This window comes from Chiloscyllium plagiosum, chromosome 16, assembly GCF_004010195.1.
Source record: "Chiloscyllium plagiosum isolate BGI_BamShark_2017 chromosome 16, ASM401019v2, whole genome shotgun sequence".
NCBI lineage: Eukaryota > Metazoa > Chordata > Chondrichthyes > Orectolobiformes > Hemiscylliidae > Chiloscyllium > Chiloscyllium plagiosum.
Window position 1 is genome coordinate 51,625,935 of NC_057725.1, and position 72,089 is coordinate 51,698,023.

The 72,089-nt window shown below is 40.2% G+C and overlaps 2 protein-coding genes across 2 annotated transcripts in view; both read right to left on the minus strand.

The window, feature by feature from the left end:
• Positions 1-4,565: 4,565 nt before the first annotated feature.
• Positions 4,566-47,348, minus strand: sigirr (single immunoglobulin and toll-interleukin 1 receptor (TIR) domain). The gene is made up of 9 exons (XM_043706109.1): positions 46,624-47,348; positions 42,383-42,706; positions 35,544-35,751; positions 32,394-32,524; positions 28,872-29,012; positions 19,699-19,842; positions 18,648-18,750; positions 16,727-16,877; positions 4,566-4,772 (listed from the first exon to the last, which is right to left on the minus strand). Exons 1-9 carry the CDS (start codon positions 46,745-46,747, stop codon positions 4,581-4,583), a joined length of 1,518 nt encoding a protein of 505 aa, XP_043562044.1. The 5' UTR covers positions 46,748-47,348; the 3' UTR covers positions 4,566-4,580.
• Positions 47,349-61,024: 13,676 nt separating this feature from the next.
• The window catches only part of LOC122558098 (anoctamin-9-like), a 108,485-nt gene continuing 97,420 nt past the window's right edge, over positions 61,025-72,089 (minus strand). The window contains exons 16-18 of the mRNA XM_043706418.1: positions 69,854-69,947; positions 69,236-69,348; positions 61,025-61,111 (exon numbers count right to left, since the gene is read on the minus strand). Coding sequence (XP_043562353.1) covers positions 61,045-61,111; positions 69,236-69,348; positions 69,854-69,947 — 274 coding nt within the window. The 3' untranslated portion in view covers positions 61,025-61,044. The remainder of the gene's footprint in view (positions 61,112-69,235; positions 69,349-69,853; positions 69,948-72,089) is intronic.

The following is a 72,089-nucleotide window of genomic DNA, read 5'->3' on the forward strand; positions in this document are numbered from 1 at the left end:
GGTCACACTCAAATGCCTAAGTCATACTAAATTGAATAGATTTATATGCTTGAGACTAAAGGCCCATCTGACCCAGTTATTGAGAAACCAGTTTCAGCTGTCTCTTTAATTAAGCTCAACTGTTTTCCATAAGTTGTTAAACCTTGATTGAGAGCAACTTCAGAATTTCAACTGTAGATTGTTATATGCTAACTATAAAAAGTTAAACTTGTTCTAAAAGATTCCGATCACTTACCCATCACTGTCAGCATTCAATGCTGAAGTTGTCCATGCTTAACTGCTATGCAGAATTTTTCTAAAAAATTACTGGTTGGGCCAGCAATCATTATCCATCCCTAGTTGCCCTTGAGAAAGTGGTGAGCTGTCTTCCCGAACCACTGCTGTCCATTTGGTACGGAATCACCCACAATACAATTAGAGAGAGAGTTCTAGGATTTTGAACCAGTAATGCTGAAGGAACAGCAACTCTTTTCAAGTTAGGACAGTGAGTGAAGTGGAGAGGAACTTGTAATCCCATATATGTACTGTCCTTGTCCTTCTAGATGGAGCGGTTGTGGGCTTGGAAAATATTGCCGAAGGACCCTTGGAAGATTTCAGCAGTACATCATGTAGATGGTAAATATTGTTGCTGCTATGCATTGGTGGTGGAGGGAATTAATGTTTGTGGACAAGAAAGTGTTATGGACCAGACCAAACTTCCTCAAAATATATTAAGAGAATAGACTATACCCTAACATTTTCTTATTTTAAAAAGGTGATTCATTACATTCCAGATGCAATTCAATTGGTCAACCTACTCAACTTGAAGCAAAACAGTTTGTGTATTTTCATATTACTATTAAAATACAAAAGAAAAGAATTGGATTAACTATAACTCTTGAAATGCTAAACAAAATAAATATTAACCACTAATTAACTGTTCCAATATGGTAACATCCCATAAACACGCTCTTGGCAAAGGCAAATTCAGTAAAATACATTATCTCACATATAATTCTAGCAACAGGAAGAGAACCACACCTTTTTGTTGTAATAGAGTAGAATAGCAACTTCCATACCCAGTTTCAAGACACCAGCAACTGAAGGCTAAAACTAAAAAGAAATCCTGGTTCTGTGGGAGTTTGACCCCACCCATTCAGGCTGTTCCAACTTATTTTTAAAAATCCTCAAGGCCTCACAAGATGTTTATTTTATTGGCTTTGGAGTAGACTGCTCAATACTTATGTCTCAGCCCTTCATGGAAAAATAAACAGGACAAAATATACCTCTTAAAGTCATATTATCCTCACAAAGTTTTGCGAATGTATTGAAGATTTGGGTCTTTTTTATAAGCATCTTGATCCTCTGGGTCAGTTTGTTACTCAGCTGAAGTTGGTAACTGCCTTTCCAATGGTGGTACCTCCATTGTCATTTATCTCAAGAGGTTTGGAAATATAAAAGCAGTGACGTACTTCTGAGACTTTATAAAGCTCTAGTTAGGCCCCATTTAGAATACTGTGTCCAGTTTTGGGCCCCACATCTCAGGAAAGACTTACTGGCGCTGGAGCGTGTCCAGGGGAGATTCACATGGATGCTCCCTGGAATGGTAGGCCTAACGTATTATGATCAGCTGAGGATCCTAGGATTGCATTCGTTACAATTTAGAAGGTTGAGGAGAGATCTAATTGAAACTTACAAGATAATGCATGGCTTAGAAAGGGTGGATGCTGGGAGGTTGTTTCCGTTAGGCGGGGAGACTAGGACACGTGGGCACAGCCTTAAAATTAGAGGGGGTAAGTTTAGAAAAGAAATGAGGAGACATTTCCACACCCAGAGAGTGGTGAGCCTGTGGAATTCATTGTCACGGAGCGCAGTGGAGGTTGGGACATTGGGTGTCTTCAAGGCAGAGATTGATAAATTCTTGATCCCGCAAGGAATTAAGGGCTACGGGGAGAATGCAGGGAAGTGAAACACAAACGCCCATCAGCCATTATTAAATGGCGGAGTGGACTCGATGGGCTGAATGGCCTTGCTTCCACTCCTACAACTTATGGTCTTATGTTGGCAGGGAAAGCATAGCTCAGTAGGATAGAACGAAATAAAGATGCAGCACTGTTCCACCTTTCTCTTGATCTCAAAACAATCACTTGAGCAGCTGCCAAAATAAGTGGCTTTCAAGGAAGTATCTTATGAGACTGTGAAGCTTGTGAGGGTAGCCACTTTTCTCTTTAATCCTGTAGAGATCTACCCTGCTCAAAATTTTTTTAGATCTACAAAAATGAGGTAGCATGGTGCTTGCTGCTCTCTGCATTTCTCTTAAAGCTGATGTTGAGAGAAAGTCATGACTACCACAGGTCTGCCTGCTCTGAAGCCACATCGTGCCACTAGATATAGGAGTAATTTGGTGATATGTCTGTGATTTTTACATACTATAATTAATAGAAAGGTTACCATTGTCACTCGAAGTTTTACTTCTTTGCATGAATTGATCAAATAATTGTCAACATAGTACCTTGCTAATGTCTGCATAAATGCCTTGCCTAGCATGAAGTTGTTATATACTTTTAGAGTTGAGACAGGATGCATGTTTCACTGATGAAAGAGCAAAATGTAGTTCAAACCAATCTTTGCCAAACATGGTTACTGCAGCTTTGCAGATGATTAATCACAGAGATTTCCAAGATTTATCAGTGAGACCTCATCACAGAATGTTTGCCATTTGTGTCACCCCTAGTGCATGGGCTATTGATGCACAGCACAAAAGAAGTGATCACACTGCTGTTATTATACAGCATGAAAGAATGAGGCAAGCAAATAGGAGATCACAAATTTGGCAATTTCAGAAAAACACAAGCAGGAGTTTGGAGCCTGTGATTAGGCTAACCAGTAGCTTGAAAGCTGGGAAAATACAACGAATACAGGTTATTGGGAGACAAGTTTAAAAAAAAAACAGACCAACCAGGAAACCTGGAGATGGAAGGGAATAGAATCAAAATAATTGAAGGCCATGAGAAAGCTGGAGAGAGTGAAATAGCATTTTACAGCCCAGAGAGGAAGTCAGAGCAGCTTGAGTAATCTCCAAAGATGAATCTAAAATACCATCTCAATACAGTGATCACCATCTATTTTCAATGCTTCCCTCCCTCCCCCCCAAAAACATGCTTTCAGTTTCTATTCTCATACACAGCAGTAGGAACATACTGAGTATGCAAGTGTGGTTTACAGATAAAGTGCTTTGCTGCATTTATACCAAATTTAGCTGGAATTATTTATAAAATCCTCAGTCACACTTGAGCACTGCACTGAATCATATTTTTTGCTTGTTTGCAAATACACTTAGTTAATCAATGACAGTCAGATCATGGCTATAAATAAACAGAAAACACTGAAAACTGCAATAGTATTATTTAAAATATAAAAAGAAAAATTAATTAATGTTCTGAATTTGATTCCTTCAACTGCAAGATGATAAAGCCTTTTAGTAAAGTTGGGAGAATACAAGAGGCAAGGGAGATATAACAATCCATTCACTCAAAAGGAACTATATCGGCTGAGTAATCCATAAATTACCTGTTGAAAACTGGTGATGCAAAAGGTAATTTTGGTGATTCGCAATTAAAAGGAATTAACAATCAAAAGAATATGCAAGTAGTTAGCGAGAACCATAAAAATAAACAGGTAATACAAGAGGGTAATTGAAGAAGCAACACAAACTCCAAATATAGATAATCTAACTTTAACACAAGAAAAAATAATAGACCAATATTAAGCACATTCAGCATTCCTCTCCTAAACACACTACAACTGCATTCTCATAACAGGTTTGTACCTAACATCAATTAGTCACTTCTCTTGCATCCAACGGTTACTGCAATCTCACACCAAATCACTAGCAACATTTCTGAATTTTGGATATAGTGGAGGTCTGAAGTCATTAAAAATCACTGTTCAGACTAGAGAGCCTTACCCTACCCAGGAAAAATGTCCTTGTATTTTAAAAATTGGATATCTATTTTCATCTGTGATTTTCATCTTTCTCCATTCATATATTACTGAACCTGTTCACATTTTTATCACCCGACTAACTGTGCCATTGCCATCCTGGTCAACCTACCTTTCTTAACCCTCCATGAATTTTAATTCACTCAAAATTCCGCTACCTGTAATGTATCCCATATTGGCTCGCAACTCACTATTACTTGATCCTTGCCAACCTATATTGGTTCCCGGTCCCTCAATACCTCAAGTTTAAAGTCTGCATATTTGCATTTAAATAATGTCAAGCATTGTCCTTCCACTTCCTCTAATCTTCGTAAAAAGCATTCTGTTCATCAGATTTTCTCTTCCTCAGCCTTTGGCCTTATGCATATCCTCCCACTTTGCTCTTTACTTTCACCCATTTAGGTTCAGCACTGTGAAATTTGCTCATAGCCTCCACCTCTCCTTTTAAAACCCACCCCTCCTTTTAAAACCCACCTTTCAACCTGTCTAAGACGCTTACAGTTCACAGGCTTATAACACACATGGTGAGGTTACTTAATTACTTGTTGTGTTTTGCTCTTTTAAACTTTACTGTGACATTTGAGAGAGGTGTATTCAAATTAGTCACTCCACTTACCCAAGTCCCCTTCAGGATCAGGGTCAGATCTGCAGTCCAGGTAATCTGGATTAAGGATTAGCATAGGATCCTTGTCATCCTGGAGTCGAGTCTGGGGATCTGCCATAACACTTCGGTGAGAAATTTTCCGAGGTAAGAGCAATCGTAATTGTTTCCAGAATTCAGAGGAAGGTGTCTGTTAAACAAGTGCCACATGAATGCAAGGTGAAAATAGGAATGAAAGTCCAGACGTTCAACTTTTTTTGACATACAGGTCCACATATAGTAATTTCATACACTCCAACCCTATCTTCAGTCAACAGTTCTCAAATTTTTTGATTCAACAGATTAATTCTATTTTAGCATCCAATTTTAGAGTATTTTGCAGATCAGTTAACAATGTCATTAGCAGGGAAAATGTTAGAATCTTTAACAGGGTTGTACAAAGTCAGTGCAGATTTAAGAAAGGTAAATCAAGCTGAACAAATCTCCTGGAGATTTGAAAATGCAACTAATGGAAGAGATAAGTGATAATTCATGGATGCATTTGATGAAGTTTTGATAAAGTCCTGGAGAAGAAGTTATTGGCAAAGTTGAAGCACTTTGGGTTGGGGATAATATATTGGCATGGATCAAGAATCCATTTACAGACAGGAAGGAGTGGGAATAAATGGGTCCTTTACTGTGGCAGGAAGTGATTAGTGAGGTCCTGCAAGGATTAGTGACTAAGCCCCAGCTATTCACAATTTATACAAATGACATTGTTGAGGGGACCAAATGCAACATTTCCAAGTTTGCTGACAACATAAAACTGGGCAAGTCTGTGAGTTGTGAACAATGCTTCCTCCCTGCATGTGTGTGCAGCTACACAGATTCTGTACACAGCAATTAGTGTTGGCACACCCAAAACAGAATCGACTTCCAGTTCCAGAAGCTGCTGCCATGCACGGACCTTGCAAGCGCATGCAGCTGGGACGAAAATTAGAGGGAATGGTAGTTGTGAAGAAGATTCGAGGAGTTAAAGGTGATTTAGAGAAGTTGAATGAACGGGGAAACAAATGGCAGATGCAATACCAAGTGGCTAAATATGAATGTGCATTTTGATGTGAAAAGCAGAAATGAAAATTATTATTTAAATGTGATAATATTGGGAAGTACACAGGAATATTAGTGACTATGTAAGTAGACAGGCATTTGCATTAAGCAATTAGGAAGACAAATGGCATATTGGTCTTTGTTGCAAATAGATATGAGTTCAGAAAGAGGGATGCCTTACTGCAGATTTACATGGCCTTGGTGACTACACCTAGAGTATCGTATGCAGTTTTGGTCTTCCTAACTAAGAAAGGGTATGCTTGCTATAGAGGGATAGTAGAGGAGATTCACTAGGCTGATAGCAGGGAAGGCAGAACTATGCTGTAAGGAGAGACTGACTTGACTGGGTCAGTATTTACTACAGTTTAGAAGGATGAGACAGGATCTGATTGAAACATAAAATTCTAGCAGGACTGTGCAGACTTAACAAGGAGGATGTGTTCCTTTGTTGGGGAGTCTGGAACCAGGGAATACAGTCTAAGGATCTCTGTCTTGTTCAGTACACACTGTTGGCATGGTGTGGTGATGGTGGAGTGAATTAATGTTTAAGTGGATTGACGGCATTCAAATAAAATGGTCTGCCTTGTCCTGGATGTTGTCGGCACCACACTCAATTACAGGGAGAAAGTGAGGACTGCGAATGTTGGAGATCAGGGTTGAAGGATGTGGTACTGGAAAAGCACAGTCAGGCAGCATCCAAGAAGCAAGAGAATCGACGTTTTGAGCATAAGCTTTTCATCATGAAGGTGGGGGAGAAGGTGATAGATCAGAGAGGAGGATGGAACGGATAAGTGGGAAGGAAGATGGACAGGGAGGATAGTTCAAGAGGGCAGTGCCGAGTTGTAAGGTTGGATCTGGGATAAGGTGACTGGGGATGGGGGGGCTACTATTGGGGAAACTGGTGAAATCCACATTGATCCTTTGTGGTTGGAGGGTCCTAAGGTGGAAGATGAGGCTGTCTTCCTCCAGGTGTCAGGTGGCTCGAGTTTGGCAGTGGAGGAGGCCCAAGACTTGCATGTCCTTGGCAGAGTGGGAATTAAAGCGTTGGGCCATAGTTGGGGTTGTTTAGTGCATGTGTTCCAGGGATGTTCTCTAGGACATGCCACAAGTTGGCATCCTGTGTCCCCAGTGTAGAGGAGACCACATAGAGAGCAATGGACACAGTAGATGACATGTGTGGAAGTATAGGTAAATCTCTGTCAGATGTGGAAGGATCCTTTGGGTCCTTGGAGGAAGGTTGAACAGTTCATCAACTTCACAAACATCTTTCACCCTATCCACTCCACCCTCCTCTCCAACCTATCATCTTCTCCCCACCTTCATCTACCTATCACACTCCCAGCTACCCTCCCATTTATCTCTCAGCCCCCTTGGTCCACCCCTTCATTCCTGATATACAGCTTATGCTCGAAACGTTCACTCTCCTGCTCTTTGGATGCTGCCTGACCGGCTGTGCTTTTCCAGCACCACACTCTTTGAGCTCAATTACACTTGTAACTTGTTCCTTGTAGATGACGACAGGATAATGGTGACTCAGGCAGTGAGTAATTAGCCACAGAATTTCTGGACTCTCACCTCTCTTGTAGCCATTCTATTTATAAGACTAGTTTAGATAGGTTTCTATTGAATGGTTCAATGAGCCTACATTGACACTGAAGATTGGGTTCATTGCATAATGTACTACTTTTACTTACTTAAGTGCACATTCACTGTGTTGGGTGTCAATGTGTCCCATCCTTTATTCTGGAGTGAAGGTATCAAACAGCTCCAGATTAGCAGACAAAGCTAACAGCTCTTGGCAGAAAATAATTAACATATAAGCTCTGTTTCCTAATTCAGAATTCCCCGTTTGGTCCCAAATAAAGAACTCAATCGGATACAACCATCGTCATGCAGGATTTCCTGTTGCAACGGTAAGAGTCATAGGGTTTTACAGAAAGCAGCCATTTGACCCACCTAAAAATTGTGATGGTTCTACGTGGCAAACACAGGATGACCAATCTGCTGCCTGAGATACAACAGTGGGTGGAGGAAAGTAAGGAGACAGAAACTGTACGTAATATACTAACTGGAGCATCAACAAGACTCTATACAGTTAGAAAGATATCTTCATTCCTGTACTCAAATCTTCTTGCAACAAAAGCCAACTTGCCTTTCTAATTGTTTTCTGCACTTGCATGCTAGTTTTCAGTAACTCATGAAGGGTTCCTTTGGAAATGAGGAAAAATGTCTTCACTCAAAAGGGTAGTGAACCTGTGGAATTCTCTACTACAGAGGGCACTGGAAACCAAACACGGCATGTTGTCAGGAAAGAGATAAAGTTTTAGATTTTAAAAATCAGGGTAAAATGGGAATATAGAATTGAGGTAGAAGAACAGTCATGATCATATTGACTGGGAGAGCAGGCTTGAAGAGCTGAATCATCTACTTTTCCTAGTTTTTAGATTTTCTTGTCCTGGGTAATCAAAATAACATCTAGATGAGTGAACATAAAAACTTCCCAATTTTCACCATTTGAGAGATACACTGAATTTCTGGTTTTCCTATCAAAATGGCTAACTCCACACTTTTTTCACATATTAGCCATCTGTCATATTCTTGCCTGCCCAGTTTATCTGCCTTAAATCCACTTTGTTTCCTACTTACAACTCTCATCCCTAAGTTTGTGACATTAATCAGTGTTGGAAATATTACATTTGGCCCCATTTTCCAAAACATCGATAATAGATTGAGTGTTTGGAGTCCGAACATTGATCACAGCCTGCCAACCTGAGGATGACCCATTTATTCTGAATCTCGGTTTAAGTCTGTTGACCAATTCTCAATTTATGCCATATGTTACTCCCAATCCAATGTTGGACCTCATCTGGTAATCCAAATACACTATATTCACTTGTTTTCCCCTTATCTATTCTGCTCGTTACATCCTCAAAAAACTCCAACATATTTGTCAAACTGATTTCTTTCATAATTCCATGTAGATTTGGCTCAGATATACTATCCTGTCCTTCAAAATAGATTCAATAATTTCTTTTCCTACTAACATCAGGTTAACAGGCCAGTAGTTTCACATTTTCTCTCTACCCCCTTAGCTATTGAGTTTACATTTGATACCATCTAATTGAAGAAATATAGATGACCAAAATGCCACCATTATCACTACAGCCACCTCTTCCAGCATTCAGTAGCTTAGGTCATCACATCCATGGATTTTGTCAACTTTCTGGAGAAACTGTTAGAACTGTACCAATTTTTTTCACTAATATAAATTTCTTAGTCCCTTAGGTCACCAGTATTTCTGGATGTTTAAAAATACTTTTAAAGACAGACACAACAATTTGTTTAGTTTCTCTTTTCAAGTTCCTTATTCTCCATTATAAATTGTCCTGACACCATTTGCTTACATTTGTATTTGTTAATCTTCTGCTTTTTACAAACTATCAAAGCTTTTGCATTCATTTTTATTAATGCCTTTGAATATTCAGTTCCCAGCTTGGTCATTAAGTAGTCATATCTGGAAATGCAGTTCGATTATACAAAGTTAAAAATCACACAACACCAGGTTATAGTCCAACAGGTTTAATTGGAAGCACACTAGCTTTTGGAGTGACGCTCCTTCATCCGAAAGCTACTGTGCTTCCAATTAAACCTGTTGGACTATAACCTGGTGTTGTGTGATTTTTAACTTTGTACACCCCAGTCCAACACTGGCATCTCCAAATTAGATTATACATGTTTACTTCTATTTGTGATGTCAATTCATCTATCTTGTTTCTAAATGTATACAGCATTTATGGAATACCTTTAACTTTGCTAATTCAATTTTTTTCCATTTCTTGATTCTACTTAATATTGGCCTTTGTATCCATTGCTCTCCAATTTTATATGAATTTCCTCTTGGAATCCATCCCCCTACCAACTAGTTTCAGTCCTCCCCCATAACACTAGTAAATCACCTTGCAAAGTTATTTTCCCAATCCTGCTAAGGTGTTACCCATTCTCCTTTTACAAACCCATCTGTCTCAGAACCAGTCCCAATGCTTCAGAAATCTAAAGCCCACCATCCTTTATACCACTTTGGCTATGCATTCATTTGGGTGTAACCACGTTTTGAACTGACTTGCATGTGGTAGTGGGAGTAATTCTGAAATCACTGCCTTTGAAATCATGTTTTTCAGTTTCTTTCTTACCTGTCTAAAATCTGCTTTCAGGACCCCATTCTTCTTTCTACCCATGTTGTGAGTACTCATGTGAGCATGACCTCTGGCTGTTCACCTACCATCGTAAAAATGTCCTGTAGCCACTCTGATATCCTTGACTCAGCACCAAGGAGTCAACTTACCATCCTAGAGTCATATTGACAGCAGAAATATCTTCTGTTCCCCAACTATTGAATTGGCTACCAATATTGCTGTTTCACTTTTCTTCCTCTTCCCCTCATAGCTGAAGCAGCCATAGTGCCATGACCTTGGTAATATCTGCATTCCATTGAGGAACCACTGCCCTTATCAATATCCGTTAGTAAACATCAGTTAGTAAATGAGATGGATACAGGAGATTCCTGCACTTACTGGTCCTCCGAGACCATTGGATAGTCACTCATTTCCTCTCTGCTTGCATGCTCCACTTCCCTAAACATGTTTTCAATTTTGTGGATAAACCAGTGACTCTAGACATGGCTCAAGATCTCAAGCCCAGCACTCCATTTGCTGCAGCTGGTAATACATCTTGCAATTGCAGTCATTTAGAAAATGTGTTGTGACCGTAACTTGCCCTATTTCACAGGATGAGCATTCCACACAGGTGAGCTGCTTTGAAATGAGCTTATAGATTATTTATAATACACTGGAAACTGGAAAATAGCAAGTAAAGTTTTATTAATCACCAGCTGCTCAACAGTGACCGTAACTTGCCCTATTTCACAGGATGAGCATTCCACACAGGTGAGCTGCTTTGAAATGAGCTTATAGATTATTTATAATACTGGAAACTGGAAAATAGCAAGCAAAGTTTTATTAATCACCAGCTGCTCAACAATCAGCTCCTTCTCCTGTGCCATCATTCTTTATTCTGATATTGAAATCTGTTTGTGCTGTGCTCTCGCCAATGCTTTTAATTTCAAAATCCAGCTGCCCATATCCTAATTAACAACAAATCCTGTTCCTGTGTTCATTAACCTATACTAGTTCCTAGTCCAGCAATGATTCAAATTTTAAAAATCTCATCCATTTTTACACATCCTTCCATGTCTTTGGCCCTTCTTCCCTTTCTCTATAACTACCTCAAGCCCCAAGACTCAAGGTTACTGTGCTCATCCAATTCAGTCCTGTTGGGAATCTTCAATTTTAATTGCTCCACTATTCGTGCCAAAACCTTTGGCTAAATCGGCCTAAACTTTGGAATTGCCTCTCAATGCCTCTTCACCTATTCTGCTCTTTCCTTTTTTAAGGTGTACCTAAAACCAACAATTTGACCAAGCTTTTGAGCATCTGCTTTATGTGGCTGTGTGTTAAATTTTCTTTGACCCTGTGAGCGTCTCTTGGTATTTTCTAATTTTGTGAAAAGAACTATGTCATTGTCGTTATTATGTCATATCATTACATCCGCACATATGAATTATGAGCAGGATTAGGCCATTCCACCCTTCAGCCTGCTCCATCATCCAGTAAGATCATGGATTATCTGACTGTAATCTTAAATTTGCATTCCTGACTGTCCCTGATAACCTTTCAGCCCTTTACCTAACAGGAATCTATCCAGTTCTGCCTTAAAAATATTCAAGGACTCTGCTTCACTACCTTTTCAAGAACAGAATTCCAAATTCACCTGGGCTTTGGCAGAATACCTAGACTGATTCAATTCAGTGCTCGTTTAGTGGCTGCAAAGATAGTGAAAGTACAGAGAAACCTCTATTATCCGGCATTTGATTAACTGAATTTCAGATGATCCGAACAAGATCACAAGGTCCCGTTCGGGCATTTACTGAATACTCCCTACCCATATCCTTTGGATAATCGAGGTTCTTGAAATATTCCAGAATTCACTAGATTCTGGGAGGGACCTAGCTGATTGGAAGACTGCCAAACTTCGAGAAGGGAGAAAGACAGAATGCAGAAAACTATAGTCTTTATTAAGGAAGAAATAAACAGGATATTTAAAAATGCTTAAAATAATTAAACAGAGTTAGAAATCGCAACATCAGGTTATAGTCCAACAGGTTTATTTGGAATCATTAGCTTTCAAAGCGCTGCTTCTTCTTCAGGTGGTTGTGGAGCGCAATCATACGACATAGAATTTATAGCAACAGGATTGCAGGGTTATGGAATGTGATGTTATACAAATTTAGCTTGAGCCTTTCCTCTTATAGAATGATCATGTTAGTTTCGGTTCCTTCATATGTAAATTACAGAACTTTTTTAAACTTACATTCTCAAAATAGCTGTTAACAATTGTTGCCATCTCAGTTCAGATAATGCATTAAAGATGTGAAGTTAAAGACAGTGTCCCAATGTTAAGTCAGACTGATTCTATTTCTAAAGTGGGATTTACAGAATTACACATGGATTTGTACAGTTTTTGAGCAAAATAAAATGTAATTCTCAGGTTTGAGGGGCGGAATGGCTTATTTGTGTATGTTCTTATGAATTATGTCCCTCAAAGAGTTTCTTCTTCCTTCTCCCTGTATTAAACAATGACCCTTTGTTTTAGTTTCTCACCTACGTGGAAACATCCTCTACACATTTCCTATGTAAAGGCCCTCCAGGATCTTATATGTTTAGTCTAAACTCCAGTGGTTACAAGCCTACCCTGTCCAACCTTTCCTCATAAGATAACCTTCTCAATCCAGTATTAGTCTGGTAAACCTTCTCTGCTTCCAAGTGCATTTACATGCTTACTTAAATAAGTTGGCCAATACAGCCAGATTTAGCTTCGTATGCCCTACATGACTGAAATTTAACATCCCTACTTCTGTATTGGATTCTGCTCATGATAAATGACAACATTCTTTCACCTCCCTAATTACTTGCTGCACCTGCAAGTACCTTCACTACCTTTTGGAATTCATCCATAACAGCACCCAGAACCGCCTGCATCCCAGAGTTCTGTAATATATCAACATTTAAATAATACTTCTTCCTGCTAAAACAGACAAATTCAAGTTTTTCAATATCATACTGCATTGGCTAGATCTTTGGCTACTTATTTAACTATCTATAACTTTTTTTGGCTTCCTTATGTTTTCTTTATAATTTACTTCCTTACCTCTTTTTGTGTTATCAGCAAACTTGGCAACTATACCTCTGTCCCTTCATCTGAGATAAACTGTAAACAGTTTAGGGCCCAGCATTGATCCCTGTGGCATATTCCTCATTACATCTTGCCAACCTGGAACAAACCCATTTTTGCCTGTCGCTATTGGCTATTATCCACTACAGTATTACTAGGTCACCACATCATAAGTTTTTAAACTTTCAAAATGACCTCTTGTGGCACCGATCAAAAGACTTCTGGAAATCTGAGTACAGGTCATCCGTCGATTCCTCTTTATTCACAGCATGTGTAACCTCCTCCATCAGATTGGTCAAACACAATTTCCCTTTTACAAGCCAGACTGATTCTGCCTGATTGCCTTGATTTTATCTCAGTACCCTTCAAAAATTATTTAAGAAATTTTTATAACAGTTTCCCTATGATTGATTAGCTTAAAATCTATCTTTTATTTCCTGCTTTCTGCCTCCCTTCCTTTTTGAATAATTACATTTGCTACTTTCCAACTTAATGGGATCATTAATTGGAAAATTAAAACTAGTGCATCAACTATTTTATTAGGTGCTTCTTTTAAGACCCCAGGATCTATTCCATTAGGTTCCAGAGTCCTGTTAGCCCATGGTTTCAACAATTTACTCAGTTCTACTTCTCTGGCGATTGTGATTTTCCTCATTTCTTCCATCCCTTCAATTTTCTGATTTAATTCCTGCTTCTGGGATTTTGCTTGTATCTTCTATAGTGAAAACCAATGCAAAATAATTCTTTGATTCATCTGCTATTTACATTTTACCCTCCCATGATAAATTCTCTAGTTTCACTTTTTACGGAACCAAAACTCATTTTGTGAACTGTTCTTCAAATATTCACAGAAACTCTTACTATTTGTTTTATGTTTCTGGTTAACTTTTTCTCACTCAAATTTTTCCTTCTTTATTAATTTCTTGGGTTATTCTTTGCCATTTTTGTCTAAATCAAACATCTAATCTTCAACTTTGCACAATTACTTACTTTTAGTTTGGCACTATCTTTGATGTTTCTAGTTAGCCTCAGGTGGTGGGTCCGAGGAATTTTTCTTACTCGTTTGTATGTACCTATACTGTATATTCTGAAATAGTCACTTTATGTCTGCCACTCCAAATCTACTGACTTATTCTTTCACCTAATTTATCAATTCACTTCAGCCAGCTCTGCTTTCCTGCCCTCTTAATTTCCCTTAACTAAGTTTAAAAGAATAATCTTGGACCGACTTGTCTCTCCCTCAAACTGAATCCAAAATTAATTCTTATTATGGTTGCTGCTGCCTAAAAGTACCTTCACAATGAGATAATTAATCCTATCGCACTGCACAATACCATGTCTAGTATGGCCTGTTCTCTGGTTGACTCCCAACCTTACTGTTCAAAGAAACTATTTGTAAACATTTGATGAGCTCCTCATCAAGGCAACTTTATCACTGACTTTTCTGAAGATAAAAATCTCCCTCAATTATTGCTGTGTATTTCTGACAAATTCACAAAATTTTTTCCTTTATGCTGCCCACTGTGTGGTTATTGTTTGGGTGCCAGTTCAGTGTTTTTAAGTTGTTCATCAAGTAACAAGTTTGCTCATCTTCAGGAATGTGTGGTTCTGCTCCTCATCGAGTTTGAATTGGTCTTCTGACTTGACGGGGATGCATACATGAGGGACATTCTGCGCTCTCATGTCAGAATGTCACATTTTGACTGTGTAGAGTCACCATAATCATAGGAGCATCGAAACAGTAGTAGGCCATTCAATCCCTTCTGCTTGTTCCATCACTCAATTAAATCATGGCTGATCTGTGGCCTAACTCAATGTATCTGTCTTTAATTCATTCATTCATATTTTTGTTAAACAAAAATTTATCTGTCTCAGATTTAAAATAAACAACTGATCCTGCATCCACTGCTGTTTGTGGTAGGCAGCTCCAAAATACACCACTTTTGTGTGTAGAAATGTTTCTAAACATTCCTCCTGGTCTGTCTGGCCTTAATTCTTAGACTATGCCTCCTAATTCTAGAATCCTTAATCTACTCTGTCTTTTCCAGTGAATATCACAAGAGCATAAGAAAGAGGAGGAGTAGGTCATCTGGCCCATTAAGCCTGCTGCACCATTTGATAAGATTACGGCTGATCTTTTCCTGGACTCAGCTTTACTTCGTGAAGACTAATCAAATCAGTCTTAACCTTCTAGGTTTAGAGAAAAAAGATCTAATTTGTATAGTCTCTCCTCATAATTTAACCCATGTAGTCCATGTATCATGCTTATAAAACTTACATTGTGCTACCTCCAAGGCTAATACGTCCGTTCTGATGTGTGCTGGCTGCTCACAGTACTCCAAGTGGGGTTTAACCTGCATAACCTCTGCTTGTCTATATCTAGAAAATTGGCAATACAAAGGCCACCATTCCATTAGTTTTCTTGATTATTTTCTGCACATGTTCATGCTACACATCTGAACCAAGTCCCTTTGGATATTCATGGTATTTAACTTCTAGAAAGTTAAATAGAAAACAGCCATCTAGAAAATACCCTGATATATCTTTCAATCCAAAATGGATAAACTCACATGTGCTTGCATTGAACCCCACATGTGCCACACGTTTGCCTATTCACTTAGTCTATCAATATCCCTTTGTAATTTTATGCTATCTATACTGTCTACAGTGCAGTCTAATTTTGTGTCATCTGCAAACATGAATATATGACTTTCTATGCCATTACCCAAATTGTTAATAAATAGTATGAACAATTGGGGCCCTAACACAGAAGAACACCACCAGTCACATTCTGCCAATTTGAGTACATACCCATTATCCCTACTTTTAAACTGCCAGCCACTCAATTTTCCAGCCATGTCAGTATTTTTCCCTCAATTCTATGGGCTTGTCCCTTACTTAACATTCTGCTTTGTGGGATTTTATCAAATGCCTTCTATAAATCCACATAAACGTCTACGAACAGTCCCCTGTCCACTACTGTAGTCACCTCTTCAAAAGATTCAGTGAAGTTTAATCAGGCATGCTGGCTCTCCCTGATGAACTGAAAATTTTGCTGAATTAGCCCATCCTCGTTTATAGATTCCAACAATTTTCCCATCTACAAATGTTCGGCTAACTAGTCTATAATTACCCGATTTTCCTCTTTCACCCTTTCTAAAAAGTGTAGTGACACTTTTTCAATTTTTATAATCCAGAGGGATGACTCCCCTATCTAGGGATCTCTAAGATTATAGTCAGAGTGTCAACAATGTGCTTCCCCACTTTAACGTTCTCATATGGAAACAGTCAGGTCCCAAAGATTTGTCACTCTTAATTCCATTAATTTTCTCAGTACCAATGTTTTACCTATGTTAATTTTATTCAGCCCCTGTTCCTGATCCAAAATTGGCACTTCCAGCAAGTCCTATGAGATCATTGGGCTGCTCTCTCATTGGAGGAAGATGACTGATAATGTAAGGGCCACCATGCCTCAAGTGAGGGGAGAGGTTGAGAAGGAGAGTCCTTCATAATAATCTCAGTTGGTGTGAGCATTGAACACTCACTGTTATCGCTATTCCTCATCTCTATTTTTCAGTTTCAACTTGAATAATTTATCCGCCATTGACTAGAACACCAAAGAAAAGTATATTCACAATCTGTCTCTTTTTGTGTGCTAGTGTTTAAGGTTTCTAATTTAGGTTGCTAGGTGCACAGTATAGAAGTTTCAAAGCTGTTCAATTTGGCCTGATATCAGTGACATTTGGCTTATGAGTTCAGCTAACATACCATTGATGTGGAAGTCCACAGCAGGAGAGTAAAACTTTTCCTCTGTGATTTGAGAAGTTGAATAGCTGGGTGAGATAGTTCCCTGTACTGACTTTCAAACATAATGAAGATGGGTCTTCTGGAGAGATCCAGTAGTTGCCATAGTGCTTCCCTGAAAAAGACAAGTCACTTGTCAAAATAATGAACAGCTCCTATGACACATCATGAAGACAGACAATGATCTAGTGGTATTATCTCTAGACTATTAAAACACAGACTCAGCTAATGATATGGGATTAGGGTTCAAATCCTGCCATGGCAGATGGTGGAATTTGAATTCAATAAAAATCAGGAATTAAGATGACAATGAAATTGTTGTCAACTGTCAGGAAAAACCTCTCTGATTTACTAATGTCTCCACCTGGTTTGGCCTACATGCAACTCCAGACCCACAGCAATGTAGATTAGATTAGAATTGACATCTGTTTAGATTAGATTAGATTACTTATAGTGTGGAAACAGACCCTTCGGCCCAATAAGTCCACACCGACCCGCCGAAGCGCAACCCACCCAGACTCATTCCCCTACATTTACCCCTTTAACTAACACTACGGGCAATTTAGCATGGCCAATTCACCTAACCTGCACATTTTTGGACTGTGGGAGGAGACCGGAGCACCTGGAGGAAACCCACGCAGACATGGGGAGAATGTGTAAACTCCACACAGTCAGTCAGTCACCTGAGGCGGGAATTGAACCCGGGTCTCTGGCGCTGTGAGGCAGCAGTGCTAACCACTGTGCCACCCCAATGTAGTTGACGCTTAATTGCCCTCTAGGCAATAAATATCAGCGACACCCCCATCCCTTGAATTAAAAAAAAACACATACACTAACCAATTCAAAACAACAAGGACAGAACCCCTCTGGACCTCACCTTCCATCCCACCAACCTTCGTTTATATTGCATCATCTTCTGCCACCTACAAATAGACCCCACCACAAAGGATATATTTTCCTTCCCACCCCTATCAGCATTTTGGACAGACCATTGCCTTTGTGACTCCTTTGTCAGATTCACGCGCCCCTCCCCCTCACATCCGAAGGCCCCAAAGGATACTTCCACATTTGACATAAATTTACTGCACTTCCACCAATGTCATCTACTGTATCCATTGCACCTAATGTGGTGTCCTCTACATCAGGGAGACAGATGCCAACTTGCAGACCATTTCAGAGAACATCTCTGGGACATCCACAGCAACCAACGCCACCACCCAGTGGCTGAAGACTTCTACTCCCCCTCCCACTCCACCAAGGACATGCAGTACTGGGGCACCCTCCATCATCAAACGCTAACCACCTGCGTCTGCAGGATGAATGGCTCATCTTCCGCCTTGGTACTCTGCAACCAGACGGGAGTAATGTGGATTACACCAGTTTCCAATTCCTCCTCTCCCCCACTTTATCCCAGACCCAAGTATCCACCTCGGCACCGCCTTCTTGACCTGTCCATTGTCTTTGCCATCAATTCGCTCCACCCTACTCTCCAGCGTATCACTTCTCCCCCACTTTCATCTGCCTATTGCATTCTCAGCGACTTTCCCTCTAGTCCCACCTCCCTTTCATTAATCTCAGCTCCCGGCCCACAAGCCTCATTCCCGATGAAGGGCTTATGCCCAAAATGTCAATTCTCCTGCTCCTCGGATGTTGCCTGACCTGCTGTGCTTTTCCAGTGCCACACTCTTGACACTAACCAATTCAGTCTTAGTTCCACCTAAAATAGTCATCTATATGCTTTACACACAGTTTTAAGAGATCCAGAACACAACAAATGACTCATTTATATTTTGATGTTCCTTACACAAATTTCCCCATGGCTATTTGAATACATCACTCTCCACTATCCTTAGATTTTTTCTCAGCTCAATAGTGTAGAAAATACCTAAAGTTCAGCCTGCACCAGTCCTGTTCCAGGTATGATTTGGATAGCACTACAATCAGACGACGGCAGCGACTAATGTTCATTATCAGTTCTGCCGAGGGCTCTAGATCAAGACAGAAACAATAGTCAAAAGTAAACTAGTGAAGAAGCTTGAAGGAGTGGTACATCACAGTAACTGATTGGAGCATAAAAATTTATAACAAAAAGATTCTACTCAAATAGGTCTATGTAACAACTATGTTGATTCAGATGTGTATTAGTCCTGCAGTGCAGATTCTAAACATTTCCTCCTGATCCCATCAAGTGTCAGTTATTTCAGTTATTCTAATCATTCATTTTTATTTAATTCTAATTATACAACTTGACCACATCAATAGTTCTGAGGATTTCTACAACCAGTACTTGAAAGGAATTTGGAGTTGGAAAATTGAAATTACTTTGTTGCAACTGTCTCAGGCTCAATGCCCATAAGTACTGCTCCCCAGTGAAGCTTAAGTTTAATAAATTTACCTTAATATATAAACCAATGGAATATTCAATTAATTACTACTCAGTAAATAATACTTCGGTTTTAAAGACTTTGAGGTTGTAGAAAGAACTGAAGACTGAGAAATGTTAGCAGTTCCAGAACACCCTATTTGGTGACAGCAAAGATCATGCTACCACAGTTTCAGGTCTGAATATTCTCTGATAGGAACAGGTAAACTCAGCCAAGTGTCCCATTCCTGATCAATATTTGATGACTCTTACTGCAATTCCAAAAAGTTGGACTGATTCCAACTTAGATGCGCTCAACTGTCAAGTTACCATCCGACTCTCCCTGTCCAATTCCACTCAATGAAAATGGATGCTGGCAGGGGGGGGGGGGGAGGGGGGAAGAGGTGGGCAGGGGAGTACTTGTGACAACAAAATGGTACTTTATTCCAAAATGTCAAGTTATATTATTGCCCCCAAACCATGTAACCCATGAATTGACTATATGCTATGTTTGATACTGACAGGCTGTTATGCCTCATGTACTGGGTCTCCTGATTAGTAAAGAAAAAGGCACCTGATCCTGGAAGAATGTCACGATCATCCAAGTGTAACTTGTATCCATATTTGTTCTCCAGATGTGGCTTCAGGATGAAGTTGACAAATTTGCGGTCATCATCAGCAGACACATAGGATATATAAGCATCATATAACTTTCCATCTGGGAAGAGAAAAATTATTAGGAGGGATTTACATTTCTGCTCTTCCAATAAAACAGACTAAGAACTGAGAGTTTGTCTCACTATTGTCTCTCAGTCATTATTTGCTAGTTTTCTTATGATATGCAGACAGTGTCAGGCTTACATTCATCTGACAATAAATAAGGTCCAATCAGATTTGAGAAACAACTCACTGAATGTGCTCCCACTGTCAAAAGATACAACTTCAACCAATCCCCACTCTTATGCAAAACTGTGGAACTGCAAGGAGAAAGACTTGTTATTAAACACAATGATTTACCAGAAGGTAAATAATTTCACAGCAAGGAATTCAATACTGATAGTAAATTCTGTTTTTTTGTCACATGGGTTCCTGCAAAGCACTGACGATCAGGACAAAAGGAGCTGTTTGCAAGTGAAGCTGATTGGTTCTCAGCTAACAAAGCAGATTGGGACTGGAAACAACTTTCAGACCACAGACACACAGAAACAGAAAGATACAGAACGTGCATTATTGTTCTTCACAACAGAAGCTGTTGATTCTCCGAATTAAAATAAAATTCAGTTTAAACTTTAAGAAAACCAATTAACTTTCGTGCAGCAGTTGCTGAGCTGTGACTTTTGAATCAATAAATAAGACATTTTCCAAGTGAGTCAAAGAACAAAGAAAATTACAGCACAGGAACAGGCCCTATGGCCCTCCAAGCCTGCGCCGATCCAGATCTCTATCTAAATCTGCTGCCTATTTTCTAAGGATCTGTATCCCTTTGCTCCCTGCCCATTCATGTATCTGTCTGGAATATATCTTAGATGGCACTATCATTCCCACCCCTACCACCTCCGCTGGCAACACGTACCAGGCACCGACCACCCTCTGCATAAAGAATTTTCCACGCATATCTCCCCTAAACCTTTCCCCTTCTCACTCTGAACTTGTGACCCCCTAGTAATTGAGTCCTCCACTATGGGAAAAAAGTTTCTTGCTATCCACCCTGTATACACCTCTCATGATCTTTTAGGCCTCAATCAGGTCCCTCCCCAACCTCCTTCTTTCCAATGAAAAATAATCCTAATCTACTCAACTTCTCCTCATAGCTGCACCCTCCGTACCAGGCAACATCCTGGTGAACTTTCTCTGCACCCTCAACAAAACATTCACATCTTTTTGGTAATGTAACAACCAGAACTGTATGCAGTATTCCAAATGTGGCTGAACCAAAGTCTTATACAACTGTAACATTACCTCCAACTCTTGTACTCAATACCCTGTCCGATGAAGGAAAGCATGCCGTATGCTTTCTTGACTACTCTACTAACCTGTGTAGCCACCTTTAGGGAACAATGGACTTCAACACCTAGACATCTCAGTACCTCAATTTTCCCCAGGACATTTCCCATTTACTATATAGTTTGTTCTTGAATTGGATCTTCAAAAATGCATCTCACATTTGTCCAGATTGAACTCCATCCGCCATTTCTCTGCCCAACTCTCCAATCTGCTGTATTCTCTGACAGTCCCCTTCACTATCTGCTACTTCACCAATTTTTGTGTCATCTGCAAACTTACTAATGGTAAATCATTTATTTATTTCACAACCAACGGTGGTCCTAGCACGGATTCCAGTGGAACACCACTGGTCACAGGTCTCCATTTTGAGAAGCTCCCTTCCATTACTACTCTGTCTCTTGTTGCCCAATCAGTTCTCTATCCATCTACCTAGAACACTCTGTACCCCATACGACTTCGACATTCTTCATGAGCCTACCGTGGAGAACCTTATCAAAAACCTTACTAACGTCCATGTATATGACATGAACATCCCTTCCCTCATAAATCAACTTTGTCACCTCTTCAAAGAATTCTATTAGGTTTGTAAGACATGACCTTCCCTGCATAAAACCATGCTGCCCATCACTGATAAGCTCATTTTCTTCCAAATGGGAATATATTCTAACCCTCAGTATCTTCTCCAATAGCTTCCCTGATGTCAAGCTTACAGGTCTGAAATTACCTGGATTATCCCTGCTACCCTTCTTAAACAAGGGGACAACATTAGCAATTCTCCAGTCTTCTGGGACCTCTCCAATGTTCAAGGATGCTGCAAAGATATTTGTTAAAGCCCCAGCTATTTCCTCTCTCGCTTCCCTCAGTAACCTGGGATAGATCTCCTCCAGACCTGGGGACTGTCCACCTTAATGCCTTTTAGAATACCCAACATTTCTCCCTCCTTATGCCAATGTGACCAAGAGTAATCAAAGATCTATCCCTAACCTCAACATCCGCCATGTTTCTCTCTTTAGTGAATACCGATGCAAAGTACACATTAAGAATCTCATCCATTTTCTCTAACTCCATGCATGTCTTTCCTGCTTTGTCCTTGAGTGGGCTAAATCTTTCCCTGGTTACCCTCTTGCTCCTTATGTATGAAAAAAACAAGGCTTTGGGGTTTCCCTTAACCCTGCTTGCTAAGGATATCTCCTGACCCCTTTTAGTCCTCTTAATTCCTCGTTTCAGATTGGTCCTACATGCCCGACATTCTTCCAAAGCTTCGTCAGACTTCAGTCACGTAGACCTTATGTACGCATCCTTTTTCTTCTTAGCTAGTCTCACAATTTCACCTTTCATCTATGGTTCCCTAATCTTGCCGTTTATATCCCTTATTTCCATAGGAACATATCTCTTATGAACTCTAACCAACCTCTCTTTCAAAGCCTCCCACATATCGAATGTGGATTTCCCTTCAAACAGCTGCTCCCAATCTACATTCCCCAGTGCCTGCTGAACTTTGGTATAGTTGGCCTTCCCAAAATTTAGCATTCTTCCTTTAGGACCACTCTCATATTTGTCCATGAGTATTCTAAAACTTATGGAATTGTGATCACTATCCCCAAAGTAATTCCCTACTGAAACTTCAACCACCTGGCCGGGTTCATTTTCCAACACCAGGTCCAGTATAGCCCCTTCCAGAGTTGGACTATCTATATATTGCTCCAGAAAATCCTCCTGCATGTTCCTTACAAATTCTGCTCCATCTAGACCTCCAACAGTCAATGTTGGGAAAATTAAAATCTATCACCATCACCCTGTTGCTCCTACATCTTTCTGTGATCTCTCTACATATTTGTACCTCTATCTCACGTTCATTGTTGGGAGGGCCTGTAGTACAGTCCCAACATTGTTATCGCACCCTTCCTATTTCTGAGCTCTGTCCATATTATCTCACTGCTCGAATCTTCCATAGTGCCCTCCTTCAGCACAGCTGTAAAATTTTATTTGACCAGTAATGCAACTTCTCCAGCCCTTTTACCTCCCTCACTATCCTGCCTGAAGCATCAATATCCTGGGATATTTAGTTACCAATGATGCCCTTCCCTCAACTAAGTCTCAGTAATGGCAGTAACATCATACTCCCAGGTACTATTCCAAGCCCTAAGGTCATCTGCCTTACCTACTGTACTTCTTGCATTAAAACAAATGCACCTCAGGCCACCAGTCCCTTGGTGTACATCCTCTACTCCCTGCCTACTCTTCCTTTTGTCATACGGACTCCATTATCTAGTTCCTTACAGGCTTTAATTACTCCCTCCTTCCTGTTCACTAACCTTCTCATTTGGTTCCCGTCCCCCTGCCACATTAGTTTAAATCCTCCCCTACTGCGTTAGCAAAAGTAACCCCAAGGACATTGGTTCCAGTCCGGCCCAGGTGTAGACCATGCAACTTGTAATAGTTCCACCTCCCCCAGAACGGGTCACAATGTCCCAGAAATCTGAACTCCTCCCTCCTGCACCGTCTCTCAAGCCACATATCCTGCTTATTCTATCATTCCTGCTCATGGCACTGGTAGCAATCCTGAGATTACTACCTCTGAGGTCCTACATTTTAACTTGTTTCCTAACTCCCTAAATTCTTCTTGTAGGACCTCATCATGTTTTTTACCTGATGGAAAGTCAGTTGCTTTACACTTCTTAAAAAATCAGTGGGAGCTTCTCATGAAAGACAACTAAATACCAATTGCTTAGCTAGCAAAAACAGGATCATCGCAACATCAAGATCAGGAAAAAAAACCACTGAACTGACTTTCCAGTTTTTTTTCCACCTCCGCCAAAATGTTCTGAAAACTTGGGTTCAAATCCCACCATGGCTGATGGGGGAATAGGAATTCAATAACAATCTGGAAATAAGAGTCAATGATAACCATAACACCATTGGTGGTTCTCAGGAAAAATCTATCTGATTCACTAGTATCCTTTAGGTAAGGAAACCTGCTGCCCTTACCTGGTCAGTACTACATGTGACCCACAGCAATACGGGTGACTTAACTGCCCTCTGGACAATTAGGGATGGGCAATAAATGCTGGTCTAGCTAGTGAAGCCCACATATACAGTCAGGCATAGACAGAAAATAAACAAGTGCTATAGATGGAGGGAATAAAGTGCTGGGGAAACTATTCAATGGCACTAATCCTCAGGATCTAATGGGTATACCTTTTGTTTCCAAATCCATTCACTTCTGCTCTTTTCCTTCAGGTGCTTTACCTTCTTCACAGAAGCACAGAGCAACTGGTTCACAAATTATAAAATCTCTAACCTATTGTTTATAAGCAACTTCTTGCAGCAATTGGCTTTCTTTAGCTTCAGGTCTTTCAAATGAGAGGTAAAGAGATACCACCTCCACTTCCTGAAGTCCAAGCACTTCTCACTGTATCACTCACAGCCACAAGTTGTTCAGCTATCCTTGAGATTTGATGTCAGGTTGATAATGTTTGTCATCGACAACTGGTCACACTTCCACAAATGAACCAGTGAATTGTTGCCTGTTGAATCTCACTTTGCATACACTGCTGGATGCTGGGCCATCTACAAACAGCTTGAATAAAGCAGAAGTGATGTGACTTGCAACTATTTTCTGTAATTTGCTTTCTTAAACAATAGCAATTGCTTGCTTAGTCCTTTGTTGCAAAACTGCCCTTTCCCTTATTCAGGTCCACAACCAAAAGTAAAATAAAGCAAAATAAAAACAGCCTTTACAACAGCCTACACTCAGACCTCTAAGATTCTGGCCCAACCAGATTTAAGTACTTCTCCTCAGACAGGCACAAAATTAACACATTTTTCTTAATGTATAAATTATTAGAACTTTCAACTAAAAACCACTCAGCAAATAGCATTTTGGTATTCATTATTCTGTACATAATTATCCAAATTCTTCCATCTGATAATTCATTTCCAGCTATCAAATGTTCCAAAATTGCCAGGATATTCACTCTATGTACACAATTTACTTGATTTTTCTTATTGTTTGAGTTAGGCTTTGAGCTGTGGTCCTTGACATACACAACATTTACAGAAGGCAGATGTGTTTCAACTTTTTCTGTACTGTGCATCATGAAGCACCGTGACAGAATATAAAAGGTGAAGCTGGTAAAGCACAGCACATCAGGCAGCATCAGAGGAGCAGGAGAAACAAAGTTTCAGGCATAAGTCCCTCATCTGGACTGTGAAGGGGGAAGGGGGATGAGAGATAAATAGGAAGGAGTGGGTGAGGTGGGGAAAAGGTAGGTGAGAAGATCGAAGGTGGGGGGTAATTGTGATAAGTTGGTGGGGAGGGTGGAGCAGATAGGTGGGAAGGAAGATGGACAGGTAGGACAGGTGCTTCGGTTACTGCCTGACCTTCTGTGGTTTTCCAGTTCCACTCTGACTCCAAATCTCCAGCATCTGCAGTCCTCGCTTTCTCCACCGTGACAGAATAGAAATATAATTACAAGTCTGACTGCATACTTCTAGCTACTCTGTAGGCTAATGTACTACTGGATATGGCACTGAACCAGTAAGAAGATTACAGCTTCATTCTCTGATCAAGCCTTGGTAGATAATTTCAGCCAAAACAGTATTATCTGCTTCAGTGACATTGGATAATTTTCTTGTTCTTGACCAATGTTCCTGATTACTATCCACTGGGCCCTACTGAAATGTGTATGCAAGAGCTTGATGGAATTTGGCTGTTGCAATGCCATAATAAAGTGCTCTGTTGACACCCAATGTATAATAGCACAACTGAAGAACAGCTATTTAGATGAAGAAACTGGGGGCTGGTGGGTAAGGCAGGTCAAAACCTACACCACCAAGAGCTCATGCTTACGGAGTAGAAGGAGAGAACATTGGTCAGTTATAAAGAAATCAGACACTAACACCAAGGAGGTCAGACAGAATGTGGAGAAAGGTAGTTAATATTGTAGCATAGAGACTGGTTATCGGAACTAACAAAAAAGGTCATCGACCTGAAACATCATGTTGGTAACCTTCCAAACAGACACTACCTCACCGGCTGAACATTTCCAACTATTTCCTATTTGTACTTCAGATTTCCAGTGATAAGCATTTGCTTCCAGGTTATTTTTCTTGATATGGCAACTATTATTCAGTTACGTTTAGTTTAGTGATGGAAAGGGATAAGTACATGCCACAGATCAAGAGTTATCGATTGGGCAAGGGCAAAGGCAAGGGCAATTATAATGCGATTAGGCAAGAATTAAGATGCATAGAATGGGGTAGCAAAATGCAGGGGATGCAGACAACGGAAATGTGGAGCTGGTTTAAGGAACAGATATTGCAAGTCCTTGATAGGCCTGTCAAGCAGGGAGGAAGTGATAAGGTAAGGGAACCGTGGTTTACAACAGAAATTGCATCTCTTGTTACGAAGAAGAAGGATGCTTATGTGTTGTTGAGGCAAGATGGTTCAGATGAGGTGATGGAGAGTTACAGATCAGCTAGGAAGGATTTAAAGAGAGAGTTAAGAAGAGCAAAGAGAGGACATGAGCAGTCTTTAGCAAATAGAAAAAAGGAGAACCCTACAGCTTTCTATAGGTATGTGAGAAATAAAAGGATGATTAGGGTAGGAATACGGTCAGTCAAAGACAGAAGTGAGAAGTTGAGTGTGGACCCTGTGGAGATTGGAGAGGTGCTAAACGAACATTTCTCATCAGTTTTCACTCAGGAAAAGGAGAATATTGTAGAGGAGAAGAATGAGGTACGAGATATTAGACTAGAAAGGATCGAGGTTAGTTATGTACAGGTGTTATCAATTCTAGAAGGAATGAAAGTAGACAAGTCTCCTTGGCCCGATTGGATTTATCTGAGGATTCTCTGGGAAACTAGGGAGGAGATAGCAAAGCCTTTGGCTTTAATATTTGAGTCATCATTGTCTACAATTTTGGTACCAGAGGACTGGAGGATTGCAAATGTTGTGTCCTTGTTCAAGAAGGGCAGTAGAGATGACTCAGGTAACTATAGACCAGTGAGCCTTACTTCTATTGTAGGAAAGGTTTTGGAAAGGATTATAAGAGATAAGATTTAAATTATCTAGCAAGCAACAATTTGATTTCAGACAGTCAACATGGTTTTGTGAAGGGCAGGTCGTGTCTCACAAACCTCAGGTAAGTTTTTTTGAGAAGGTGACCAAGCATGTAGACAAGGTTAGGGCAGTTGATGTGGTATACATGGACTTCAGTAAAGCCTTTGATAAGGTTCCACATGGTAGGCTGCAGGAGAAAATGCATAGACATGAAATAAAGGGCGATTTCGCAGTTCGGATTAGAAACTGGCTTTCTGAAAGAAGGCAGCGAGTGATGGTTGATGGAAAATATTCAGCTTGGAGTCCGGTTACTAGTGGTGTGCCACAAGGATCTGTTTTGGGACCACTGCCATTTGTCATTTTTATAAACGACTTATACGCTGGCATAGGTGGATGGATTAATAAATTTGCAGACAACACTAAAGTCGGTGGAGTAGTGGACAGTGTGGAAGAATGTTACAGGTTGCATGGGGACTTGGATAAACTGCAGAATTGGGCTGAGAGGTGGCAAATGGAGTTCAATGCAGCTAAATGTGAGGTGATGCACTTTGGGAATAATAACACAAAGGCAGAGTACGGGTCAATGGAAAGATTCTTGGTAGTGTGGATGTGCAGAGGGATCTTGGCGTCCATGTACATAGATCCCTGAAAATTGCCACCCAGGTGGATATTGCTGTTAAGAAGGAATACGGTGTGTTAAGTTTCACTTGTAGAGGGATTGAGTTCCAGAGCCACAATATCATGCTGGAACTATACAAAACGCTGGTGCAGTCGCACTTGGAATATTGTGTTCTGGTCCACATATTTCGGGAAGGATGTGGAAGCATTGGAAAAAGGTGCAGTGGAGATTTACCAGGATGTTGCTTGGTCTGGAGGAAAGGTCTTGAGGAAAGACTGAGAGACTTGAACCTGTTCTCATTGGCAAGAAGGCGGCTAAGAGGGGATTTGATAAAGCCATACAAGATGATCAGAGGATTAGATAGGGTAGACAGTGAAAATCTTTTTCCTAGGATGATGATGTCAGCGTGTACGAGGGTGCATAACTACAATAGATTTAAGACAGATGTCAGAGGCAGGTTCTTTTCGCAGAGAGTGGTAAGGGTGTGGAATGCACTAACTGCTAATGTAGTCAACTCAGCCACATTAGGGAGATTTAAACAATTCGGAGATAAGCACATGGATGATTTTGGGATAGTGTAGGGGGACGAGCGGAGAATAGTTCACAGCATCTAGGGCTGAAGGGCCTGTTCTGCGCTATATTGTTCTATGTTCTGTAATGAAAACTCCCATGACATAAGAAACTGGTCATGGATATTGTGGTACTGAAGAATCCAACCAACCTTTTTTCTTTTAAAAAAGCAGCCAACTATTATACACAAACGTTACATTTCTTAAACACAGTGGTATTAGAATACAACAGAGAGCGGCATCCTTCTGGTAGCATGTCATGGTCCCAGCGATCCCAGGGCAAGACGGAGTATGGGATATTTATTCCCTCATGTCACATGCTTTAAAGGTATACTCCCATACCTGGAGTGACACATAACACAACATCCAATATTACCAGGATTTTCCTCTGGAATTCGATTTTACCAGATATTCTAAGAGGAGTTGCTGACGCATTAGGATTATTCTTAAGTTTTCATTATCAAAGAACCTGAAGGAAAAAAAAGACTCACCATTCATTTCAAATTCACCATATTTATTTCTGTACCATAGCTGCAGATCCAGTCGGCACTTCACATACAGTAATCCAGCCAGGAGCAATGCAAATAGCACCAGGAGAGCACCCAGTACTGCTGGTACGTGGCTGGCATTATCTACAACCAGGAGAAACACAGTAAGTAATAGACATTCTTACATTAACTGACTATGATGTGGAGGTGCTGGTGTTGGACTGGGGTGGACAAAGTTAAAAATCACACAACATCAGGTTATAGTCCAACAGGTTTATTTGGAAGCACTAGCTTTCATAGCTACCTGATGAAGGAACAGCTAGTGCTTCCAAATAAACCTGCTGGACAACCTGGTGTTGTGTGATTTTTAATATTAATTGGCTAGAAGAAGCTCTATAAATAAAATGGGCTACCTTGCGTTCTCATTTCTCAGCCCACCCAGAATGAAAAATTTGGCTGCTCCCCAGATACTGACCCTCCGTAGTAGTGGGGCTGTGTTGTTTAAATTACATTTCATTGTTGTACAATTTTTATTGATCAAGTTGAGGAATGAAAATCTAAAGGATGGGTACTTTCCCATAACAGGCATTGTTAGAATCATGCACTTCCAAGTCTGGAACAGTTAAGCTCTTCTATCTGTATCAAGCACATACTTTAAAACAGACAAACCAATAGGTCTTATATCCATCAGAAAGAACAAAATTGGTATTTAGTTTCATGACGAAGCTTCTATTTTACAATTATTTAGTATAGAATAAGTAATGAAATGGAAATGGGTGTGTTGATTAGGAACAGTCAGCATGGATTTCTGAAGGGAAATCCAGTTTGACTAACTTGCTGGAGTTTTTGAGAAGTAACAGGAAGGTCTGATGAGGGTTAATCTGTTGATATTGTGTACATCGACTTCCAAAAGGCATTTGATGTAACACAGACTTGTGAGGAATGTTACAGGCAATGGAATAAAAGGGACAGTACCAACATGAATACATGTTGGTTGAGTGATAGGAAACAGAGAGTTGTGGTCATAGAGTTTTGTCCCCCCCAAGCTGCAGGAGTGGGTGGATAGGAGGCAGATGAGTTTCAATGCAGAGAGCTGAGAGATGCTGCCTTTGGTAGGAAGAACATTTAAAGTCAATATAAAATAGGGGGATACAAGTCTAAAGGGGGGTGCAGGAGTAGAGAGGCTTAAGTGTATGGGCATAGATCATTGCAATTGGCAGTTCAGATGGAGAGGGCAGTTAACAAAATATATAGTACCCTTGGTTTTATGAACAGGAGTATAGAGTACTTCCTTTAGACCAAAGGGGTAGCCATGGGCACTTTCATGGGCCCCAACTACGCCTGCCTCTTCATCAGGTATGTGGAACAGTCCATCTTCCGTAGTTACACCGGTACTATTCTCCACCTTTTTCTCCGCTACATTGATGGTGGTCTCCTTCCTATCAGAAGGTTGTTGTGAAACTTGAAAGGGTTCGGAAAAGGTTTATAAGGATGTTGCCAGAGTTGGAGGATTTGAGCTATAGGGAGAGGCTGAATAGGCTGGGGCTGTTTTCCCTGGATCGTCGGAGGCTGAGGGGTGACCTTATAGAGGTTTATAAAATCAGGATGGGCATGGATAGGATAAATATACTAAGTCTTTTCCCTGGGATGAGGGAGTCCAGAACTAGAAGGCATGAGATTAGGGTGAGAAGGGAAAAAAGTTAAAAGGGACCTAAGGGGCAACTTTCTCCACACAGATGGTTGTGCGTGTATAGAATGAGCTGCCAGAGGAAATGGTAGAGGCTGGTACAATTACAACATTTAAAAGGCATCTGGATGGGTATAAATGAAAAGGGGTTAGAGGGATATGGGCCAAGCGCTGGAAAATGGGACGAGATTAGGTGGGGATATCTGGTCGGCATGGACAAGTTGGATCAAAGGGTCTGTTTCCATGCTGTACATCTCTATGACTCTATGACTGTATCGCCACCACCTCGTGCTCCCATGAGGAGATTGAACAGTTCATCAACTTCATGAACACCATCCACCCTGACCTCAAGTTAAACTGGACAGTCTGTAAAAATGCTATCCCTTATTCCTAATTCCTCCACCTCTTCCACATCTGCTCCCAGTAAGAGCAATTCCATTCCAGAACATCCCAGATGGCCTCCTACTTCAAGGAACACTATTTCCCCTTCCAATTGGTCAACAATGCCCTCCAGCTCATCTCCTCCACTTCCTGCACCACCACCCTTGATCCCCACCTCTCCAACTGCAACAAGAGTAGAACCCCGCCACCCCGGTCCTCAGCTTCCACCCCACCAATCTCTGGTTACAACCCTTCATCCTCTGCCAATTTCGCCACCTGTCAGACCCCACAACCAGAGATATATTACCCTCGCGACCTCTATCAGCATTCCAGAGACTATTCACTCCAAGATTCTCTCATTTAGGTTCACACACCCCACCATCTCACTCTCCACTCCCGGCACTTCCCCGACACAGCAAAAGATGTAAAGCCTGTGCCCACACACCACCTCCCTCAGCTCCATCCAAGACCCCAAAAGATCCTTCTACATCCGGCAGTGATTTTCCTGCACATCCAAACACCTCATCTACTGCGTCCATTACTCTTGATGTGGTCTCCTCTACATTGGGGAGACAGGACACCAACTTGCAGATGTTTCAGAGAAGATCTCTGGCGGACACGCACTAAACAACCCCACCGCCCTATGGCTGACCACTTCAATTCCCCCTACCTCTCTGCCAAGGACATGCAAGTCTTGGGCTTCCTCCACCACTAAATCCTAGGCACCCAGCACCTGGAAGAAAAATGCCTTATCTTCTGCCTTGCGACCCTCCAACCATACAGCATCATTGTTGATTTCACCAGTTTCCTCATCTCCCCTCCCTCCACCTTATCCCAGATCCATTCCTCCATCTTGGCACTGCCTTCTTGAACTCTTCTACCCGTCCATCTTCCTTCCCAACTATCTGCTTCAACCTATCATATTCATCCCCCACCTTCATCTACCTATCGCCTTCCAAGCTCCCTTCCCCGCCCAACCCCCTCCTATGTTTCTGCCCCCTTGCCTGCCTACTCCACCCCCCACCCCTCGTCTTAGAAAAAGACTAAGAAGAGATTGGATACAGATTTAAAATCATGAGCAGATTGGATAGAGTAGATCTGAAGAAGCTCTTGCTGCTCATAAAAGCAACAAGAATAAGCGGGCATAGGTTTAAAGTGAGTTGCAAAATGAACAAATGTGATGCAAGTAAAACATTTTCACACAGTGTGTCATTTGTGTACAGAATGCACTGCCAGGAAATATGGTGGAAATTGTTTCAAATGAGACATTTGAGAAGGTATTGGTCAATTATTTGGATAGAAATAATGAGCAAGGTTACAGGGAAAAACAGGAGATCCCACTATGGAATGGCGCTTATATGAAGAGCTGATGCAGACACGATGGACAGAATGGATTCCTCTGTGCCATAACATTTGTGATTAATATTGACACTAGCCATATTCTCACAATGACTCACAATCTCTTTGTAATGTGAAGGTTGCTGATCCTTTTCTAATGAAGCAGGCGAAGATTCCATAGTCACTCTCGTCCATCATGCTGATGTTCAGAAGACTAGAGAGAAATTTCTCTGAAGCATTATGATTAAACCTGATGAACAAGGATACAGAAAGGACATCATTACGCTATCTAATGCGGAGCCTAACATCAGTCTTGCCACTGGTGCTTTCATCCTCAGCTGCACATCTGTATTTGACTCACTACAATGGAATATCACATGCTGCCTCCCCAGGGTTTCTACAATGATAATTTCAAATGTTACCATGTTCCTTCATCATTCACACAAAAAGTTTTCATTTGTCCCTAGCATTAACTCACAGGTGGAACTCTTCCTTCTTCAGTTAGAAAGCTATGAGTTCATATCCCATTCCTGGATTTGACCATATTCTCTAATGTAATACTGGGTCAGTATGGCATTGGTGGAGTGTCACCTTTCAAAGTACTTCTCACATGACAGAATCATGAAACAATGCAGTACAGGTGGAGATATATCAAGATACAAAATCTTTGTCTGACATGTGGAGATAAATGTACATAGTACTATTTGAAGTTCAGGTAAAGTCTGTTTAGTGTTTATCAACTGAAAGGCAGGAAAATATATTATCTGACCATTTATTTTACCTTTGCCTATGCGACTGTATTGGGTGGAAATTGGATGCTGTGTCTATCTACAAAATAACAATTGCTTCATTTCAATTCAATGGCAATGAAGTACTGAGGCACCAAGTCTTGTATCACCCTAACAGTTGCTTCATAGCCCATCATATTTCTACACCCTTATCTCTGTTCAGCTCTGTCCATTTCACTCCACTTTGCTGAAACTGAATCCACACCCTGCCTTTAAATTTACCCCCACCACTGCTGGAACTCTCATCCATACCTTTCTCATCTCTAGACATCTGACTGGAGAAACAACCATTAATTCTTTTTCATTTAAAGTTGAGGGGAAATTTTATTCTTGCATTGGGACAATTCTGGATAACTGTAACATAATATTGGGAAGCAGATTTTAAACTGGGCTAACCTCCAGGTAAACAAATTTTGAGAATTAATTGGTTTCCCATTCAGGGTTGTCAACCTTTCACACTCAGCATGTCCAATACATGTAGCCAATTGCATTGTGCTGATTGGGTGAGGAATGCTGGTACTCCGATCAGGAAATTTTTAGGTCAGGTAGTTATGTTCAATAGCCCAGAAAATAATGGTCCATTGTAATGCTTTGGCAACTAATTTATAAGGGCCAAAGATTGAGTTTAATCTGTACACTTCAGTGGCATACTAGATATTTATTTACTGGGGAACCTAGGTCGGATTTCTTTTTAGAAATATAAATGTTTAAGAATTGCAGCATAACACTGAAATCTGGGTGTATCATAGAAAGACTACAATAAGGTGGAATTGCAAACTTCAGATATCAAAGAATTGGAAGCTGATGACTGAATTAGAATGAATTAAAATGTAGTTCTTAAATAAGAAGGTAATTTTGTGAGGGTATGGTGGGGTTCCAGCGGTTAACAAGGTGCATAGCAGGTAGTTGTTCACTAAAAATACTTCACAATATTACATTCAGAAGGTAGGTAAATAAAAGTATTTGTCAACATTTTTTTCTTGAAGTGGTTTGCCATCAAGTCAGAACCTCTCATCAGTCTTTATTTTGATGTACATAACAGACAGTATTTTTGAACAATTCCAACGAATGCAATATCAAACAGTTTATTATGTTATTTGATCTAAAGAAAAGCTGGTCATTTTAGAAATGCTGAACAAGTACTTTCGTGGATATAAAATGCTGCATGCCTCATTAGCATTTCCAGCACTTTACAGCAGTGTTGTCCAACACATGAAGCTAATTGCATTTTGCTTAATAAATAAAAAGTAACTGACACCATCGTTTGGTGAGTGATCTCAATACTCACATTACATGACGTACGTGCATGCCTGTCTAAAATGGCTAGATGAAAGACAGAACTTTTTTTTTAAAAAACTGCTGCATAGACTTTATTAGATACTAACTGCTAGTTTTCCACCAAAATGTTGCATGACACAAGTTAAAGGGCTGGACTTCAGCACCACTGAAACAGTAACACTGTGTGGTCAATTGTAAAGTCAGGCCAGCAGCTGGAAATAACCAACCAAAAATGCATACTTTCAACAGATGGGTCATAGCAAAGTGGGGACTAGTTTGGCACTGCTTGTTGTGCAAATCAGTGTTTTCAGTCATTATTCCAAAGTCTAAATGCCGCTTGTAAGTGTTGAACACAATCCTATATGGTGAACAAAAATGTAAGATATGATAAAATCATTTCAGAATTCCAAATTTTTGGTGAGAGAGAGCAAAGCTTTGCACTGAGAGGTAGCAGATGTTTGTTACACAACAAAGCACATTAACTTGTATTTGACCATAAGGACCCCCACCAACCTTTACAGATGCACTATTGAAAGCATACTGTCCAGGTACATAACAGCCTGGTATGGCAACTGCTCTGCCCAGGACCATAAGAAACTACAGAAGGTTATGTGCATAGCTCAGACAATCACGGAAGCCAACCTCCCATCTATGAACTCCATTTACATGTACCATTGCTGCAGAAAGGCTGCCAACATCAAAGACTCATCCCAGCTAGGTAATGCCCTCCTACAACCTCTTCTGTCAGGCAGAAGATACAGAAGCTTGAACACATGTCAGCAGGTTCAAGGGCAGCTTCTTCCCTGCCGTAATTAGACTGATGAATGTACTCGCTGACTTCAAATAATGTTGATCTTGCCTTGTGCACAGTGTAAACTGAATACCTTATTCTATCCAAGATTTTTTTTCACCACATGATCTGTATGTCCTTGCTTATTGTAATCTGCCTGTACTGCTCACAAACAAAGCTTTTCACTCTACTTTAGGTACATGTGACAACAAATCAAATCAAAATCATTGCTGAGAGCTCATCTGATAGTGGAGGATGGATTGGGAAGTTAAACTAACAGTGGAGATTAATCCTGCCTCAGAGCTATTGTTCTGTATGATTAATGTGGGGAGACAGGAGGGGCTAACTAACAATGCCACATTAACTCCATATATTCTGCTGAAGATGGAATTATAAATTGGTAGAGTTATTACCTGGTCTCCTCAGTGGAGGTGTATTTACTACTGTTCATGATCACATGTCCATCTTTACTCCAGTCGATGTTTGGGTCACACCAGTTGAACTTCTGGTCATAGAGTAGCTTCACTGTACAATTCAACACCATCCAAGAGCCAACAGGCAGAAAGTAAGTCTGATTTCCAGAAGGAGACAGGAATGTAGGAGCTACATTACAGCGACTATCTAAACAAAGACAAAGACACATTACTGCACAAAAGCCGTTACTTCATCGTAGGGATTTAGAATACCCTTTCATAAAAGAGGGGGATCTGCATGATGTCTTTTATAGGAAGAGGACAGGGCATTTCTGTGGGCTAGCATGCAGCCAAGCCAGGAACAGCCTTATGATTTACCATCAAGCACAAAAAAAACAAAACGAAAAATAATGATCAGGCAGCTTCCATGAACAAAAATAAAATCAGTACTTCTGCCATTTTTGCACAAAAAATCATTTTAACAATTCTCTTCATTTTCTGCATGTATATATTTACTAGCTAATTTATCTGCAGCCCTAAGTGCTACATAGATTATCACCCGAGCAGTCAATGCTCATGCGTGTTCATGCTAAATAATTAAAGGAAGTATAATGATTCAATTTTTAACATTCAGTTTAAACATGTACTATATGGTAGAACAACCAAACAAAAGTGTGATCTTGAAAAAGAGAGATTCACTTATCCCCACTCTTCTTTTCTAAAAAGTACACTCAATTTTCACAGTACAATAGTACTCAATAATACAAAGACAATCAAGCAAACTTGAAGTTTGACTCCTGATCGACATTAAGTTAAACTTTGTCAGGTAATACTTTGCATTGTCTGATTGACATGACTATTCCTGAGATATGGAAGGGAGAAGAGATACCAAACTGGTCTCCTGCTCCTACTTATTATACAGTGATGTGGCCAGAAAGTGATTGTGTAGATGTTGGATGAGGGTATGTGGTTCAGACATAAAATTTTCCAAGGTCAAATATTTGGTCTGGCAACTTGAATACTTTTATTATTCAGTCAGGAGAAGTGGACTGCACTTTTTGAGCCAGCATTTATTGGATGGTGCCAGTTTCTTGACAATTGCTACACTAATCTAGGCACGGGAAAGTACTTCACAGTCCTGACTTCTGCCTTGTAAATAGTGGACAGGAAGTGAGTTATTCATAAAAGAGGACTCCAAGCCTCTGACATGCTTTTCTAGTTACAGTATTTATATGACTAACTTGAAATTGAACTAACTAATGATACCTTTTAACATGTTGATAGTCAAAGATTCAGCTGTGGTAACACAACTGAAAGTCAATGGACAATGGTCAGTTTCTCCCCAGTTGGGGATGTTCGCTGCTTCGCACTTGTGTGGTTCAAATGTTCCTTGTCAACCCAAACCTGGATAATATCCAGATCTTGCTACATTTGGACAAAGGATGCTTCGGCATCTGTAGAGATGTGGATGGTGCAAAACACTGTGCAATCAATTGGTGAATAACATCACATCTGACTTTATGATGGACAGAAGGTCATTGATGAAGCAACTGAACATAGTTGAGCCTAGAACACCACCTTGAGGACCCCCTAAAGAGCTATCATGGGGCTTAGATGATGCATGTCCAACCACCACAACATTTTTTTTAAAACATTCAGAAATGCTCTTACATACAACTGAACATCTCCCCCCCCCCCCCCCCGCATCACCAAATCACCCACGGTATTTTTTAATCTATTAACCACCACCAGTAAATCAGTGAAGTTTTCAAACTGATTAATTTTTGTGCAAAGCCCATTTAAGGGCAGTACAACAATCTTCCTTTGTTCTAGGTATGACTCCAACTAGCAGCCTTTACCAACGAGGCAGGTGTTGTCCAGGCCATCATGATTGAGGAGGAAATTCAGCTCCTGGTGGGGTTTAAAATTGATAGAGGAGACATTGAATAGACTGTCAGTACTTAAAGAGGACAAGGTGTTGGGACTGCATGAGATGCATCTAATTATATTGAAAATAGAGAGAGAGGAGTAATTGCAGAGGCACTGGCAATTATCTTGCAGTCTCCTGGGATTCGGGATGGGTGACAAAGGATTGGAGAATTGCAAAAATTGCAAATTGCAAGGGGATACCCTTGTTTTAAAGGTTTGTAAAGATCAGCCCAGCAATTACAGCCTAATTAGTTAAAGTTAAGCATGGAATTGTTAAGAGAAAATTATGTCTAATAACCTTCTGGAGGTTTTTTGAAGCAGTAACAGAGAAAGTTAAATGAGGTGAAAGCCATTGATGTGGCGCACAAGGATATCCAAAAGGAATTTGATTGAGTGCCACACAACTAACTTCTAAGGAAAATACATTGGTCATGGAATAAAAGGAGCAGCAGCAACATGAATACCAAACTGGCTGAAGGATAGGACAGAAAACAACAGCTAATGGTTACTTTTTTGGGCTGGAATATGGTTTGAAGTGCAAGTCCCCAGGAGTCGATATTGGGATCCTTGTTTTTCCTTATATACACATAAGTTATCTAGATCTCAACGTGCAGATAACAATTTCAAAGTTTGCGGATGACATAAAAGTTGGAAGAATTGTAAACTGTGTGGAGGACAGTGTAGAACTTCAAAGGACATTGAACAACACTGAAGTGGACGGATAGGTGCCTTTGAAGTTCAATGAAGTGAATTGGGATAGATGATGCATTCTGGCTCAAAGAACATAAAGACAAATTTAAAATAAAGGTTACAACTCTAAAAGATGTACAGGACCAGAAAGCCCAAGGTAGACATGTAGGTAATTCATTAAAGAGGTCTGGACAGGTATAACTGATACTAAATCATACAGTATCCTACACTTCACAAATAGGAGCGAGCAAAACCCTCTACTGGACGGTTACTCAACAGCAGCTCCCATCTAAGTCTGGCTCCTCACACCTCCAGAAGAGAAGTAAAAAGCCCAGACCCAGAGTCTCACTTGATCCAGCCCATGAGTTTGCAGATTGTGTTTAAGTACAATTCTGCTGCTACTGTTGGCTTCAGCACCTCACAAATGCTCAGTCGAGATACTGGATCTATTCAAGATCCATCATCCTTCACATTTAGCCCTATAGCAGCAACACACAACACAATGGAGGGTATCCTCAATTTGAAGACAAGACTTCATCTCCAGAGGATTGTACAGTGTTCACTCCTATCAATACTATACTGGACTGGATAACTGCATTTTCAACAAACAGTTTGGTAAGGAGGAGGTCAAGTTTGTTTTTCCTGCTTTCCCAGTTCCTTCACCACCTGTCACAGATCCAGTCAAGTATATTTGTCCTTTAGGAGTCTGCCAGCTTGGACAGTAGGGGTGCTGCTGGGTCACTCTTGGTATTGGACATTTAGGACCCCACAAGAATACAAGCACTTTTAGTGCTTCCTCCAAATAGTGTTCAACACGGTGGAGTGCTGATTTATCAGAGGAGAAGGCATGGCAAATGGTAATTAGAAGCAGGTTTCCTTGTCATTGAACCTATGAAGTAGAATAATAGAATCCCTACTGTGCAGAAAGAGGCCATTTGGCCCCATCAAAACTGCATCAATCCTCTAAACAGCATCTCACCTGGACCCACCCCACTACTCCATCTTCAGAAACTGGTGTGGGATTTTTACCATGTCTAACTCACCTAATAGGTCCATGTTTGACTTGATGCCATGTAATGTCAAGAGATCTGGAGTCAATGTAGATACTTCCTAGAGCAACCCTCTCCCTTCTGTATACCACTGTGCCTCCACCCCTGCTGGATCTGACAGGATATACCGAAGAATGGTGATGGAGATGTATGGAACATTGTCTGTAAGTTATAATTCTGACAGTACAATTAGGTCAGGCTTTGGCCTGACTAATCCATGAGAAAGCTCATCCAATTTTAGCACAAGACTCCAGATATTAGGAAAAAGGAAAAGGAACTTTGCAGGATCAACTGGACCAAGTTTTCCATTGTGGTTTCCAGTGTCAAGGCTGATGACTGGTAGTTCTTTTACATTGCTTTGAGAATTTGCTGTGGTTCGATATAACTAAGGGGCTTGCTAGGTCATTTGCAGAGGACATTTAAGAGTCAACCAAATTGTGGTGGGTCTGAAGTTACATGCCCATAGAAGGCCATCAGATTTCTGCCTTCAAGGCCATTAGTGAAGCAAATGGGTTTTTAAGACAATTGATAATTGTTTCATGATGATTGTTAGACTTTAAATTCTACATTGCTTGAATTACAATTCCAGAATCTGCTGTAATGTGATTCAAACCTTAGTTCCTAGCGTATTACTGGGGTTTTTGGTTACTAGTCCAATGACAATACCATGACATCACTACCTTGTTCTGGAGAATGGGTGAAAGACTAGTAGCAGTATGAAGAGACAAAACATATAAAATAATTGATTCTGCAGAATAATAGCAATTCCCAACTCATTAATAAAATTATTGCAAGGTCATTGTCTCCACATTATTAACTGTGCTTTTTTTTTAAACTCCTGAGACTGATGTTGACTCTCAGCACAAGGCAAAAAGGCAACAAGGTTTTTAGACGAACAAGAGTACACCAGTAACCTGATAATTCAAGGTGATTGTATTCTCCTAGTATTCAAGTGCCGAGGACAACAGGAAATGTGGAGCTGAAGCATGCGGAATCTTGCACAGTTAATCAGTGACAACTTCACATAACACATCCAGGTTCAGTGAACTGAAACAGGAATGAGAAGGTTGAATCCAGCATCTCTGATAAAGATGCAACAATCATTTTTTTAAGAAATGCAACATTACTCCAAAGGATATCAATAAGGATTTGTTTGAAGGTCACCATCAATGGTAATGTAATTTGTTTTGTATAAAAACCCACTCCTCACAAGTTCAGCCATGCTTACTGTGTCAGGACAGAGTTAAATTTCTTATGGAGCCTTTGTTCTTTCCACAGAATGATTGAACTGTGCCCAGGAGTCACTTTGATGCACATTATTCAAATGGATACTCATTGCATTTGACATCAGGATAGTGTATGTTATTTATCATGAGTGGACATCACAACTGAGTTGATTTCTGCCTCATTTGAGGGCCATACTTTCCAGTTGAAATCATTAGATATCAAGGAGGAGGAGGGACCTCACATTACTTTCAGTGTGCCTGATCTTTTTTCAGACTTTAAGCCAACTATTTACATGGATCTAAACACAATGCTGTCAGTATGCTGCTTGGAGAAGGGATGGAAACAAATTGTCGGAATGTTTGCAAGACCACACACAGCCCATGCAGGGAAATTACAACCGCTTGTTGTTGAGTATTTCTACATTTGGGGAGCAGGACATGTTTACATGCCATGTGCCAACAGGATCAGCTCTCAGTCTACGAATCCAGGAACAGCTTTTTCCCAGCTGTTATTAGACTGGAATGAACTCTCTAGCCTTAAATAATGCTGATCTTCCCTAACATACACCCTGTGAAATGTAACCTGTATGCCTCTGTTCAAGTCTTTTCAATCTGTATATCCTTGCTTACTATGATCTACTTGTATTACTCGTAAACAAAGCTTTTCACTGCATGTCAGTCCATGTGACAATAGATAAATCAAATCAATAGTAGTTTGCTACTAGCTACCAGGCCTTGTTGAAGGTACTATATCTGATTAAATGAAATACGTGCACAAGAGCATCCTTTAGTTCAAGTTTTAATGGATAATTCCATGAAATTCTGTGGTCTGAGCAGTGAAATCCAGATGTGTTCTGTGATGTCTACAGTAGGACATAAATCTAATGCTGGACTCATAACAGTAGAATGTAAACGCAGTCTGCCACAAGGTCAGCTCTGTACATGACTATGTCCACCAGTGAATGAAGGTAGAGGTAATATTTATGTGCCATAGATCTCAAAATTAATAGATGGATTTCAATGAAACTTGGGAAACACGTAGGGAATGGCCCAAGGAAAAACTTACGTTTTTAGCAAAGATGTTGATCTGAACATGGATTCTAGAGTATTTTTTTTTAAAAAACAAAACAAGCAGAAAGCCTACAACATTTGTAAAAATGTCATATATCCTATTTTATATGGTATTTTTTCAGAATGTCATGCATTGTCTCAGCAGCTGAGACGAAATTTGTCACAATTGTCAGAATACAGGCTGTTTTCAGAGCAAGTTATTTGATGCGGTTAGCCTGAAATCTCCTCAAGCTCTTAATAATAACTTTTTAAATTCTTAGTTAATTTTGTTTTCAACTTTGTAGTTACAGAGCATCAACCAGGCAGAAAAATAAACCAAGAAAGACCTGCTTTATAGTAATAACACCAAGTTAACAAAGCATTGAAGAGAGTGGGGGATGGAGGGCATATGCATTGTATTGAGTGCCTGCTTCTTTGTTACTGAACGTCAACATCATTCTTAGTGTTTCTGGCCCATGTTTCAGTCTCAATGGATTCACACAATATTTTTTCCATGCTGGCAATCCCTTTATCAACTATCCCATTCAGGCACATATGTATCTGGCATGCACTTATGACCGCCATTCACACCATAAGCAATGCATGGGCTCAGAGACTTCATACTTCATGCTACCAAAAAAAAAATCATATAAAATGTCATATTTTTCTCTAACATTTATAAACCTGCATTTCTTTGCAGTAGACCTCTCAAAAGACAGAAGGATGAAATACAGGAAGTTGCTTTCATCTCTCCAAACTGATGTTCTAACTAATCATCCTCCACCTACCCATTCAAACCAATGCTCTCCCAAATCAGGTGCTGCTAAACATAGAATTTTATTTGATCCTTTTGATTTTATAAACCATTTACAACATTGAGTGGCTAATTCCTTACCTTCTAGTCGGAGTTGCATGGTGAAGGAGTGAAATCTCTGTCTGTTCAAGCTGACTACGCAAGTATAATTCCCAGCATCAGAGTTGTGGAGGGTATGGAATGTGAGAAATGCAGTTCCATTTGGATAGGTGCTGTTAGTTATATGAGAACTCTGGTTAATATTAAAAGGAAGGCAGTTCTTGATCCACTCAACAGTGAATCCTGAGGCAGATGGTATCAGCTGCAGCAGTTCCTTGCTCAGTGGACAAAATAAATAATGTTTCTGCTCCTGCTTTGTCCACACATAATGGTCATAGAAGCGATCGGCATCAATACATGAGAAATCTGTTGATATATATTACAAAATGAAAGTAATGTCTTTGCCTCAGGTTTTACAAATTCTTTTACAGTTGCCTGAAACAATTCAACTGCAACCAGATTTGATCTATTACATAAAACACTTCACCAGCTTTATCCAACTAAACATTCAGTCATTCATCTCATTTGCATTCTGTTAACTCACCCAGGTTGACTTGTGCAACATGCTGCTCCTGCCACGTCAAAGCCATGGAGTAGCCAGACAACACCAGGCATGCCAGAGCTCCAAATGAAGCACAAACTGCGCTTGAAGAATTTTGAAGCCAACAGCTGAGTGTATGAGACAGCTAATTACACTGGATTCCAGTTCTGTGCCAGACACCCAAATCTTCACATAATCAACTCAAGGCATTCTTTCTTTCAATGTTTGTGATAAGAAATCCAAGTTTTGCCACTACATAAGAACTCCAATATTTCAACCTGAATATATAGGAGAGCAGAGTGCATTCATCTCTAAAATCACCACCAATACCCAAGAGAACAGTACTCCTCCTCTTAAATATTAGGAATATCAAAGTCATTGTTTTCACATCCCACAACAAATTCAGTTTCTAAAGCACTGACTTCACCTATCTCCCTTTTTAACCTTAATGTCTTATCGGATTTCAAGATGATCGTGTCAGTCAAAGCACATTCCCCAAAATTCCAACATCTTAACTACTGACTAACCCATGCCATAAACAAAACAATCACTAACTCTATGCACTTGTATTTTTATAATAAAATCCACAGTAATTGGTTCTGACAAAGTCAAGTTGTTTTTCCAAATAATGAAAAATAAGTAGAGAAGAATGAATTTTAAAAACTTTTGTTGAAATTTAAAAATTAAATTAAAAATTAATTGATCAAAAAGGATGAAACAACCCCACCCCATCTTCAGCTACAATCTTTTCCTAGCTACAATCTGTCCTCAAGTAGGGACACTGCATCAGAAATGTGAACTATGTTTTCTCTGTACAGATCCTGCCAGACTGAGTTTTTCCAGCGATTTCTGATTTTGTCTCCAGAGAATGTGTTAGCCTAATGACAGGCGCATTCTTTAATTAAAAGCTAACAGGGGACTGACAGATTGAATAGTTGGTGATAAACAACTGCTACATATCATACAACATGAAAAGTCTGCAAAACTGTAGTAATTTTTTTTACATTAGATTAGATTAGATTAGATTAGATTACATTACAGTGTGGAAACAGGCCCTTCGGCCCAACAAGTCCACACCGACCTGCCGAAGCGTAACCCACCCATACCCCTACATTTACCCCTTACCTAACACTACGGGCAATTTAGCATGGCCAATTCACCTAACCTGCACATCTTTGGACTGTGGGAGGAAACCGGAGCACCCGGAGGAAACCCACGCAGACACGGGGAGGACGTGCAAACTCCATACAGTCAGTCGCCTGAGGCGGGAATTGAACCCGGGTCTCTGGCGCTGTGAGGCAGCAGTGCTAACCACTGTGCCACCGTGCCGCCCACGGTGCAAACTTAAATAGTCTACAAGTGCAAACTTTTCTACGATATTGCAGGCAAGTATCCACCATATATATATTCTGAGGAGAAAGGAAGAGAACAAAAAGTCAAAAGGAGGAAGAAGTGGGGTGACCTTATAGAGGTTTATAAAATCATGAGGGGCATGGGTGAAACTAATAGATAAGATCATTTCCCATGGTTGGGGGTGGGGGGGGTAGTATAGAACTAGAGAACATAGGTTTACATGAGAGGGGAAAGATTTAAAAAGGGACCCAAGGAGCAGCTTTTACATACAGAAGATGATGCATGAGGAGGTGGTGGAGGCTGGTACAATTAAAACATTTAAAAGACATCTGGATGGGTACATGAATAGGAAGGGTTTAGAGGGATGTATGCCAAGTGTTGGCAAATGAGACTAGATTAATTTAGGATATCTGGTCAGCATAGAGTTGGACCAAGGATCTGTTTCCATGCTGTATATCTCAATGACTCCAAGTGCTTTCAGTTTAGTGGCGTAAGGGTTAACATCTAAGCCAGTCAAACCTATCATTCTGTACACAGGCACTTTGTACCTTTCCACTACCTGGAGCCACACAGTATAAATTCAACTGAGCAGCAGGTGTTGTGTAAATACTGCTGTATCTGCCAGTTTCTGACTCATGCTCACATGATACAGCTCAGCATTTCAAGCTCCTCTCACACTGCTCATATGTCACACAGACTCTTCTCGACCTAAAATAGATAGATTTCCTGAAATGACAGATGGAGGTGGGAAAATAAAACAATTGAAGACGCGGCATGGGAGAACTGCCTAAGGGCATGCAGGTGAACCGAAACTATGTAACATTGTTCCCATGGTTCTGAGAGTCAGCCACAATATGCAAGTTCCCGAACAATTGTGTCCTTGTCCAGCAGGTTGAGTGTCGCCTTAGGAAGTCTCTCCAGGGCCAGCAGAACAGATTATTTGCACTGAATCTCATAATGAGAAGAAAGTCCATTATCAATAGGGATATTGAATATTTAAAAAAGAACATAATTTCTGAAATACAACACATGTTAAATGGGGTCACACAATGCTACAAGCTGACCAGTATTATCATTTGGGCCTGTAACCTTCAAGCACCTCCCTCCACTCTCCCACCAACTGCTCTCCAATTGACTGGCAACATTCTTGTAATAATATTTTTGGATGCAATTCACTCAAGCTAGGAATCTGGTTCAGTCTTTTCAACTGGATAAAAGTGCAGCCACAACCAGGAGCATGCTGTTGTGTGATTTCTTTTAAACTTTGCAGTTAAAATAATTCAACTACAACATTAACACTTGCAATCTGACAAGTGCTGCAGTATTAAGCAAAAACATCAAACTCTGAACAGGTCAGACAACATCTATAAAAGAGAAGAAAACACAGTTAACATTTCATGTCAATCACCTTTCTTCAAAACTTGAATGTCTTCCAGTTCTGATGAAAGGTTATCCTGCTGGAAAATTAATGCTGTTTCTGTTTTTACAGATGCTGTCAGACCGCCTGCAAATTTCCAATATTTCTGGTTTTATTACATTTTTCTATCCTTGATCTCAAAGTTTCACTTTTTTTCAATGTTCTCCTCTTTTCTCTTGAAGGTGCATAGTTTTGCAGGTATAAAGTTCCACAAACTTAACAACCTCCTTGTACTTTACCTATATGGCCATCTATTGTGTGTAATAGATGGGTTTTGGCATGATATTGTCTAAATTGTACCATCTGAACAACACCTGTATCACAGGTAGGTTTGCTTTAAGCACTGCTTAAGGTTAGAGGCATCAGCTCTCTACAAAGGTGGTGGCCAATTCAGGGAAAGTCTTTGAAACATTAGTGACAGCTCGTAAACTCTATTTGACCTAAAATAACTGCAGTAATTTCACATTTAAGATGAATGCTCACATAGCTAAAAGTGCACCCTCCTATTCTCAAGACTGATCTTAGTCATGTTTTAAACTTCATTTATAGTTTCAGAACTCCAGTCCTTTTAATCGGATGGAAAAACATTCATGTTTTGAGTCAAAAAAGAGTAGCTGATTAAACCAATTTGGGCAATTTGTGAAACTTTTCCTCTCCTCTAACGTTCCAAAAATCTAACTGCAACTCAACTTTTGATCATTACTGTTGACCACTTTTACTGGCCTCTCATTTACTTCTTATGATTAAACCTTGGAATTTCATGTTACATCAAAAACACAATATACACACGTTTTTGATCTGTAAACATTAGATTAAGAATACCAACAGTTTCTTACTCACACATTGTCTACCAAATCTGCATTCTCCGAAATATACATTCTACACATAGGACAAATTATATTGACAATGAAATTCCAGTAACAAATAATAGATTGATGCGGCCTATTTAATGTTGATACCAACTGATCTTACCCGGCTTTGAGGCTCCCGCTGTCTTCAGATCATTTTCTTCAGCAGTTCCAACTCTACTCAGTACACAGAGAGTCAGTGCGGTACAGAAACTTCGAACCCACAGGAATTGCTTGCTCTCCCACATTATATCGGTGCTCTTTGAAGACTGTTATTGTCGTTTTTCGCCCTACAATACGTACCACGGGACGGATTACAAACTCAGGTCAGTATGTAGGAGAAAAGAACGCACAGATTCACTGCAATGTCCAAACGTATTTCCTGGGCATTCCAAAGTATCACACTCTATTCAGCAACTATCAGGTAATGAGCACAGACTAGCAGTTCCTATTGAGTATTCATTTAAACCTCAGCAACTTCTTCCAATTACATCAAAACTCAAACGTTAAATAACGCAATGACAGACAGGTCGGTTAAAACGTAGGTATCAAAGAGTTTAACTGCCTGCTCCAAGTCCAACAATTAAAATCCAATTGACATTTTTTTACATTGGTTTCGGTTTCCCCCAGTACTAGATATGCATTTTAAATGTTATTTTTCTCTGAATTCATCAACAGGAATTAATCGCTGCCGCTTCCTCACTGCTGCGATCGCTCGAGCCGACTGGAGCAGGTGCGCTGATTCCAGCTTCCAGGGCTCCACACGCTGGGATTGTAGTCCTGGCTGATGCATCCCAAAGCTTGAATGAACGAGGATCGGACGTAATGAGGACTACAACTCCCTTCATGCACCAGCCACTAGTGTCTCGGCTCAGGACACGATAGCAAAAGAGCCAGGTAAGGGGGGCGGGGCTAAAAGGGATGAGTGGTAGTGTATCCAGTGGTGATGCTGGAGTGTTGGTATTCTGGAGGGCTGTAGCATTGGACCCGTACGCTGGCGACTGGGTCTCTGAAATATTAGGAACCAGGAGAATTGCTTGTAGCAATAGCGACGAGAGACAGGCGTGGATCACTGGAACACCGAGAAGGGTCAAGAGAAGAGGGTCATCACTGCTGCTTCACAGCGCCAGGGACCCAGGTTCGATTCCAGGCCTTTGGCATCTGTCTGTTTGGGGTTTGCACATTCTCCCCATGTCTGCATGGATTTCTTCCCACAATCAGGTGGGAGCATTAGTCAGGGTTAAATGTAGAGCAGTAGGGGAATGGGTCAGTGTGGACCTAATGGTCTGTTTCACACAAGGGATTTATGATTTGAAGAATATGGGGAAGGGACAGGAGGTGAGAGTCACTGGAACAATGGAGTGGTGAAGGCCAGAGTGACAGCATTTGACATCAAGACTGCATTTGACTGAGTTTGAGCATCGACGAGCCATAGCAAAACTGGAATGAATGGGTATCGGGGGGGAAAACTGTCCGTTGGTTGGAGTTATACCTGGCGCATAGGAAGATGATTATCATTGTTGGATATCAGTCATCTCAGCTCCAGGTGTTTCTCAGGGTAGTGTCCTAGGCCGAACCATCGTCAGCTGCTTCATCAATTATCTTCTCTCCATAATAAGGTGAGAAATGGAGATGTTTGCCACTGATTGCACAATGTTCAGCACTATTCATGATTCCTCAGGTACTGGTTCAAATGAAACAAGACCTGGACAATATCCAGGCTTGGCAGACAAATGGTAAGTAATATTCACACCACCCAAGTGCCAGGCATTGACCGTCTCCAATAAGAGACTACCTGAACACTGTCTGCGTGACATTCAATGGTGTTAGCATCTCTGAATCTCCCAGTATCAACATCCTGAGGGTTACCACTGACCAGAAATGCAATTGGACTTACCAAATAAAAAGTGGCTACATGAGTAGGTTAGAGGCTAGGAATACTGCAATGTGTAACTCATCTGCTGACTCCCCAAAACCAGTCCACCATTGACAAGGCACAAATCAGGAGTGTGATGGAATACTTCCCACTTGCCTGTCAAGAAGTTTGACACCAGCCAGGCCAAAGCAGCCTATCTGATTGGCACAAGCACTGATCTGCACTGATGCTCGGAAGCTGCATAGTATACTATCTACAAGATTCACTGCAGAAATTCACCAAAGATCCTTAGAAAACACCCTCCAAACCCACAACCATTTCAATCTAGAAGGCCAAGGACAGCAGAAACATTGGAACAGCACTGCCTGCCAGTTCCCCTCAAAACCACTCACTCTACTGATTTGAACCAATCTCGCTGTTCCTTCTCAACTGCTAGCTAGCCAGTGATGCCCATGTCTCATTAGCGAATAAAATATGGACAGGAGGAGAGTAATTGGATGAATGTGAAGGGACGGGGGAAAGCATTACTGGAACAATGTGAAAGGACAGGACAGGAGAGGATTACTAGAATAATGGGAAGGGATCATTGTTGAAGAATCACTGGGGTATGCCACTGGAACATTGCAGGGGTAGAACTTGAGAGAAGCACTGGAACATTGGAGAGGGAGTACTTGGAAGATCACAAGAAAATAGGGAGTCAATGCCATGGAATATCACAAACAATTGGGAGGAGAAAACACTGGATGGGAAATGGTTGCATCAGATTGCAAGTTGGCAAATGTGCTAATACTTTTCATGAAATTATCTGAACATCAGTTGTTGGGAAAATGTTAGTTATATATTATTAAGGTAGCCTTGGAATAGTGTAGGATGGTTAGAACAAATTTTCAAAGACAGATTGCAAGTTCTGAAATAACTTTTTCAAATCTCCCTACTCTCACCACCTGTACACAAAAGATTGTGATTCAATTTCTCCCCTTTATTTGGAAAGTATGGGAATTACGTATTTACGCCATTGTTCTATTTGTACTTGCTGATTTTTTTTAGGATTACAACAATGCTGTGAAGTTAAAAAACAAAATAAGGTTTATTTCAAGCACTCAATGATGTAGGCGTTGAGCAGAATGCTTTACAACACAAGTACAAATACATGGTGGAATAGAATTAGAAAAGATAAAAAGTTCATTAAACTAGTAACTATTGAAGAGAACAACCAAGAGATATAATGGTCATTGATTGTTTGACTGACATTGACTTCAAAGAGGGCTCTGGAAGATCATTACTGAGTCCAGTCGTGTGATTGTAGCAGACATAGGTGTGTGCTGTTTACTGTTTTCAGTAGTCACTCTATCATCATCATAGAGTCATATAACATGGAAACAGACTCTTCAGTCCAACCAGTCCATGCTGAACACAATCCCAAACTAAACTAGTCCTGTCTGCTCCTGGTCCATATCCCTCCAAATCTTTCCAATTCACATACTTATTCAAATGTCTTTTTAAACGTTGTAATTATGCCCACATCCACCACTTCCTACTCCTATTTTCTATGTTTCCATGTTAAAAATCACACAACACCAGGTTATAGTCCAACAAGTTTATTCGTAAGTACAAGTTTTCGGAGCGCTGCTTCATCATCAGATAGCTAGTGGGGCAGGATTATGGGACACAGAATTTATGGTAAAAAAATCAAAGTATCATACAACTGATGCAATATATTGAACAAACCTAGATTGCTGTTAAATCTTAATCACTTAGAATGAGTTGCAGGCTTTGATTCATTAATATGTAAATCCCAGAACTTTACTTGAAAGAAATTCTGGGATTTACGCACTAAGGAATCGAAACCAGCAATGCATTCTAAGTGATTAAGACTTAACAGCAATCTAGGTGTGTTGAATACATTGCATCAGTTTTATTACATTTTGATCTTTACTATAAATTCCATGTCCTATGATCCTGCCCCACTAGCTACCTGATGAAAAAATAGTACTTACGAATAAATCTGTTGGACTATAACCTCATGTGTGATTTTTTAACTCTGTCCACCCAACTCCAATACCGGCACATCCACAGCATATCTATATACATATGCATAGACAATAACTGGTTTCTATCCATTCATGGAGCCATCATGAACTTATTTTGCTTTGCTACTTATATCATGCAAATTACATTTAAAACATTGGCAGATGAAACATAATGTGGTGAAATGTGATTCACACTTGTAGGAAGAAGAGAAAAAAAATGGTTGGGTTTAAATTGGTGAGAAATTATTGAATATAATAATTTTCCTCCAAATTCTAATCACATCACTAAACAAACTATCAGGTTTCCAGCATCTGCAGTCATTGTTTTTACCTAGTTGATTTAAACTCTACTGCGAATCCTCTTGCAAGGATGCCTGTCTTGAAGAAGTTTTTCTCCTCTCTCTGCAAGAATCTCAGGGAGTCCCTCTCCCACGGCAACTCCCAGGTACTCTATGCTACTTTCTCCCTACCCCCACCCTCCTCTCATTTATTTCTCCACCCTGCAGGCACTCTGCCTCTATTCCTGATGAAGGGCTTTTGCCCGAAAAGTTGATTTTCCTGTTCCTCGGATGCTGCCTGAACTGCTGTGTTTTTCCAGCACCACTCTAATCCAGAATCTGGTTTCCAGCATCTGCAGTCATTGTTTTTACCTAGTTGATTTTAACCCTACTGCAAATTCTCTTGCAAGGATGCCTGCCTTGAAGAAGTTTTCCTCCTCTCGCTACAAGAATCTCAGGGAGTCCCTCTCCCACTGCAACTCCCGGGTATTCTATGCTACTTTCTCCCCATCCCCACCCTCCTCTCATTTATCTCTCCACCCTGCAGGCACTCTGCCTCTATTCCTGATGAAGGGATTTTGCCCGAAACATCGATTTTCCTGCTCTTCGGATGCTACCTGAGCTGCTGTGCTTTTCCAGTGCCACTCTAATCCCTAATATAGGGGAATGCCTATTGCTTTTGGAAGAAAATCACTGTTGTCCGTCCTGCCCCACAATCCTGAAGGCGAGGAAAGTCCCATCAGGATTCACCACAACTTTAGGCAAATTCTCCTGATGGAACACATCCTCTGCCTTTGCCTTTATTTCCTCTTTCCTTCAGCCCCTCCCTTGCCATTTCTTTGCAGGCTCTGCTTTTCTGATCATAGAATTAGAACAGAACGGAAAGACATCATTTGGCTCACTGGGCAGGCTTCAGTGAATCCTGATGGCAGGCTTGTATGCTGGTAAACCTTTAATATTACTTAGCTGGCTGTTTTGTCACCAACCCTCCTGCCTCTGAACTGTCTTGGGGAAAGACTAGGCAATCCACGCATCCTTTGTCCAATTACCAACTCCCTGGCATTATGAAATTATTTTGAATTAATTCTTTGTACTCATATTCCATGCCTACCAATTTAATTTTGTCCAATCTATATGAAATGATCCATGAAAATCATCCTTTTTACAAACCTCTACTATTTCTTCCTGTATACTCTAATCCTACAGTGTGGCTACAGTTAGGGGGCCTATAAACTACTCTCACAAGTGACTTCTTACTGTTGTTATTTCTCAACTCTATGCAAACTTATTCTACACATTGATCTTCCGACCTAAGATCATCTCTCACTATTGTATTAATTTAGAAATCATACAACACCAGGTTATAGGAGAAAGTGAGGTCTGCAGATGCTGGAGATCAGAGCTGGAAATGTGTTGCTGGAAAAGCGCAGCAGGTCAGGCAGCATCCAGGGAACAGGAGAATCGACGTTTCGGGCATAAGCCCTTCTTCAGGGCATTCCTGAAGAAGGGCTTATGCCCGAAACGTCGATTCTCCTGTTCCCTGGATGCTGCCTGACCTGCTGCGCTTTTCCAGCAACACATTTCCAACACCAGGTTATAGTCCAACAGGTTTATTTGGAAGTACTAGCTTTTGGAATGCTGCTCCTTCATCAGGTAGCTGTGGAGCAGGATCATAAGACACAGAATTTATAGCAAAAGATTACAGTGTCATTCAGCTGAAATGAAATATTGAACAAACCTAGATTGATGTTAAGTCTTTCATCTTTTAGAATGGGTTGCAGGTTTTGGTTCATTAATATGTAAATCTCAGAACTTCTTTTAAGTCACATTCTCGAGGTTGCTTAAGGTTTTATAAAAAAAAACCCATGTGAGAGCGTGAGACTTATACTCCATCACACTCACGTCCACACTCTACCAAGCATGCACACACATAAATACACACTCTCTCACATGCACACTCTCTCTCGTGCACGCACATACACATATCAGTGCATTTGCAGAATTGTATTTGCCGACACATTCTATTTTGCTCAAAAAGCAAACAATCTGCAAGTAGTCAATGCAAGCAGTCAATCCATGTAACATTTTATAAATTCCTACTTTGAAAATAGAACCAGTCTGACTCAAGAATGGGATGCATATGGACCCTAACCTCATCTTTAATGCGTTGTCTGAGTTGAGATGTCATCTTTTTTAAATAAAACCTTAAGTTATCTCGAGAATATGATTTAAAAGAAGTTGTAAGATTTACATATTAATGAACCAAAACTTGCAACCTATTCTAAAAGATGAAAGACTTAACACCAATCTAGGTTTGTTCAAAATATAATTTCAGTTGCATAATACTGTAATCTTTTGCTATAAATTCTGCTATAAATTTTGTTATAATGTCTTACAATCCTGCTCCACAGCTTCTTGATGAAGGATCAGTGCTCCGAATGCTAGTACTTTCAAATAAACCTGTCGGACCATGACCTGGTGTTGTGTGATGTTTAACTTTGTCCACCCCAGTTCAACACCGGCATCTCCACATCATGGCCTCTATATTAATGTTATTCTTTATTAGCAGACACCTCAACGCCATTTCATAGCTTCCTGTCCTCCTGAACTGTTCTAGTATTCTTGAATATTTAGGTCTCACCATTCTTCACCTTGTAACCACATCTCTGAAATGGCTATACATATTTATTTCTTTGTGCTATCAATTCAGCCATTTTATTATAAAAACTGTAAGCATTCAGACACATAGGTTGAATCTTACTTTTTTTAGCTAAGTGTCAGTTTCATTCCATTTCACGGAATGTTTCACTTTGCAAGGCCTCACAAGTTTTTTGCAGCTCCACCTTATGAATAGGTTATGTTAGATCCAGTAATATGTAATGAAGTAGGATTAATAAGAAATCTGATAGTTAAGGATCCTCTAAAGGTAGCAATCACAACATGAGAGAATTTCAAAGTCAGTTTGAGGGAGAACAACCCAGGTCTTAAACTAGTGCCCTCAAACTAAATAAGGGCAATTACAGTGGTATAAAGAAAGAGTTATTTAAAGCAGGCTAGGTATATAAGCTAAGGGAAGGTCAATAGATAACCATTGGCAGATGTTTAAGCAGATATAATGCTCAGCAAAAATGCATCCAGTCAAAAAGAAGGACTTGATGAGAAGGATGAACAACCCATGGTTAACAAAATAGGAGAGTATCCCAGTTAAAAAAAAAAGTGTACAAAATGGCAACACATGGTAGGCTAGCTGATCGGGAATTTATTTAGAAAACGTAGTTGAGGACTAAATGGAAAAGAAATTGATAATTGAAATAAATTGGCGAGAAAGAAAAGCAAGCAGTAAGCGTGTCTATGGATATATATAAGCGATTAGATAAAGTGTGCATGGGACCCTTGGAGGATGTGACAGGAGAATTGATAACGGAGTACTTGGAAATGGCAGATAATTTAATCTGATGTGGCAGGAGAATTGATAACAGAGTACTTAGAAATGGCAGATAATTTAACGACTATTTTGCATCCGCCTTCATCTTGGAGAACCCTCTAAATATCCCAAGTACATTGAATAAGCAAGGTGCAAATGGGAATAAAGATCTTACACTTTCTTTATCATGGGGATAAAGTATTTGACAGATTAATGAGATGGAAAGCAAGCAAATCGCCAGCACTGATGGCCTGTATCCAAGAGCTTTTGCTGTGGAGACAGTGAAGGCATTAGTCCAAATATTCCAGAACACACCAGATTTCTACAGGGCTCCAGCCAATTGAAAAACTGCCAACATGACGCCCCTGTTTATGGAGGGGGGGGAGACAGAAAGCAGGAAACTACACATCAATTAGCCTAATACTTGTTATTATAAAAATGCTAGAGCCCATTATTAAGGAAGAAATAACAAGATAATTTAGGAAAACCTAAACATAACTAAACAGAGTCAACATGATTTTGTGAAAGGGAAACTTTGTGACAAATTTCTTAACAGTTCTTTGAGGATGTAACAAGCAAAGTTGATAAAGGGGATCTGGAAGATATAATATATTTGGGTTTCCATAAGGCAGTTGATAAAGTGCCACATAAAAGCTTATTGCACATGATAAGCACTCATGGTATTGTGTATCATATACCAGAACAGATTGAGGATTTGTTAATACACAAAAGACAGCGAGTCTGGGTTAAAGTGTCTTTTTAAGGTTGCAAAGACATAACAAGCGGGGTGCCATAAGGCTTAATCCTAGTGCCTCAATTATTTACAATTTATGTTAGTGACTTGGGGAGTGGGCAGAGTGCAATTTATCCAAATTTTGTTGTTAATACAAAAATAGATGGGAGGACATCTTGTGATGAAGACACAGGGAATCTACAAGGGAATGTAGATAGATTGAGTGGAGAAACCTTCACAGATTGATTTAATGTAGTTGAGTGAGAGGTAGGAAGAATTGGTAAGAAGAATTAAAAGGCAGATTACAATTGAAATAGAGAGAAATATAACACAGATGTATGAAACACCAAAAATAGGATGCAGGTGCAGCAAGTAATTAAATTAAATCATGCCCTTATTACTCACAGTTTAGAGTTTAAAAACAAGGAAGTCTTATTTTAACTGTACAGAATGTTTGTGAGGTTGCACCTGGAGTACTGTGTAGTGTTTCAGTCCCTGTATTTAAGAAAGAACATACTACTGGCATTGGAGTCAGTTCAAAACAAATTCACCAGGTTGATTTTTGGGATGAAGAGGCTGACTTATCAAGAACTGTTTATTCATTCGAGGTTAGCAGAATGAAGAGATGATCTCGTTGAAATATACAAGATTCTGAGGAAACTTGACAAGCTGATGTTTCCAATGGTGGAAAATCAAAACCTGGGGCATATAGTTATAAAATAAGGGGACATTCACTTGAATCTGAGATGAGAATGAATTTCATCTCTCAGAGGGTAGTGAACGTCTGGAATTCTCTTCCCCAAAGAGTTGTGAAGGCTAGATCACTAAAAGTATTTAATCATATTCCCGGATATTCAAAAATCTTTGAGGGGTTGGTGTTAAGTAGGATTGAAGCCTGAGACATGATCTCATAGAATGGCAGGGCAGACTTGGGATGCTGACTGGCCTACTCCTATTTAAGGTTTAACGTTTTTACCGTATCTCCAAACTTTTCTGTTCTGTCACTAACTTCATTCCAATTTCTCTATCTACCCATCCTTTGTATTACATTTTCCAGTTGTGACCCCTCCCTCAAGGACTCCCCTTTCCCTTTTCCCATATCATACACCTATATTCCCTCTCGGTCTCTCTCCTCATCTTTCTATTTGCCTTTTATTTGCACATTCATGCATTTGGCTTCAACAGAACTCCTGTGACGCCCTCTAGCAATCTTGAATTCTTTCTTCCTTTCCTCTCACCAATTCTTCCTTCGCGTATCTCTATACTCTACCATTAATATTTTTGTCCTTCCCTACCTGCACATCCTGTCAATCTCTAGATTGTCCCAACTTACCATACTTTTCCCCTCCAACCATTCTACCATATAAATCTTAGCTCAGCCACGTTCCAATTATTTTGAGCCTTCTAATGGGAAGATTAAAAATTGCACTCTTGAATCCTCATGCAATGCTATAGAAGAACATCAATTTTAAGATGATTATTTTCTAAAATAAAATTGCTCAGATTTTAAACATGAAGTGGGGTTTTACATGGTCCTCTATCATTTGCATTTTGAAAGCTTAGTTGAGTAGCTACATAGTTTGTTGCTATTTTGCTGGGCATAGTATTGAAAGTTATGTAAAGCAAGTTTTGAGAAGATTTGTAGCTCAGATTGAGGTTCTGGATGTAGGTTTACTCGTTGAGCTGGAAGGTTCATTTTCAGTCATTTAGTCATTTAGGTAACGTCTTCAGTGAGCCTCCGGATGAAGCACTGCTGGTGTTTCCTGTTTTCTATTTATAAGTTTGGGTTTCCTTGGGTTGGTGATGTCATTTCCTGTGGTGATGTCATTTCTTATGGTTATGTCATTTCCTGTTCTTTTTCTCAGGGGGTGGTAAATGGGGTCCAAGTCAATGTGTTTGTTGATAGAGTTCGGGTTGGAATGCCATCGTATTTTGTAAATGATGTTTGTTTTGCTTGTTCTCTGTATAGGGTCTTTCAAATTCATGAGCTGATGTTTTAGTGTGTTGGTGGGCTTGTGGGCTGAGTAGTCTGGCAGTCATTTCCGAGTTGTCTTTGATGTAGGGGAGAGTGCTAGGGTTTCTGAAATGCCAGACTACTCAGACCCCTTGGCATCATGGTAACCCACAAACCCACCAACAAAACATCAGCTAATGAACTTGAAAGACCCTTTACAGACAACAAGCAAAACTAATGTCATTTACAAAATACCATACAAGAACTGTAACAAACACTACATTGGACAAACAGGCAGAACACTAGTCACCAGGATACATGAACATCAACTAGCCACAAAATGACATGACCCTCTCTCACTATATCCTTACATACAGATAAGGAAGGACACCACTTCAACTGGGACAACACATCTATCCTAAGACAAGCCAAACAGAGACACGCACGAGAATTCCTAGAAGCATGGCATTCCAACCAGAACTCTATCAACAAACAGATTGACTTGGACCCCATTTACCACCCCCTGAGAAAAAGGACATGAAATGATATCACACAGGAAATGACATCACCACACAAAATGACATCACCACCCCAAGGAAACCTAAACAAATAAATAGAAAGCGAGCCATGCCACCAGTGCTTCATCCAGAAGCTCACTGATGATGTTACCTAATATGGTGACGAAACATCCGTAAATGAAACTTCAGGTTCAGCAAGCAAACCTACATCCAAAAGTTATGTAAACTTTAGGGCAAGGAAATATATATTTGATGGTGTGGATGGATAATTTCAATTTAATACATGACAGTAATTTAATGTACAAGAATCAAAATAATAGGAGATCCAAAAATATAACAGGCATGTATTTATATTATTTTAACATTAGTTGTACTTGCTACTTTACATCATATTTGTATTTTCTATAATAACAATTATAGCAATAAATAAGTAAATGAGAAAAAGACTGAGATATGAGACTGCAGTTACAAATCATAAGCCAAGAAAATTGACATGGTAGAAATCACAACAATCAGCTGTCCTACTCAACAGCAGAAATGCACAGGATATTAACATCCTAACTGCAGCAATATTTAAAAGCTAAATCAACATGTCCAATCAAGTATGATTGTCAATTTAAAGAGTCATGTTTGGTCCAAGGATGGTTATCTACAATAAAGTATATTTTATTTCACAATTTTCTTCACAACTAGTATGATCCATCTATCTTATAGCAGAGAATAACGTTTGGATTTTCTTCCTCCTGCCAAATAAAGGTAAAGGAGATTCTGTCCACCAACTTGATGGGTATCATTTTCATCAGCTACAAGTTAATAATGTGACACAAATCCCTAGTGGGAAACTTATTACATAGCCTTTAGGGACTAATATGTGGGGTCTTACTGCAGCACAAACTGTGAGAGAGGGAGGTCATTTAAAGGGAGCAGATGCATCTTTTCGAAAGACTGGAGACATTTTTTTCAATGTAAGCCCAGAACTTGGCTAATGCCTTCAAGATTTGAGTTGCTGGAGTCCTTTGTGAAGTGAACGATTTTTAGTATCAGCCTTACACCACTGATCTAACTCCACTGCTATCTTGGTGATCTTAGTAGCTGCACTAGAATATAAAACAGTGCAGTCTGTTTTCATTGAGAAGTGTAGCTTCCTTTGCTGCAGGAGATCAGATCTAGGCCTGCCCACATGACTTCCTTGAAAATTCAGTGCTGATAGTTTACTTAACTGTGAAAGGATTCCCAAATAAGCCCACTTTATCTACCCCATCATTTTCATTTCCCAGTAAAGGACCACTACATAGCAATCAGGACTAGGAACCATGTCTATTACAGTTGTTCCCTACCTGGACTAGCCTGTTGGAGCCTTTATTGTTCTACCTCAGGTAACTCAGCATTTAATTTTAAGCATTGCACAAAAATGCAGTTTTGAAAAGAAAGACCTAGCTCTTAGGGATGACATCAACACGATAAATCCTAATTCTGATGTTTTTAGTCAAGATTTATGGTGAAACATTAGAAATCCAGCATATGATCTGCCTCCTGAACCCAAATTAATTAACAATATGCACAATGCACAATGCCACTGCATTGTCATGCACTTAAATGGTAAAATTTCAAACTTTTGACCACCCCCCCCCCCCCCCAACCTTTTGGCTCCCATGTTCAAAGAGTAAGGAAAACTTCATTACAGCACTAAGTCATACAAACTAGGATGTCCAGAGTATAATATCCAGGTTGTCCCACGTTAGCTGATCTCAACCAGATTATAAATTGACAGCATAAATGGTATTTGTGCCCAAGGTTTTTGATATTGACTGCAACCTTGTGAATATGACTGGAAAGTGAAAATTTGGACTGATAAATGTCTAATAACATTGACACAGGTATCAGTCAATGTCCATTTCACTTTGATATTCAACAATGTTACCATTGCAGAATTCACTGTGTATTACTTGCAGTCACCATTAATCAGAAACTTAACTGGCCACTTAAATATTGTAACCATAAGGGCAGGTCAGAGGTTGGATTTATGATCTCTGTGTGAAGGCAGAATTGGGCTTGGATGTAACAAATCCCATGATTGAATTCTCTGCAGGCATTCCTGTTTCTATGTTATAATAAGAAGCTCAATTGATTTGGCAAAGATTCTGTTTCTATGTATGAAACAATTCACCATCAAGACAGTGCTTTCAATGGAGGGCAAAACAAAGTTAAAATTACACCCAAAATACTGATCTGCACACACTGTAATGGAAACAGTCTGCCTCAGGAGCCTAGGTACTGTCATAGTTTAGAGTGGTACTGGAAAAGCACAGCAGGTCAGGCAGCATTCGAGGAGCAGGAAAATCAATGGACGTTTGGAGTAAAAGCCCTTCATCAGGAAGCCCTGATGAAGGGTTTTTGCCCAAAACGTCCATCGATTTTCCTGCTCCTCGGAGGCTGACTGACCTGCTGTGCTTTTCCAGCACCACTCCAGCATCTGAAATACCTACTTCTGCCTAGGTACTGTCCTAGGCTAACAATAATCTTGATTCTACCTGTATGCGATTGGTCTGCATTTGTTTGGATGAGTTTGATGACTATCTCAAAATTATTTTCTATTTCAATGATGAAAATGTCACAGGAAATTTGCTATATTTTCATAAATATTTATCAGGGTCATTAATAAACTTTAGTGGAGTTAGCTTACACTACCTATCCAGGCTGGTTTACAGTTAACCACAGTTTGACGTAATGTAGTTGACCTGTAATGGCTTTGGGGACAACTTTGGTTGACAATAAATTCTGCCTTGTCAGTGCTGTCCACATTCCAAGAATAAATAGTTAGATTTAATATTTAATCAGTTATACAATATTCTCATTGTTCTGTTGAAACAACATGGCTTGTACGAAGCAGGTATGCAGAAGAAAGGATAGTATCTCGTTTTGGGTGCAATAATACTGCACACCATATATACAGCCTGTATATCAATAAAGTGACAAAAAAAAGCTTCCTGAATTGAGATAACAGCATTTGTTGTCCATAAGTTGAGTCCCTGTTTTGATTTCTCATTGTAATCAGAGGTGAAAGCTTGCACTTAACCGCTGATTGTGCTACAAACACTTTAGTTTTAGAACTATTAGCACTTTGGCTTATCACAAATCCAAATAATTTCAGGGATTGGGAGCTCTATAGGATTCGTCAAATTGTGATCTCCTGAATTTACCAGGATCGTTTTTTGGTTGGTGCAAACAGGCTCTGGGGTTTTCCAGATTGGGAGCTACAACCTTTCCAGATTTTCTAGCTGATTGTAGGATATTGAAGCAGGTGTGCTCTGAACCGTGATGTATCAGACATTTTTACCCAGGCCAGAGTCTGACAGATCCATGGATAAAATGCACAGTGAATTCAAATCAAGTTAAAAATTAAGGTTCAGTAAAAGTTTCCTATTATAAGTCTAATGTGTATCAATATTAGAACTTAGGAAAACGTTTAACCATGGCCATGAAGAAACATCGACAATGATCAGCTTGATTGGCACCAAACTGAATAAAGCCATCTTGCTTTGCTTGGCTGCAGTCTGGTTCAATGACTGAGTGGTACATGCTTTACTGACAGGATTCAGCAATATATTTTTCAAACGTGGCTTGCTTCACATATTTTTGTTGAATTGTATAGTAATACAAAAGGCACTACGTTATCAGCTAAGTTGTTAGTCATCCTTTTCCAGTAACATGTTTATATTATATTCATATTTTTCATGAAGTTAACTGTTGATGCCACATGGTATTGTGTGAAGCCGCTGTACTTCTTGATGCTAATATCCTAAAGGGGAAAGAAAATTAGAATAACTTCACAAGGTTAAAGCAATACTTTTTTTTATAATTCTTGATTTTCCCACACTTTCCTTTCACAATGTAATAATATTACCTCTATAGATTTTGAGGTTAGTTTTTGAGATTGGGTGATTGTCTAAAATGGGGGAGATATAAGAAATATGAGCAGAAATAGACTATTCAGCCCCTCAAGACTGCCCTGCTAGTCAATAAGATCATGGCTGATCTGCACCAGGCCTCTTCTGCTAGCTGTTAGCCTTCAACTCCTTGATAATTCAAAAATATATTTACCTTCTCTTTAATTATTTCTAGTAATCTGCCCTTTGCAATTCTCTGAGTAGGAAATTGCAGACATTCACTACCTCTAGGAGAAGAAATGTCTTCGAATTTTCATAACCAATTTTCTTCCCCCACTTCTTCAGATATTCATTCAATCCTTCCTTGCTTGCTTTTATTTTCTTCCCAATGAAAGCTACATTAACACCAAGAAAGCAACAAATTTTGAGTGGAATGTAAGTTATGTCAAGAGAAAAGGACTTAAAGAAAACAAAAAGACTATAACACCAAGCCCAGTAGAGAAGAAGTTGAAGACTGGAATGCTTTGCTCCTGGCAGTTGTTACACAATAAACAGTTTAGCAGAACAGCATCTGCAAAGTCTGTGCTCTTAAGAAAATAATCAGTTTTTCATCCAAGCTGAAACAGTCAGGGAGACACTGATTAGGATGAACAATCTAATATTTTTAAGATGAAATCGTGGATAACAGAAATCTTGTAAGGATTGGGGCACAATGACACCTTTACAGATTTCAATCGTTCAAATAATGTATACAATTCTATTTTACAGATGGAATGATAGATGATGCTGAAAGAAGAGCTCTGAAGACTCTGCTCGTTATTAGTAAGGACAGGGTTTGCATTATCAAATCCCATCTTTTCATGGATAAACTGAAGATTTAGAACAAATGTTGAAAGTTTGTGACGATGAACTCAGGGTAAGAATTAATGGTAAAAATGCTCTAACTTGTTAAACAGATAGCAACCGCAAGAGTCTTAAGACCATAAGATAAGACCATAAAACATAGGAGCAGAAATTAGGCCACTTAGCTCATCAAGTCTGCTCTGCCATTCAATCATGGCTAAAAGGTTCTCAACCCCATTCTCCCGCTTTGATCCCTTTGACAGTCAAGAACCTATCTACCTCAGGTTTAAATACACTCAATGACCTGGCCTCCACAGCCTTCTGTGGCAACAAATTCCATAGATTCACAACTCTCTGGCTGAAGATGTTTCTCCTTATCTTCATTCTAAAAAATATTCCCTTTACTCTCAGGTCCTAATCTCTACTACCAAGGAAACATCTTCACAACATCTACTCTGTCCAGGCCATTCAATATTCTGTATGTTTCAATTAAATCCACTCTCATCCTTCTAAACTCGATTGAGTATAAACCCAGAGTCCTCAAATGTTCCTCATATGTTAAGCTTTTCATTCCTGAGACCATTTTCATGAACCTCCTCTGAATACGCTCCAGAGCCAGTACATCCTTCCTGCAATATGGGGCCCAAAACTGCATACAATACTCCAAATGTGGTCTGAAGTGCATCTCTGCTTTTATATTCAAATCTTGTCAAAATAAATGCCATAATTGCATTTGTCTTCCTAACTACTGACTTAAACTGCAAGTTTACCTTGAGAGAATCCTGGAATAGAATTCCCAAGTCTGTGCTCTTCAGACTTCTGAATTTTCTCCCCATTTAGAATATAGTCTATGTCTCTATTCTTCCTACCACAGTGCATGACCCACACCTTCCCACATTGTACTCCATCTGCCATTTCTTTGCCCACTCTCCCAGCCTATACAAATCCTTCTGCAGACTCCCTGCCTTCTCAATATTACTTGTCCCTCTACCTATCTTTGTATCATCTGCGAACTTCCCCAGAATGCCCTCAGTTCCTTTATCTCGAATGTTAGCATATAAAGTGAAAAGTTGTGGTCTCAATTCTGAGCCTTGCAAAACACCACTTGTCACTGGCTGCCTTGAGAAGTTCCCTTTTATCCTTACTTTCTGCTTTCTGCCAGACAGCCAAGCTTCTGTCCATGCTCACACCTTGCCTCTGACACCATAGATCCTTATCTTACTCAGTAGCCTCTTGTGTGGCACCTTGTTAAAGGCCTTCTTGAAATCCAGATAGATAACATCCATTGACTCTCATTGGTCTAACCTGCTCATTACTTCCTCAAAGAATTCTGGCAGATTTGTCAGGCATGACCTCCCCTTTATAAAACCATGCTGACTTTGCCCTATTTCACCATACACTTCTAAGAATTCAGAAATCTCATTCTTCACAATGGATTCCAGGATCTTGCCCATGACCGAGGTTAGGCTAATCGGTCTGTAATTTCCTGTCTTTTGCCTTACTTCATTTTTTAAACAGGAGTGTCATGTTAGCGATTTTCCAGTTCTCTGGGACCGATTCCTGAAAGATCATCACTAACACCTCCATTATCTCTTCAGCTATCTCCCTTAGAACTCTGGGGTGTAGTCCATTTTGTCCAGGTGATTTATCCACCTTCTGAATAGTTTTTCAGAAGATGTCACAACAATGGGCACAAATGGGGTCAGAAGTGAACAGTCAGATAGGTTCATTAAATTTGTAATTGCCACCATGTCAATTAAAGATTTTAGGAAGAATCTTTGGACATAAAGAAAAAATACTATAGCATTGACACATTACTTGTAGATGGATGCAAGTATAGTGGGAGGCCAGCCATAATTATATGCTGTAATAGCTGCAAACATTTTTGCTACAGTCAGCAAATTGCACCAAAATCTGAAACAGATATAGTTTGTTGCACCTTCCAAAAGTTGTTCAGTTTTTAATTGGTATCTATAAAGCATGTGGTACCAATGAGCATTGGGCATACATGTGTAGGAGATCTCATTCCAAAGGCTAAGCCAGATCTTAAAACAAAACATGGTGACCGACTAGACAGTATAACACAATAGTGACAGCAAGGAAAGTCTTAAAAAAGATGCATAAATGCAAATGCAGTGAGGTTCAGAGTCAACTACACAAAAGGCAAATTTCAGAAGATTACTAGGCTTTCCATACTGTTAATCTCACATTCTGTGCCTATGGAATAAAGTGGTCAAAAACTTTTACAACAATTGATGTCATATATCTTAAAAAGGCAGGACAACACACACCAAAAACTAAAACTTGATATTGGAGCTAGTGCCAATATATTATCACTGTGTATCCTGAAAGACATGAACCTTAGGAAGTGGCCTGCTATGGTACAGTCTATGAGAGATTGTCTCACAACTTATAACAAATCTCCAATTCCATGCATTGGCAGAATCATACTGCAGTGTGAATGTACGAGCTCAACCTGATATTTCAAAATTTTCTATTTAGTAGATACTAGTGGTCCAGCAGTGCCAAGCCTGCTGGTTTGCACAGATCACAGTATGGCCACAATTCAAACCATGCCTATTAAGGTAAAACAGACATGTATTATATCTGAACCAGTCGATAGTCTCAAAAAAACCCAGATGAATTTAACACAATTACCAATTTCAGCATGATGCAACCTAAATCATTGATCCTTCAAGAACGTGTAGTGTGTATATTCAGGGTAAGCTTCGAGCACAATTAAACAAGATGGACTGAGATTGAAGTTCACCCACCGTATAGATTGATGTAGCTCCACAATGCGTGATTTAAAGAGAGAAGTCACCATAAAAGTATGTCTAGGCCCAAAGCATCTCAATCTTTCACATAAAAGGTCTCTACACAAAATAACTGATGCTGGAAAAAAACCTATATTTTCCAGAAGAAGATTCTTTTCGAAGCTAAATGTGAAGCGTGAATGCTAGTCTGTCCATTAAGCAGAAAAACCACAAAAGCTCATGACATTTGAATAGTACTTTTCTGATGGTTACCTTTGATGCTCTCAGTTAGCCAGGATATATTCCAATAGCACAGATTTGTTTATTGAGACTGTACCTGACCACCTTTACATAGTTTACAGTATTGTGGTCATAGATAAAACAAAGGCAGTGCATGACTACAAACGTAGTCTACTAATGAGAGCAGTCCAAGAAGGATTAGTACTTAAAAGCACCAAGTACCACCAAGTCAAGAGCGGCCAGATAAACTTCTTTGGGTCCATTTACTCCATGCATGGGCTCCATTCCAATCCTGATAAAATTGGGGATCCAAAGGGTGTTTACAAATACATTAAGGACAAAAGGGTAACGAGGGAGAGAATAGGACCTCTTAAAGATCAGCAAGGTGGCCTTCATGTGGAGCTGCAGGAGATGGGGAAGATACTAAACAAGTATGTTGCATCAGTATTTACTGATGAAAAGGACATGGAAGATATAGAATGTAGGGAAATCGATGGTGACATCTTGAAAAATGTCTATATTACGGAGGAGGAAGTGCTGGATATGTTGAAACATATAAAAGTGGATAAATCCCTAGGACCTGATCAGGGGTGCCCTAGAACTCTGTGGGAAGCTAGGGAAGTGACTGCTGGGCCTCTTACTGAGTAATTTGTACCATTGATAGTCACAGGTGAGGTGCCAGTAGACTTGAGGTTGGCTAATGGTGTGCCATTCTTTAAGAAAGGTGGTAAGACAAGCCAGGGAACTATAGACCAGTGAGACTGATGTCGGTGGTGGACAAGTTGTTGGAGGGAATCCTGAGGGACATGATGTACATGTATTTGGAAAGGCAAGGACTGATTAGAGATAGTCAACATGGCTTGTGCATGGGAAATCATGTCTCACAAACTTGATTGAGTTTTTTGAAGAAGTAACAAAGAGGATTGATGAGGGCAGATGTGATCTATATGGACTTCAGTAAGGCATTTGACAAGGTTCCCCATGGGAGACAGGTTAGCAAGGTTAGCTCTCATAGAATACAGGGAGAACTAGTCATTTGGATACAACTGGCTCAATGGTAGAAGACAGAGGGTGGTGGTGGAGGGTTTTTGAGACTGGAGGCCTGTGGCCAGTAGAGTGCCACAAGGATCGGTGCTGGGTCCACTACTTTTCATCACTTATATAAATGATTTGGATGTGAGCATAAGAGGTATAGTTAGTAAGTTTGCAGATGACACCAAAATTGGAGGTGTAGTGGACAGCGAAGAGAGTTATCTCAGATTACAGCGAGATTTTGATCAGATGGGCCAATGGGCTGAGAAGTGGCAGATGGAGTTTAATTTAGATAAATGTGAGGTGCTGTATTTTGGGAAAGCAAATCTTAGCAAGACTTATACACTTAATGGTATGGTCCTTGGGTGTGTTGCTGAGCAAAGAGACCTCGGAATGCAGGTTCAAAGCTCCTTGAAAGTGGAGTTGCAGGTAGATAGAATAGTGAAGATGCTTTCCTTTATTGATCAGAGTATTGAATACAGGAGTTGGGGGGCATGTTATGACTGTACAGGATATTGGTTAGGGCACTGTTGGAATATTGTGTGCAATTCTGGTCTCCTTCCTATCAGAAGAATGTTGTGAAAGGGTTCAGAAAAGATTTAGAAGGTTATTGCTGGGATTGGAGGATTTGAGCTATAGGGAGAGGTTGAATAGGCTGGGGCTGTTTTCCCTGGAGCGTTGAAGGCTGAGGGGTAACCATATAGAGGTTTATAAAATCATGAGGGGCATGGATAGGATAAATAGACAAAGCCTTTTCCCTGGGGTAGGGTAGTCCAGAACTAGAGGGCGTAGATTTAGGGTGAGAGGAGAAAGATATAAAAGAGACCTAAGGGGCAACATTGTCATGCAGAACGTGGTATGGGTATGGAATGAGCTGTCAGAGGAAGTGGTGGAGGCTGGTACAATTCCAACATTTAAAAGGCACCTGGATGGGCATATGAATAGGAGGGGTTTGAAGGGATATGGGCCAGGTGCTGGCAGGTGGGATAGATTGGGTTGGGATGCCTGGTTGGCATGTACGTCTCTATGATTCTGTGACTCTATGTGTTCAGTTATCTCCTCCTTTATGATTGACTCCAGCAACTTCCCGACTGCAGAGGTCACACTAACTGGCCCACAGTTTCCCATCTTTTGCCTATCTCCTTTTTTGAACAAGGGTGTAACATTAGCATGTTTCCAATCCACTGGTATCTTTCCACAATCCAGAGAATTTTGGTAAATCATAATTACTGTATATACTCAAGTAATAGAGGAATTTTTTGATTACTTTTAAGGTTAAATTTATGGGGTTGACTATTATGTGGCTGCTACTTTTGGGTGGCTGAAATTTGTGCCTGGCAAAATTTAAACGTATCATTAGCAGAAGCCCAAATGATCTCTGAACAAAGAAAACAAATTATGGTAATTCTGAAAACGCGGAACGGAGTAGATGGCCGGCGGACTGGAATACCCAGGGAGGCATGGGATGACTGGCAAACTGACTCATAAATGTTGATCTGTTATCTCTGAAGAATTAGGATCGACTTTCACATAAGATAAATGGAAAATTCCAGATATTTTGGTCAAAAATATGATGTGAACTTTTACATGAGAGTAACTATTACTCGAGTATATACGGTAATGCATCCATTATTTCTGCTGCCACTCTCTTTAACCTTCCTTGAGTGCAGGTTCTCAGCCCCGGGGACTTAGGTGCCTTTAAGCCCATCAGTTTACTTTATACCTTCTCCCTAGTTATTGTAATTTTACCAAGTTCCTCTGTAGTAACTACCATTTTATGGAAGAAATGATCTTCCACTGTAAAAACAGTGACAAAATATTGGTTTTAGTGCCTCTGCCATTTCTGAGTTTCTTATTATTACCTCACTATTTTCATCTTGCTAGTGTTTAAAATTCTCACAATCTTCCAAAGTGTGACTAACCTTTGGCCTAGTTTTTGCCTTTATGTTATCCTTGACACCCTTGTTAAGCCATGGATGATTTTTCACCTTCTTATGATTCCTTTTCCTCTCAGAAATATACTTTAGTTTAGTATCTTCCTAAGCATTTGCCATTGTTCTTCAACAATCCTGCCCTTTAATATTTTTGTCTAGTCCATTTGGACCAACTCCTTCCTCAGGCCTATATAATTACCTTTGCCCAACGCTATAACTCTCATATGCAACTCAGGCTTCAATTTTACAATCTGAATTTGAAACTCTGGCATGTGGTGATCCCTCCTTCCCTGAGGATCCTTAACTACAAAACCATTTATCAATTCTTCCTTGTTACATCATACCAAATCTATAGTAGGTAATCTGCTAGTTGACTCCATGACGTGTTGCTCTAAAAAAAATCCCTCATGCCCTCTATGAACCTTTCTTTGAGGCTACCCTTGTGAAGTTGATTAATCCAGTCGATATGTATGTCAAATCACCCCAAATTACTGTTGTGCCCTTCTCATAAGCAGAGATCAATGGATTTCTAGATATTAAACATGTAAAGGGACATGGGGATAATGCAGGAAAATGACAAGATGGAAGATCAGATCAGCCATGATCTAAAGCAGGCTTGGGGCTGAAAGGCCTACACTTGCTTGTATTTCTTTGTTCAGTGATTTGAACAATCTAAATTAACCATGTTTCTGTTTATATAGAGAGTATTGTTAGTGTTTACTGATTTTATTTCAAATGTCCAGCATCTGCAATGTTTTACTTTTGTAAACATTCATCTCATTATTATTTTGATACATGCAAAAATGGCTGTTTTATTTGTGTACATAACATCAGTGCACTTCAAAAGGATTCTGATTGTGACGTACTTCAGAATTTTAAGAAATTCAATGTAGCATAGCAATTTATTTTTACACTGTCAGGATTCAGACATCAACCTGTGTAAGTTTATATTGCCAACACCACACCAAGGCTGTGTTCATACTGGCTTACAAGGGCACCAGATCAGGACTGCATTTATACAGCACCAGTAAGGCCCCATTACCATGCTGTGATTGCATTGCATTCACGGCGGTGTTGTACAGAGTTGTGTTTACAACACACAGGCATCATACACCACAATATTACTGCTGTGATCACTTCATTTTTTCACCTTGCTTTATTAATTGGGAAGCATTCAGAGTTTTAGAGCCCTGATTTTATAGCATCTTAGTGTCAGCCCAACAAAATTTACCTGAGCTCCTCCTTTAATCGGTCATATGTGTCTGTCAGATTTTGATTTCGGACTGATACTGGCACATCAGGGATAAACCAAGCTGCAAGGAACTTGATGCAAATAGCAATATTCTAAAGCAGAAATGGAGACAATTGTTTGATAAAATACTCTTATTATGTGTGAACCACTAAGTACCCTACCATATTAAAGATTACATAGGTAATTCTGATAAAATACAAACCCATGATTGGGATGAATAGAGATATTTGTTACTGTTTAATAAAAGTTATACTACACAGAAGATGCTCTGAACCATATAAAGAACCACACAGAGAAGCATAAAGAACTAATTGTTCGTCTCAGGTTGGTTAGCAGTAGGGGACCTACCCACATTTTCTGCATTTTGTTCACAGAGTTCCTATTTGCCATGAAAGGCTAGTTTGAAGGAGTAATACATCTCCTAATGACTTTAACACTGCTGGGAAGGTCAGAAATTCTGTTATGTGGACATGGAAGAAATTGCTTTTGCCCCTAAACTACAGATCAGTTACTAGGATTACTTTCTCTTTAGGTTTCAGAAATGCTAAATGTGACAAGGAATCCTAGGGCCTGGTACAAAAGAGAGCTAGAATTTACCTCAAATAAGAGGAGGAAGGCTAAACGAGCAGCAAAAATGTGCCAGAATTGGACAGTATGCTCATAGTTGTATTCATTTCTGTAGTCACGATACCTGGGGATGCAACAAATGAAATGGGTTAACTCACATGGCATAGTGGTAATGTCATTTGATGAGTAAACCAGAAATACTGGCTAATGATCTGGGAACATAGATTCAATATTCACCATAGAAGATGGTGAAATTTGAATTCAGTAGAAATTCTGGAATTAAAAGTGGCCATTATTGTAAAAACCCAGGTTGGCTAAAATGGCACCAGAACCTAGGCACCAGAAACTATTAAACTAGCCCCATCAATCCTGCAAAGTTGTCTTTACTAACACCAACAGACTTGTGAAAAATTGAAGGTGTCCCATAGACTAGTAAAGTAATAGCCTGACAATCATAGAGAATCATACTTTACTCACAACATTTCACACATCAGCATCCATTGATATGTCCTATCACATTAGCAGAACCAAGAGTGTGGTGTTGGAAAAGCACAGCAGATCAGGTAGCATCTGAGGAGCAGGAGAATCAACATTTCGAGCATAAGCCCTTCATTAGGAAAAAGGCTTGCGGGCGGCGGGGGGGGTGAGGGATAAATGGGCATGGGGTGGTGGTGGGGAGGGGAGGGGGAGAGGTTGGGTAGCTAAGAATGCAATAGGTAGATGAAGGTGGGCAAGAAAGTGATAGGTCGGTGAGGAGGGTGGAGCGGATCGATGGGAAGGACAATGGACAGGTCAAAGGCGGTGCCGAGTTGGAGACTTGGGACTGGCGTAAGGTGCAATGAGGGGAAATGAGGAAACTGATGAAATCCACATTAATCCTGTATGGTTGCAGGGTCCCAAGACAGAAGATGAAGCGTTCTTCCTCCAGGCATCAGGTGGTTAGGGTTTGGTGATGGAGGAGGCCCAGGACCTGCATATCCTTGGTGGAGTGGGAGGGGGAGTTAAAGTGTTCAGCAATGGGCGGTGAGGTTGGTTGGTGTGGGTGTCCCAGAGATTTTCTCTGAAACGATCTGCAAGTTGGCGTTCTGTCTCCCCTCTGTAGAGGAGACCACACTGGCTGCAATGGATACAGTAGAAGACATTTGTGGAAGTGCCTGTCAGATGTGGAATGATCCTTTGGGATATTGGACGGAGGTGAAGGAGGAGGTGTGGGTGCAGAATTTGCCCTTGTGGTGGCAGGGGAAGGTGCTGGGAGTGTGGTGTGGGCTGGTGGTGGGTGTGGATCTGAAGAGAGTCGCGGAGGGAATGGTCTCTCCGAAATGTTGATCAGGGTTGGGAGGGAAATATATCCCGAGTGGTGGGTCCGTTTGTAGGTGGCTGAAGTGGTGGAGGTTGATGAAATGTATACAGAGTTGGTGGGGTGAAAGGTGAGGACCAGGGGGGGTTTGTCCTTGTTACATTGGGAGGGGTGGAGTTCAGGGCGGAGGTGTGGGAAGTGGAAGAGATGTGCTGGAGGGCATCATTGACCATATGGGAGGGGAAATTGCATCTTTGAAGAAGGAGGCCATCTGGGATATTTTATGGTGGGAACAGAGCAGAGGAATTGGGAATAAGGGATGGCATTTTTACAGGAGCAGGGTGGGAGGACGTACAGTCCAGGTAGCTGTGGGAGTCGGTGTGTTTGTAGTAGATGTCCATAGTTAATTGGTTACATGAGATGGAGATAGAGAGGTCCAGGAAGGGGAGGGAGGTGTCCGAGATGATCCAGGTGAATTTGAGGTCGGGGTGAAAGGTGTTCGTGAAGTTGGTGAACTGTTCAATCTCCTCATTGAGGAAAATGGAGTTAGAAGATAAAGAAAGGGAGAGAGAAAGAGAGAGAGGGAAGTTGGAGAAAGAGAGAGAGAAGGGAGAGAGAAAACAGAGAGAATTTGATCTTCGGAAGTTGTGACTTAGTCAGTAAAGTCAAGTTAACAGGATGCAGATTAAAAGAGAAAGAAGTGATACATACAAATATGTTAAAACATTGCCACATTTTGATTAAAAAGATGTCAAAGTCTTCTTTATTTCATTTGAAAAGATTGGCTAGGCAGATGGAGTGGTCAGAGGACTGTGAGTCATGCTAGTTCAGACTAAACTGGTAGGCAGAACTAGTGAGGTGTTTGCAACACAGTCAGCTAAGGGATCAAGAGATTATAAAGAGGTCGAACAGGTTATTTTAAGTGCTTATGAATTGGTACCAGAAGCGTATAGCCAGCGATTCAGAAAC

Bases quoted from the DNA above. Each gene is read 5' to 3' on its own strand.
- sigirr (XM_043706109.1), bottom strand. From the start codon at position 46,747: ATGTGGGAGAGCAAGCAATTCCTGTGGGTTCGAAGTTTCTGTACCGCA. The intron at 42,707-46,623 runs GTAAGATCAGTT...ATATATCAACAG, and splicing joins AGCGGGAGCCTCAAAGCCGG to ATTTCTCATGTATTGATGCC. The intron at 19,843-28,871 runs GTGAGTCTTTTT...TTCTCTTCCCAG, and splicing joins TGGTGAATTTGAAATGAATG to ATGGAAAGTTATATGATGCT.